Genomic DNA, 72,089 nt, shown 5'->3' with positions numbered 1-72,089 from the left:
TAAATAATAGTTTGGTAATTGAATAAATAATAGTTCGGCGGAAATGGTGATATCGAACGGCCAATAACATTTTAATCGTCTAACATGTCATCTGACGGTCGAAACGAGATCCACGAATCACCTGAGGAGAGTTAGTTTCAAAGGGGAACGCCTTACGGCGTAATAATAGGGAAAAGGGGAACATAGGGAGTTAAGTAATGATAGAGTTAGTAGCTAGTATTGGATGGGAGATATGGAAGAGAGGAAGCAAACACTAAGTTTTTGGGGAACAAACTTAGTTATGAGAGTAGATCAAAATGAAAAGATTTTTACACAAGAAATGTGGCTCTTCTATATAACAAGAATCAACAAATGAGTTTGATTTCTGTCATGAACCAAGGTGATAATGGGATGTTAGAAAGAAGTTTGATAGGGAATGATTGGGAAATTAGACATGCTTCACTTTGTTGCTACAAAATTGCTGCATAGGAAGATCTGCACTGGCTACCATGTGTTTCCTTTGCTTAGGCCAGTGATATGAAAGAAATCATGCTTCTGCAACCCCCTCTACCTACCCATTCTATTGCCTAGCATTTTTTATTACTTCAGGGAGGGTGCACTTATACTGGCAAACCCTCAATTGCTCTCTTTCTTTTCTTTTTGCATTTTCTTTTGATTTTCTATCTAAGGCTAGCCTTATTACTTCCAAGGCCCCAGATTAAGCAGTTGGGAACCTTCATTCTCTACCTAACTACTAATCTGCCAAGATTGAACAGTTTGGACAGATTTCTTTCTCTAATCTACAACAGAAATTGAAATATGGCATGGCCCAGTTTAGACTGTTGGATCACCCATTTAGAAGTAGGACAGTATCAATCAACTGTAGATAGGTGTTTTCCACAAAAATATGAGATCTTTGCATCACCAAAGTAGAGCATATTTGGCACTCCCCCTGCCAATCATGAAAAATGAAACCTATTAGTATAGGTAGCTAACACTACCCACCCCCCTCAAACCCCCCGGACAAGGGGCGGTGCCGCCCCCCCTCTAACCCCCCAGTTAACTACGTAGGCTAGTCGTGGAAAGAATATAACACAACCCAATAATCTCAGTAATTGACACATACTCAAATAGTCCCTTTCTTTTTATTAACGGGTACAATATTTGATACCCAATTGGTTAAAGGAACAGGGTTAAATAAAACCTGCATTCAAAAATTTTTCAACTTCAGTTTAGATGGTGGCAGCCTTTCGCGGATGTATAGGATGTAGTCATTTTCTAATTGGATTAACATCCAGATAAGTTTTTATTTGATGTACAACAATGCTAGGGTCAATTCCTAGCATTTCCTCATAGGACCAGGAAAAAGTGTCATGGAATTTTTGTTGGGAGCGAGATCCCCCCAGGGTAGTTTAGGGGCTAAAAGACCATATTTAAGTCAATTTTTGTAATCTTATTGTAAATACTCCACAATTTTTGGTCGCGGAGAGCGAAGGTGTTATGTATCATAAAGGGTAGTCCGCCCTTAGTTTTGTAAAGTAAAGTCAGCTGTAAGAGATCTACCCATGGTCCGCGGACCATGGGATTGTATAAAAAGAGCTAAGCTCTAAGTAGTTGGAGAGACAACATGTAAGAGAGTCATAGCTTTAGAGCAAGAAGTCTAAGTCTTGGGTTGTAGTGTAGGTAGAGGCTCTGCAGCTGAGTGCGCAGAGGCCTAGGGTAGAAGTCTGCAACTGAGTGCGTGGACCCCTGCAGTTGTGTGTGCAAGGTGGACAGAGTTTGTAACCACTTGGGAGATATTAATAAAGAGAAATATTCTGAAATTTCTGTGTCTTTGTTCTGTTGATGCATCTTGATATGTTATGTATAAATTTTCTTTATTATGCTTATATGGTGCGCGAATGAATGCAATTACATTGAATAACTGAACACATACATGAATATCTGTTTACACGGGTATAACTATAATCATTTGATAAGATAAGAAAGGCACTTAGATTAATTGGGCAATTTGTATGGAACGCTGCCATATCAGTGCGAAAGTACCTGAGCAGCAAGCTCGGGCTACATGAAGGACGATCCTATCCTTTCGCGGAGGTATTGAAGAATGGAATAGATGGTTTTTCTTACAAGCCCCAGAATGGGATCACCTAAACGAAGGCAGGGATAGAAGAAATCAAACGACATCACAACCATCTCAGGGTGCAGAAACTTGGTTCCAGCATCCCCCCATATTGCTTCAGGTGAGACTTCAGTTCGCACTCCACGGGTTGATGCCGAAAGGGCCAGTAGTGTAGGGATTTGTTTGGCTAATTAACGTTGAACCTGGGTCAGGCCCCCTCAAGCCAACAAATGGTTCCGTTGCCGAGACCAGTATCTGCATAAGAGATGTGTGATGTCGTATCACTGGAATCCAACTAAGAAGGATATTGGAGATTGGTTGGATAGAAAAATCCATGAATTTGCGGCACAAGAGAACAGAAACCCGCGACTGACAAAAGAATAGTGGTTGGACAGATACCTATATACAAAGATCCACGAGATATTTTTCTGCTCCTTCCCTATCGAGCTATATGAGTGGATCAGGAAGCTAGCAGGTAGCCAAGGAAGGTGGAAACTTAACAGTCCTATTATATGGACCTCGGAGCTACTAGAAAGGTTGGAAGCATCGAAGGATAAGATCGCCAGTGCTGTTGATCATTGGATTGATCACATCATAGGAGGATTTGTGACTGAATTCACGCTCGACACCTCAATTTTCTATAGCGAGGCAAAGCAACGCTTTTTCAAAGGGTCGCGGGGTAAGTACATAAAATCTTTGAATACTTGGATTAAAATGTTGTTGTGTGAAAAACGGGTTATGTAGCTACCTTGATGTTTGGAACTACGCAAAGCAGAAAATCTTACAGGAACGAAGGACAAAAGGGTCTGGAGTATATTCCATTGATTTCACCTCTATGAGGTGACAAGGAAGGGATAGCGAAGGTTTCTCCGTGAAGTGCTATTCAATTAATAAGACAAGGATTCCCGCAAATACCACCTTTGCCCACACGACCTCCAACTTCACCACCATCATCTCCAATTCCACCCATACCACCTTCACCTCCATCGCAGTTCAGTATGGAAAACGCAGTAAAGCTGCCTTTGTTCAAAGGCTTGGGAAATGAGGATCCGGACCAATTTTGGTTCGTTGTGAAAGTTGTATGGGAATCACAAGGTGTTACAGATGATCATATAAATAAGGTGGCATTGGTTAGTGCCCTGCAAGATCACGCGCTAACTTGGTATATCAAGTACGCGAATGATAACCTGAATGCTAGAGTGGCAGACATCTAGATAGTACTAAATAGGAAATTTAGTAGGCCTAAATCAGAGGTGCAGTCGATTGTGGGATTCAAAGAGATCGCGATGCAACCAGATGAGACGCCTTGGGAAATATATCAAAGGCTGAAATCCATGATCCGCGAAGCCAACATGAATTTGACTAATGCACAACATCGCGAGTGGTTTGTGGCTTTGTTACTACCACACTTAAGGAGTGCGTTGTCACAGCAAAATATAACAACTCAGGTAGAGGCCTTGGAGATTGCCATGAGACTACATGAGACTCCGATGCAAGATCATAATCTAGGATTTTAGCAGATCCATGCACAGCTGAAGAATCTGTGCCTTGAGATGAAAAGTTTGAAGCAGGACAGGACGATCCGACTAGAGGTACGCAAGGAGGTATGGTGCTTGAAATGCAAGAGTCAGGGTCATGACAAAGACCATTACCCAGTCTTTGAAAAGTACATTGCAGGAGGAGGACTGATGCCTTTAAGGCCAGAAGCTCAAGTAGGACCTAGCATGGGGCCTGTATTATGGTGTGTTATCTATAAGGTAGCCGGAAAACATGCCATGGATAACTTTCACTTGCTATAGAAGTATGTGCAAGCACTGCAATAATTGTTCTACAACTTTTGTAGGTCGGTAGGACATGACGAGCATACTTGCAGGAGCTATGAATTGATGATGGATAGAACTCCTGCCTATAGGGTTCAGGTCGAAACGCAGCCCCTTGACTAGAATGCAGGGATGGCACAGACGAGGCCGAGACGGAGGAGGACCTCGAAGAGGTCAAGGATAGTTGATTTGCTAATATTGCGGAGGACCAGGACACTATGCCCACAATTGCACTAATCCAGTGCGTCCGTCGTGCAAGTATTTCACGTTGTTTGATCACGAAACAGAAGACTGTCCTACGCTGATAGCTAGGATACGTGACAAAGGGGCACTACCACCTCTGCCGACTCAAAACTTGTAGATGATGAGGTCTAAGCCACGCGAGGAAGATCCAAACGTAAATATAGTGCTCATAAGTGGAATCGTGACAGGAGATGACAAGGGGAAACAGCTAGAATATAATACATGGGTTCACAAAGCCCCGACAAAAGAGGTTGAGTTCGATTTGGAGCACGCTCGTGAAGCCTTAATGGAAGCTAAGAAGAGCTTTGCTGAGGCCTCCACCTCAGAAAGCAAGGATAAGCCTGAGTTGGAGATAGACCCCTTTATGCTCATAACTTTCCTAGAAACCTGTATGAAGTTACTACGTGATAGTAAGGTTATGAAAGGGTTATAAGAACTCATCAATAGATGTGTTAGAACTGTGCTAGGTGAGCCGCGCGTAGTACAAAAGGTTGGCAAGGATAAAACAAGGACAAGCCAGGAGATGATACTGATCGCGCAGATAGGAGAGTATGAAAAGGATCAGGTCATTTTGGAGCTAGGGTTAGATGCGAATGTCCTACCAAAATAGACTTGGGAGTGAATGGGGAGACCTGCACTGGAATGGTCTCTGATTCAGCTAAGGATGGCGAATCAGCAGAAAATCATCCCCATCGGGTGACTGCACGGGGTGGCCGTGGATATTGAGGGATTGAGCGCACTGGCTGACTTTGAAGTAATAGAGATATTAGATGACAACAATCCCTATCCTGTGCTCCTGGGAATTGACTGGGCTACCAATATGAACAGGGTAAACAATCTGAAGAAGCGAAAGATGATCTTTGAGAATAAATCGTTGCACGTAATAGTACCCCTCAATCCTGCTGAAGGATCGCGCTATACTGAACCTGTCCATGATTATGAGAGTGATGACAACCTGGACCGTATCTATAAGATAACAATGCAAGACCAAGATTGGGTGAATCCCACTATAGATGGACGGATTACATTCCAGAAACAAAAGGCCACCGTGAGGTTCACGGACCGTAGATTGAGAACCCTGATATAACCACGTCATTGAGAACAAAACAAGTGAACATTGGTACAGAGGTAGGACCCAAATTCGCGAAGATTGGAGACTACTGGGATGACATGACAGTGGATAAGGTCACTGAATTGCTCTACGAATACCAGGACTTATTCCCTACCAAGTTTACGGATCTAAAAGGAATAATCGAGGACCTAGGAATGATGAAGATCGCGTTAAAGTGCGACGCGAAGCCAGTTAAGAAAAGGCCTTACCGTCTCAATCCGAAATATAAGGAGAATGTCCACTTAGAGCTAGACAAGATGCTAGCGACAAGCATCATTGAGCCTATGGAAGAATTTGATTGGGTAAGCCTAATGGTGGTGCAAGAGAAGAAGCAGAAGGATGAGATAAGGATATACATGGATCTCAGAAAACTGAATGACGCTTGCGTGCATGATCCTTTCCCGACTCCGTTCACGGATGAAGTGTTGGACAATGTAGGCAGCCAAGAAGCATATTCCTTCACTGATGGGTTCTCTAGGTACCACCAAATCAAAATCGTGCCGGAGGATAGGAGCAAAGCCACCTTTGTGACTGAGTGGGGTTGTTTTCAATACACTGTAATGCTATTTGGATTGAAGAATGCACCTGCAATTTTTTCGTGCATGGTGGTTGCGGCATTCAAGGTATTTATTCATAAGTCCCTGGAGGTATATTTTGATGACTCAACTGTATTTGGGTTGGTTAAGCGCCATGTAGCAAGCTTGCGCCTGATGCTAGATACCTATTGAAGATACCAAATCGCGCTCAATCTCAAGAAGTGTCTATTTTGTGTTCCTTCTAGGAACCTATTGGGGCATGTGGTTTTCAGACAAGGATTGATGGTAGACCCCACAAAGATCATGGTGATAATGAACTTGGAAGCGCTGAGGAGTGTGAAACAGTTGCGCGCTACTCTGGGACATACGGGATATTACAGAAAGTTTATCAAAAGCTATGCCCAGATCACCGTGCCTATGGAGAAATTGTTAAAGAAGGATGTCACATTCTACTGGAACGATGACTGTAAGAAGAGCTTGGATATATTTAAAGAAAAGATGGTTACCGCGCCGATTCTAATCTTCCCGGACTAGGATAAAGAGTTTCATGTACATGTCGACACATCATGTATATCACTGGGGGAAGTACTAACACAGGCTGGCGGAGAAGGCTTGGACCATCCTATTATGTTCGCAAGCCGCAGATTATCCAAAGTAGAGAAGAACTATTCTACCATTGAGCGCGAGGGGCTAGCTATGGTGCATACGCTCCAAAAGTATAGGCACTACTTGCTAAGAGGCCATTTTAAGATGTATATGGATCACTTTGCGCTAAAGCACCTAGTCAATAAGACTATGTTGGGGGGGTGAATCTGTAGATGGCTCTTATTATTCTAGGAGTACGATTTTGAAGTTGTTGTGAAGCCTAGACAATTGAACGCAGGACCAAACCATCTATCACACATCGAAACAGGGGAGGAACCTACTAACTTGGAAGAAGGATTTCCTGACGCACAGCTATTTGCAGTACATGTCATGGATGGTCATTTTTGAGGATATAATACACTTCCTAACAACAGGAACTACACCAGAAGGATACTCTGTCCAACAAAAGAAGGAATTAGTAGTCGCGTGGAAGATTTTTTTGTCATTGTTGGGCATCTCTACAAAATGGGTACCGATGAGATATTGCGACGATATGTACCTAAGTTCGAGACAAGCAGAATCCTTGCGGAAGCTCATGGGGGTGCTGCAGGAGGACATTATGCAGGGAGAGCAACTGTGCAAAAGATTCTATGCACAGGGTTGTGGTGGCCAACCCTTCATCAGGATTCAAAAGCATATTGCAAGGCGTGTGATGTATGTCAAAGAACGGGCAAGCCATCGCGGAGGGATGAAATGCCTTTGAATCCACAAATGACGTTGCAACCCTTCGAGAAGTGGGCGATAGATTTTGTAGGACCCATTCAGCCATAAGGGAAGACTAGAGCAAGGTAAATTATCATTGCGACGGGGTATTTGACTCGTTGGGCAGAAGCGCAGCCGTTGAAGGATTGCATGGGCATGATGGCTGTGAAGTTCCTATTTGAGCATGTATTGACGCGATTTGGATGTCCAAGGATCTTGATGAGTGATCATGGTACGCACTTCCTGAATGAGACGATCAGCGCACTAACAGAGGAATTTCAGGTATATCACCTGAAGAGCACACCTTCTCACCCACAGGCTAATGGGACAGTGGAGACGTTCAACAAAGTGCTTGAAAACATGTTGACCAAGGTTTGCAATGCTTAGCGAAGTGATTGGGACCTCACATACCTATAGTATTGTGGGCTTATCGAACAACATGCAAGAAATTGATGGGACAAAACCGTTTTAGGCTTGTCTATGGTGTGGAAGCCGTAATGCCTATGGAATGCATCATGCCTAGTCTACGCATAGCAGTGCTTACAGGTATGATGGATCACAGAGCCTTGGAAGAGAGGCTCACGCAACTGGATGAGCTTGAAGAAGAAATATTTTTGGCTGGATTTCACCAGCAGGTCCAAAAGCAACGCGAAAAGGCATGGCATGATAGACACATCAAGCTACACACATTTAAGGTAAATGACCAAGTTTTTTTATATGATAGTAAGTTTGATCAATTTCTAGGGAAATTCAGGATGCACTGGTTAGGGCCTTATGTTATTAAGGAGATTACTGATAGAGGAGCGGTACAGCTGGTCAAGTTAAATGGAGAACCCTTCCCAGGGAAGGTGAATGGCAGTTGCTTCAAGCCATACATCGGTGGTCCATCTATGTGACTAAATGAAAGTAGCATAGTCTTAGCACTCTAGGTAGCTGAGAGGAGGCGCAAGACTATAGAATACACTACCCGGGTTGGACAGCTGCGCAATTGGAAGATGGTGCAGAGTGAGGATGTGTCTCTGGGTCTGCGGCAGCGCAAAGGGAGTTGCGCTATCCAGGGAGAAATCACACAGGTCGGCTGGAAATTGACCGTTAAAGTCACTTTTCATGAAAATACGATAGAAGTGAGGCAAAATGGAGTAGGTGGTCGGCATTTAAGATGAAATTTATGGCTTAGATCCTTGAAAATTTGCCACCAATCCGGCATTAATGAACTAATTTCGGGGGGAACGGTCAGATTTGAATTCAAATTGCCCTATAAATTACAAGTGGTTTCCCAATGAAAAACACTTGGCATTTTGAGTATTCAACGGTTGAGCTCTCAAGTGCCTATGAATCGTGAACAATATGAGCTTCTGATAGTTTCTAGGGTATTTGTGACTTTGCTGCAGACACATAGGAATTCTTGTGGAATATCATGGCCATGCCCCCAGAAGTTATCAATACACAATAAGTAGTCGAGGAGCCAGCACAGGGAACGAAGAGGCTAAATTAGCTGCCTCGGAAGTGGCCGAAGTACTGGCGGAGGTCCCTAAATCTCCGAGAATGCCAAGACCGAAGCCAACCCCAACCAGGGAGACTATAAAAGACAATAAGGGCAAGTAGCCAGCCATACCGGTGCGCGCGTCGCCAAGACGAAACCCACCAAAGCCCACTTCCCACGAGAAAGGCAAGGTTATAAACCTATAAGTAGGGAAGGAGGATATCGAAGACATCCCCATGGAAGATGAGGATGTGGGAGTGGAAATAGAGGAGGTTGAAGCGTGCGGACCCTATTACATGGTTGTCAGAGTATGTCCCTCCGCACAAGCCTAAGTCCAAGGTCCCAAAGGACATTGATGAAAGTAAGACTCCCCTATAAACCCCTTTGCTACCAGATGAAATCACTTTTGACGGTCTGCGTTTGGCATGGGTGCTGATTTTGAAGCTCGAAGACTGGGACTTGGCAGACCATGAGAAGTTCCCGCACCTAGCGACCAAAGAGTTGATGTGTCACATCATAGACACAAGTACGGGGATGACTGCATTGGAGACGCGGAAGTGGCTCAGAGGAGTAGCGAAGGCAGGATTACTCAACCTGCTCTCGGTGCCACACTGTAACTGCACCCCCATGATAGTTTTAGTCATCAAGCAGCTACTGTGCTTGGTGCACGATGGGTGTCTGTGGCTGCAGGAGCTGATACCCATCAACGATATGTTGATTCATCACATAACACGCTTTCCGTATACAGGCGAAAATCTAGCTATGATATTTGGCGGCAAGGGTGGTGAGCTGGCGCTTGCAGAATCAATGAAAGAAAAGTTCAAGTTGATGAAGAAGTCACGCAGGTACGCTATCTCCAGCATTTGCGACCCCGCTGTGAAGCTGGCAACATAGATCCTTGTAGGGAAGGTGATGCAGAAGTGTTGCGTTGATGAGGTACTGGCGCTTGTCGTCGCACTCGCACAGTAGTGCGCAGGAGGAGTCCAGTTTAACTGGTCAAACTACCTTCGCGGAGAGTTCCTAGCGAACTGCGGCGAAGCACAAGAGTAGAGAAAGATCTTCCACTAAGCATGGCTCTTGCTATCAATCGTGCTCATAGCATGGGAGTTACTAGAAGCAGCAAAGTAGGCTTCGTTGTGGGTGACCAAGGACGCGAAGTGCGTTCAGGACAGAAAGATCTTCTGGATCTTGATGGACATGAATATCAGGATGGCTATCAATCTCAAGCCCCGATTTTTGCCCACAGTAATGCTAACCTGCAGAGCTATGTTGAGTCTAAGGTTGATTTCCATCAGATTTCGATCAGGGGGCAGAAGGACCCTGCACAAAAGTGGTACGATTTGTTGTACCTAGCCATAGATGATGCCATTGATGCAGTATTAGATAAATTTCCAGCGAAGTGGCACACCTCGACAGACTTGGTGGTGGGTGGAAGCAAGTCCGCCGCACAAAATAAGAAGGAAGAGGCCAAGATGAAGATGGCACAGCTGGTCGAAAAGAGGAAAAAGGAGACCGCTGAGAAGGCCCAGGTGGAACATGCAGGAAATGAGGCAGCAAAACAGAAAGGTGGCACAAAGCGGGGCTCTGACAAAGGCGCACGGTCACCTTCACCTGAAACTAAAGAGGAGGACATAGAGCAGCATGGCGCAGACCCTCAAGAGACGTCCAGCTGCATTAAGCGCTTGAGAGAGCTGGAGAAGGGAGGGTCCAGAAAGAAATCCAAGGAAACCAAGACCTCACTGGACCCTATCACACTAACGGAGGGTGACTTATATGACATCGGTGACATAGTCCGAGATGTCACCACGGAGGCCCTGCAACAATTTGAAAAGCAACAGCAGATCATCCTAGGGGCCATCCAGACAAGACTGCAAGAGTTGCAGACCCGCGTGTCGCAAGTTGGTACGGTGTCTACCAACTTGGCTATTGGCACATTGGAGGCTGTCGATATGCTACACTCGAAGGCTTCCAGTGCATTAGTGTGGCTGGATGGAGCACCAACAACAGAAAATGAGGCTGAAAAGCCCACTGTCAGCGCCTTGAAGGGAGTGGGATTAAACCTAGAAGCACTCCCGCATGAAGCACTCCACCTCTTACAGGATGGAGTCATTGCAGAGTTGAGGGCCCGTGAGCACCATGCACTACAAGTGAACAGTGAACATAAAATAAATAATGAGAAGATGGCCTTACAGAGGAATGCTACCATCGTCGCTGAGGCCAAGGCGACCATCCATAGCAAAAAGATCATACAGGTCGTGGAAGAGGCCTGTAGAATGGTCCCGAAATTGGACATTCAAGAAGAGGAGCTAGTTGAGATCCGCATCTGTAAATTGGCCATAGGGGTGCGCGACACTCAGACAGAGATGGCGCGGGTTTAGCTGGAGTTGAACCTGCAGATTATAGAGCTGCAGTTGAGGGCTCAGCCCTTAACACCACCAGAGGTAAAGGAACAATGAGCGACCGTTGTCACAAAAGCAGTTGCGGTAGTGGAGAGTGCAGTAGTAGACTACACACAGTTGTTCGAATAATCATTTGAGGTCCTGATTGGCTTGCTGGAGGACCCAAACATCTAGAGGCCAGAGACGGAAGCACGCGAACTCCAACAATGCTATGATGAAGTTAAGGGTACAGCGTGAACTGTCGCACTGACACAGAGGTTAGCCAAGTTGCAGGAAGCCAAGCAGTTGAAGGAACAAGTGGACGCAGCACTGCACGCGGAAGCAATGTTGAAGGCGCGATTATAGCCCTGGTTGGAGGAAGCTTATGCAGTCATAGGAAACATTGAAGGAAAGCTTGTGACTCTGCAAGTGACACAACAACAGCTTCAGGCTGACAGTGCAGGGGCAGTAACCGAGAAGACAGTCGAAGATGTGAAGCAGGAAGCAGCTCAGTGCACAGACGAAGTTGCGGTCATTAGGGTCGAGCTGGATGGGCTTCGTGCAAAGATCTCCGCACCTACTGAGTGACTCGAGGGCAAGTCACGATGTTTGTGTTGGGGGCTATTGGGAGTGGGATCCCCCAAGGGCAGTTTTGGGGCTAAAAGCCCATGTTTAAGTCAATTTTTGTAATATTATTGTAAAGACTCCACAATTTGTGGTCGCGGAGCACGAAGGTGTTATGTGTCATAAAGGGTAGTCCGCCCTTAGTTTTTTAAAGTAAAGTCGGTTGTAAGAGATCTACCCATGGTCCACGGACCATGGGATTGTATAAAAAGAGCTAAGCTTTAAGTAATTGGAGAGAAAACATGTAAGAGAGTCATAACTTTAGAGTAAGAAGTCTAAGTCTTGGGTTGTAGTGTAGATAGAGGCTCTGCAGCTGAGTGCGCAGGGCCTAGGGTAGAAGTCTGCAGCTGAGTGCGTGAACCCCTGCAGCTGTGTGCACAGGGTGAACAAAGTTTGTAACCACTTGGGAGATATTAATAAAGAGAGATATTTTTCAATTTCTGTGTCTTTGTTTTGTTGATGCATATTGATATGTTCTGTATGAATTTTCTTTATCATGCTTACATGGTGCATGAATGAATGCAATTACATTGAATAACTAAACACATACACGAATATTTTTTTACACAGGGATAACTATAATCGTTTGATAATATAAGAAAGGCACTTAGATTAATTGGGGAATTTGTACGGCATGCTGCCATAGCAGCACGAAAGTACCTGAGCAACAGGCTCAAGCTGTGTGAAGGACGATCATATCCTTTCATGGAGGTATTGAAGAATGGAATAGAGGGTTTGTCTTACAAGCCCTAGAACGGGATCACCTACACGATTGCAGGGATAGAAGAAATCAAACGACATCACAACCATCTCAGGGTGCGGAAACTTGGTTCCAACATCCCCCCATACTGCTTCAGGTGAGACTTCAGTGCGCGCTCCATGGCCTGATGCCGAAAGGGCCAGTAGTGTAGGGATTTGTTTGGATAATTAACGCTAAACCTGGTTCAAGCCCCCTCAAGCCAACAATTCCTAAAATAGGGCTTTGTAAGTTGAAATCTCTTCTAGTGAACAAGAAGCCCCTATATGAATATTTTCAGTTATTCTGGGTTTCTCTAAGATATCTATAGGTATCGTTGCCAATATGTTCCCTAAATTCTGTTCAGAACTGGAAGAAAGGGTAGATATTAGACATTGAGGATCACTAAGGGTCTCAGATGAAAACATAGATGAGAAATTATTCTCAATTTTGTTAAAGGATGGCAAGAAAGTTGAACGATGATGAGTATCATCCCATGGCATTTCTTCCAAGGTCATAACTTCCATAATCCCTTCATCAGTTAAAAATCTGTGTTAAAAGGTTTAGGCATCGAGATTGGTTCCAAGCGTGACAAATGAGAATATTCGTCAATAATCGTATTCATTCGATCATTATCAGATGTTGATGAGTTGGAAAAAGACTCAATTTCCTCATAGGCTAACTCAAAAAAGCTACGAGGCATTTCATCGTCGTATAAGATCATTTCCGATTCTAATATACTTTCCACGGATCTCCTGATTCGAAAGTACTTGATGTAATCATGTTAATCTGTGCTTCATTCTGAAGAAAAATGGGTGGAGGGAACACGAAGGTTCCCATCAAAGATGAGTCTTTGAGCTAGCCAACCCCAACTTCCTCATATGGAGTGGTTGATTTTCCAAAAAATGGGATACTACCGGTCGAATTAGGATCTAAGGTATAGCAAGATAATTAATCTACTTTCACAATTCTTCATTTTTCAAGAAACATAATCATCCTAAAATATGACGAGACTATTGTCACCATGGCATAAGTCCATCTCCGACCAAGAAAAATGTTATATTCAAGTTGAGCATCAACAACCTCAACATCTATTTCAATTATTTTTGCCTCTAATGTGATTGGTAAATCATTTAAAAGTCCATATGGACAGAAACCTCTTATATCGAAGGCCTTCAAAGTCATGGGAGATTGATTGATTGTTGGAGAACCCAAGGCTTTCCAACAGGAAATGGAAATAATGCATGTTGACACTCCTTTTTCAATCACTGTTTGAAAAAATCGTCGAGTTTTGACGTGGACTGGTATTTGAAAATCCAGTTGGTGCAGGAGACATGAGACGTGAGTTTCAAGATCGAAAACAATCAAATGGGAGTCTTGAGGATCTACCGCTCCTATAGCTGATAATAATAATTTCCTTTGTGTTGGACAAGTTTGCATCACTTCAAGGGTAGACATGGCCGAAGGTGACATAGCTAGATCTTCGATGATGTTATAATTTTGGGCAGCCCTCGCATGAGGATTAAAAGCTAACTTACGAAGCATACCCTTAGGAGGCAGCCGAATTATCATATCAAGGTTTGGTTTTTCAATATGTAACGGTTCAAAAGAAGGAGGATTTGATGTGGAAGTTTGACCAAGTGAACTGGATTCATCTCCATCTTAAACAGGACTCTTTGATGTGTAATATTTAGATCTCATTGCTACCATAACCCTGGAAAACATCATCATGATATCTGTCGATGCAAATGATGAGGATTGGTCATGAGAAACCATTTTGATTTCTTGTGGAGGAAAAGGATCCTTCAAAACAGTGGGTGTGGGTGAACTTTTGACGAATTTGGAAACTTTGGCCCAATGAGGGCACTCCTTAGTGTAATGATCTTCCTCACAAATTAAGCAAGGATATCGAGGTTTCCTCTTTTCATTAGACGGTTCGTTCTTGTTTGATTTCTCCTTAGAACGGTTGTCTTGTTTAGTTTTTCCTTTTCCCTTTTTCTTATTTTCTGATTGCTTAACCTTGCTAGTAGATGAATCTATGACATAAATTTCTGAAGTAATTTCAGGAGAAGGATCTTAGTCAAGTGAATCAGATAGAGTCAAAACCTAAACTTTCTTAGAATTTTTCTCTTTGTTCTTATATTTCTGGCTCACATAAGCAATCATGCCATCAGCGGAATGTGATATTGGAAGAGGTGGATTATTTGGGGTAGATCGGGGTAAATCTAGGATCTTTTCATACAAAGTACCAGACTAAGTATAAACAAGATCAAGGTATTGAGCACGAGAAATTACCTGCTCTTCAGCTACAACACTCCCTTTGGCCACATCTTCAGTTATTAATGGTAAAAGATATTTTATGAACCATTCGGCCAAAATCTAGTCTAGAATGTAAACTTTAACTAAGCAACATCTTCGTCTCCATTCGTGAATGTGATCTGAGATATGGGTTGATGTTGACTGCTTTAAATAAGTTAAAAGTTCAGTTCCATTATCATACCAAATGGGCAACTGAAAATGGGTCAAAAAGGATGTAGCAAGAGCATTAAATGTGTTGAAGGAAGCGCGTGGAAATTCTACATACCATTTGGCTGCCAAGCTAGTTAAGGTTCGTTGAAAAAGTTGTAATCTAATAGAATCATCATTTAATGAGTTGGACGTGCACCAAAGATGATAGGTCATAACATGGTTGGATGGATCTTCACCCGACTTACCTTTGAACTTAGGAATATCACTGGGAAACTTAGTAGGAATAGCCAGCCAAAATGGTAAATAAAGAAGTGGATCATTAGTTAACTGAGAAAGGTGAGGAAAATCCAAAGTTGCAATGAAGGGCAACTATCGATTAGGGTCCTGCAATGGATATTGATAACCCTGAGGGACAAGTCCCATACCGGGAGGAGGATATATAGGATATCTTGGGATAGCCTGCAGTTGGAATCTGGATACCTCTTGGGTATCCAAGATAAGCCATACCTTATTGTGGTTTAATAGGTTGTTGAAACGTATGACCTGGGTATGGTTGATTTTGAAAGGGGAGACTCTGACCCATTTGACTATGAACAAACTGTCCTTGAAATGGTTGGTTTTGCAACGGTTGATCTTCGAGAAATTAAGTTTGAAAAGGTGGACACTGAAGAAACTGATTCTAGGGTAAACCTTGGAAAGGTAGTCCTTGAAATGGTACTTGCATATATGGGATGCTAGGATGTACAACAGGTATTTGAGGTGTTGATGGAATCATAGGAATAGATTGAACACCAAATGCCTAAGGTAAATACTGAACAAGGGGTTGCATGGTATGATCCAGGTGGATGTTGGTGGCCACACACCTATCCCATTTGGACCCCCACAACTGTCTCTTTCAGTTTTTCAGTTTCCTTAATTATAGCACAGTTCACTATTTTTAGCAGTTTTTCGGGTCCTAAACTTCCGGAGCCGTTTTGAGGCCCTAAACGACGTTTTTTGGGAAATCCACTGCTAGCGATTTTTTTGATAAAAATCATCTTTTCCGTCATAGTCCTCGGAGAGATCTTTCCAACGGGCTATCATGCGCGTCAAACAGAGATAATACGACCAATTCACGACCCCGAGAAGTTGGCTGTCCAACTCACCCAAAACGGGGCCCACAATTTGGCGTTTCATCTTCTAGGGTTAGGTTTTGGAATGTGAAGGGTTTTCCATTGTTTCTCAATAATAAATAGGCCTTCGAGCCTCATTGTAAAGAGGGTTCGAAACAGTTCAGAGGCATGTAGCCGACACATCTCTTCTCAGAGATAAGCTACCATCGCCCTAGCTGGGTTATTTCTATTTGTAAGCATATTTCAGTATTCTCCATTAATGAAATGAAGTATTATTTCCGCTGCATCTCTGTTTTTATGGTTATCGCATCTATGTATTTATGGTTATCTCTGTAATCTATTGCGTTCCTGCTTAAATCTGGATCATGGTAACATGTGACATAAGCGGGACAATTAGTTGCGATACTCCTCGAATGGGAGTTTTAGGTGAAACCAAACCTGGGTTTTGAACAGTCGTTGGCATGGCAGACTGCACCAAGGTTTGATGAGTACTCAGAATAGGCCGCTAAAGCGGTTGCTGGGCAAGTGTTGATGGGTTAGCCTGGATGATTGATTGGACTTGAAAAGGCATACCTTGAAAAGGCATTTTCTCTGTTGGTTGTCCAAGAGGTTGGCTAGGTTGATACAAAGGAACTTGAGAAGCAACAAGAATTGACTGTTAAGAAGGGTTCCAGATTGTATTCAATCCAGGGTAATGCATTCCAATAGCGGGTTGAGGCATAACAGGCTAACCAAAACGAGTTTGTGGCATTTGATCATAATTAAAGTAACTTCTAACAAGGGGTTTCCCTCCAGCTGCAGGGTAAGGCCCACCAAAATTTTGTCCTCCCAACGGAGGATATGGCGATTGCCCCCCAGACGGATAATAACCACCTGTTGGGTTAGTTTGTTGGTTGCCAGTGTTATCAAAAATCATATCAATATATTGTTTAGATGTCAAACCTTCATTGGTAGGGTTAATTACACCACTTGACATCTTTGAAGATGAGTTCGAGGAAGAAGCTCCTATGAGAGAGTGATATTTAGGTGGTAAAAAACCACCATACAATGTTGACTCCGAAGAAGTAGAAAACATGGATGTATTAGATGTGGTACTTCTAGCAGCAATTGTAGACCAATCAAAACTTGGTACAGTAGAATAAGGAGTTGTGTATCACAGAATCCCTTGTCCTAAAAAGTTCAAGGGTGTGAAATACCAAGGGTCAGGGTGAAGAGATCAAAACAAAAGTTCTAAGATATCTACAGGTTCACTAGTAAAAACTATAGGTTCTTCCTCTTCGTCTGAAACAATTTCTTCAATGGAAATGAGACCAGGAGGGAGACTATCAGTAATAATGAGTTTCACACGTGGTGAAAGTGGAGGATCCAGAATATGTGTTATAGCAGATGTATGAATTTCAAGCTCGGAAATATCAAACTCAGGTTCGTCAATATCTGGTTTAGAAATGGGGTTTCTATCCGAAAGTTCTCCAGTATCTGATTCAATTTGAACGAGTTCAATAATTTGTAAATCAGTTGTTGCTAAGTGTGATGTTGAATTCTGAGTCTAATCAAATTCAGTTTCTGTTACTTCAAGGCCTAAAATAGTAGATGTTATCGGTTACTTAACTTCAGTTCCTCTTACATCAGAATCCATAATAGTTTCTAACTAACTCGGTGTATACTCAAGGGGATCCCCAAGTATCCTGTGTGATTGTCTCGGTAGTTCCGCCACAATGAAAAATTTTCAATTGATCAATTACGCAATATCTAAATTACACCTAAAGTCTCTAAAAAGTAAAAACAACACAGAAAGTAACACATGCTAAAAATCTTGGAGTTCAAACCATACAAACTTATTCTTCATAGAGATTAATAATTACTAGTTGGTGATGAAATCCAACATTGCAGAGATCAAGGTGAAAAGTTTTATAGAAATGAGTATTTGGAACCAGTTACCCTAACAACTTGCTTAATGAAACAGTTTGGTGCAAGTAACTCTGCTATAAACCATCTTGAGAAAAGATTACCCTCCAAAAAGTCCAAGTGAGTCTAGCCAACGTCTGTTCCAGGTACAACAGGACCTTCCCTTTGTCGTCACCTTAGGTAGAGCCCTAGGATTATAGTCATTAAGTTTACCAAATACAACAATTTTACCTAGGGGGATAGTCGTAGATCGGGCGTACACGCAAGGGCAGAGTAACAAGCTCAATCCCGTTGAAGTTTCCTCCACATGATCAATTGGAGGTTTACTTTCAAGTGACCCTCAGTACCTTTCGGCACCGTTGTAATACGTTAAAATCATTTTAGCTAGGACAATGAATTGGGTACAATCACTTCACCAGATTCAACACAACCTCTTGCTTAACTCATGTATAAGAAGAGCTTCCTAGAGAAAAATGGATATAATTGGATTTTCTCTCCCTAACTCAAGATTCTATTGTTCGTTTGTAGCTTTGGAAAGTTTACTTCCTTCCCTATTCGAAAGCCCTACACTTAAGCTACTGTAGGTGACAAGAGCCCTAAAAAATATAAATTTTAAGTGAATTTTAATTAATGTTGTATTATTAAATTGTTCCTTACTTAATGGGTGATGAAAATGAAACTTATGATGTTATGAAACGAGTCGAAATCTTAATGCACTCTAAAATGCAATAACAACTTTCAAATTCGATGAAATTCTATGTAGGGAAAAGAAAGAGTTTCTTTGATTTTTTGAGAAATGAAATGCAAGAACTCACAACTTTTCCAGTTTCTTAAAGAAACCAATTTCACTATTATGTAATGAAAATGCAGTCAACAAACTAATTTATGGATTTCCCTAATCATCAAATAAGCTAAAATACTCTTTGTCTCTAATCACTCAAAACTTTCAAGCACACAGAAATCAATTAAGAGAGTTGGAGAAAATACATATTCTCCTATGAATGCTTTGATCTAATGATAATAATAGTGCAATCAGGAAAAAATTTCCAAGATGAAAGCAACAATTCCCTTTATTAAGCAAAAATAATCACAATTCTTTCACAAACGCACAAGGTATTACGAAACCCTAATTTTCAATTCAAATCGATTTTGACCACAAATGAGCAATAATTTAAGGCTTAACAAGTGTATTTAATAGAACACCATAAGAATATCATAATCAGAAGGACATTCTATCTTGTCTTGATCAATGAACAAATCAACTGGGAAAAACCCTAAGGAATTTTTTCAAAAATACCTAATTCTCAAAAATCATCAACAAAACAATCAACTGAGTTCAAAAGAGGCACAACAAAGTCCAAGAAAACATAATTACACTTTCAGAGAAACAAATTTAGGTTTGGGTTGAAGCAAAAACATTTTTTTTCACAAATTTCCAAGGCCTGCACGGGTATTCAGTAGAGAACAGAGCGCATGCACTCCGTTGCTAAGGCAAAAAGGGCACAGAACTGTGCTCTGCTAACAAACATAAACAACGTAGGGAGAAAAACCTAAGGAAAAAAAAAATCAAAGAATCAACCACTCAGATCTAAAAGGCCATAAATTTATGAAGACTCAGGTCTGGATAAATCAGAGAAATCAGAAAGCCAAGCTAAGAAAAAGATGAGAACAAAGACATTCCCCGGTATGGTCGCCAATTTGTTACACTGGACAATCCCTCTTGCGAACAAGAGCAATCTCCTTAGATCCTAAATGGAAACTAGAAACAATCATGATAATTGAACTTGTTCGAATTATAAGCAGTATAGCTAATGGATGAGCCTCTTACCTATTTCATGAAATGCCTAATGAGTATCCTTTATTATGACCTGATGTAGTTCTTCAATGCTTGATAACACCTGCAAACATAGACCATAAAAGGATCAAAAGAACATGTGATATAGTAATCCAAACAACTTAGCCTAATGATCAAGGAAATTAGGGATTGAATTTGCCTTAATAAACGTTATAAACCATTGTAAACCATTCATCATTCACGTAAGACAAAATCAATGGGAGAAAGTGTTCATTTGTATTAATCAGAAAATAAGAGGAGTCTTACAACCTTCATCTTGATGATGTGAGGTCCCTCCCAAAAGCCTTCAATCTCCTCCCTAGATGACAAGCTTTCCAATCTCAAACCAACAACGTAAGTTTCTATTCTCTCTATTTTGACCTTCCCAATCCCTCTAGCCTCTAGTAATTTTATACGCTAAGAGGAGGAAGCTTCAAATCCATGAGAGGAGGATGAGACTCCTTTATTGAGGGATTAGGTTACCATGACAAAAGGGATGGAGATGCATCTTCTGAGGGTTATAGTTCGAATAGTCATCACCTGGAAGCTTTCAGTTGGGAAATATTCGACCAACTATGTTTCTAGAATGTACTTTTTATTTTTACTTTTTAGAATTCACCTACGCGGGTTTATAGTGGTAGACAGAGCGCAACTCTGCGCTATTCCCAAAGTCAACTTCAGCTCATGCGCAGGAAACTCTAGAGAAAACGGAACAAGTGGAACTTAACAAGGTCTGACAACTATTTGACTCAAATTTCTCATGTAATTCAACATATTTTGGGTTGTTTGGCTTCTGAGGGAGTTGGTTCAAACATGTTCACGGATGGTAAAAATATCCATAAACTGATCAAGTGTCATGGTGACAAATTGAAATGTAACAGGAAGCAGTGCAACAACTGGTTTGGGATGATGACATGGTGGAGGAGTATGACTCCATAGTTCGTAAGAGTGTTTGTGATGTGGTCCCGAGACCGGAGGACAAGTCAGACTAGTGGTGAGCTCCCGTTGGCTTTACAAGGTAAAGCAAGATGCAGATGGTAGTGTGGAGAAGCATAAGGCTAGATTTGTGGCCTGTGGCTTTTCATAGATAGAGGGGATTAACTATGATGAGACCTTTACTCATGTTGCAAGGTACTCATCAATCAAATCTATATTGGCACTATCAACACAGATGGGTTGGAATATACATTAGATGGATGTGAGGACAACCTTCCTTAATGGCATGATTGGGAAAGAAATGTACATAGAGAAACCTGAAGGTTTTGAGACATTTGATAGTGATTCGCATGTGTGTCGACTCAAGAGAGCATTGTATGGGCTAAAGCAAGCACCCCGTGCTTGGTACACCAGGATAGATAACTACTTCACCGAGTTGGGCTTCACGAAGAGTGAAGAAGATGCGAACTTGTACCACATAGTGGTGGAAGGTAAATTCTTGATCATTGTACTTTATATTGATGATCTCATACTGACAGGTGATGATCAACAGATCAATTCTTGCAAGGAGGACCTTGCAAGAGAGTTTGAGATGAAGGACATGGGGATCATGCATTAATTTCTTGGCATGGAGGTATGGCAGGGAGATGGGGAGTTGTTTGTGTCTCAGAGCAAGTATGCAACGAGATACTCTGGAGATTCTGCATGGAGAGCAACAAACCCATGGAGACTTCTCTACCCAGTAACTGGAGGAAGGAGGATGTTACTTCAGGGGAAGTAGTGGAAGCCATTGTTTATAGGAAGCTTGTGGGTTCACTCATGTACTTGGTGAACACACAGCTGGATATGTGCTATGCAGTTAACCAACTTAGTCAAGTGACGGTTAGGCCTACCAAGCTGTATTGGAAGGCGGCAAAGCATGTGTTGAGATACCTCGGGGGTACTTCTCATTATGGATTATGGTACGGACAAACAGAGGGAGTGAAGCTTCAATGCTTCACTAATGCAGATTGGGCAGGGAGTCCATCAAACCGAAAGAGCACATCAAGAAGGATCTTTAGTATTGGGTCAATGACAGTTTCTTGGTATAGCAGGAAACAAAGATCGATTGCACTTAGTTCGATAGAGGCAGAATACATGGCTACAAGTCAGGCAGCATGTGAGGCCATCTAGATGAGGAAGATCTTGGTTAGTTATTTTGTTCAGTAGATGGATCCAACTGTGATTTACTGCGATAATCAGATTTGTATCAAATTTAATGAAAATCTAGTCTTTCATGATCGATCCAAGCATATTGATATTCGATATCATCATATCAGAGATTGTGTATTGAGGCAGATTATGTTGTTAGAGTACATTCCCATGGAGGAGAAAGATGTTGACATTTTGACAAAGGCATTGTCAAGATGTAAATTCAAGTTTCACAGAGAGAGGATTGGGGTAGATGATAAGCCCTTTCTTATTGAGAGGGAGTGTTGAGAAATGGCAACAAGAAATTCCAATTTAATTTGTCCTTGAATTAAACTGAGAATTAAAATCGAATTCTATTCTCATAGGAACTTGTAAATAGTTAATTAAGTTTAATTAACTTAACTATCTTACGAATTTCGAGTTGGAAGTCTTTCTGAAGTCATGTATATGTTCTACCTATGTTTTAGGGGTCCAATATGAATTTAATTTGAGTTAGAAATTAGATTTCTCAGTTTACTGAGTTAAGTTTAGTTAAATTAGTTCCAAAATATTTGAGGAACTAATAGAGATTTAACAGTCAATTTTCACACTAGTGAATCCACAAGTGTCAGTCTAGTTAACTGAAGATTCCCTCATCAGAAACTCATGCATGTTGATTCTGAGAAAGACGCAGTTGAGACTAGAGTGCAGGGACATTGTACAATACGTTGTATTATTTACTGGAGTGTAAAGATCATGCATGCATCAGAGATTGATCATATGTTTGGATTGCGCAGTTTTGGAAGCATGAGTTCCCTTTAAATACAGGCTATTCATCCTAGGAATTATGCAAGAGATTAGGGGCTTGGAGAGCTGCAGAATTGGCTAAGTGTTGACCAAGAGCTAGCTTGTGAGCTGAGAGAGTTGAGCATACTTGTGCGGAATTGTTATAGTGAGAACAATATTTGTATCTTCACTCATATTTCTGATATATGCAATACAGATAGTGGGGTTTTGAGAAGTGGTTTTTCCTAGATACATCTTGTGTTATGTGCCATTGATTTATCTTCTTCCTGTTCATATTGCTTTCAATCGATCTATTGGATTTTGTTGGTTGAAAGTAGAAGTAGATTCTTATCCTATGCTTTAGTACATTGCATGAGCTTGTGAATCTACATGATTTTCTACAGAAATTTGGATTCTCTTCTTTGTAAAATACTAATTCATTTTTGTCATTTATATCATAGGAAATGTAAATAAGATTGCAACAACAATTCTTGAGGCTCAACCTTTCCTCTAATGCATTATCTCTTCATGTTGCTCAACATTTTGTTGGATAGTGCCAAGATCACTAAATATGGTAATCTTAAAACTATCCAACAAAATGTTGAGCAACATGAAGAGATAGTGCATTTGAAGAAAGGTTAAGCACCTCAAGGGTTGTTGTTGCAATCTTATTTACATTGGTTGTGATATAAATGAAAAAAATGAATCAGTGTTCTACAGCAAAGAGAATCCAAATTTCTGAACACTTGTTTTACTCATTTTAGAGTCAAATAACCATGGAAAGATTAACATAATAAATGGAGTAACTTGATGCAAACAAAATTGTCCTCAAATATTAGATTTTTGCAAAAAAACTAATGTTAAGGACAAAAATAATAATGAGAAAGAGACGCAATCCAATGGAAAAATGCATCAAGAAAAAATCCAATTGTACAGTACCATGAGAAAGAAGCCCTGAGCTGAGTATAGCTCGTTGGTGGAAAATTTAGAAAAAACACAAATTAACAAAGTAATTATCATACCCTCCATGAAAGCTTTAGATTCAAAATAACTTACACTATGAGCATTTCAACTGACCTGATCAATATTGAATTGGAAACATACCTAACCATTATTAAACTATTTACATCAATAAATCTAATCAGTGAGAGTACGGCTTTTATGCCTCATTTCAGTGATTGCCTTGAAGGATGAAACCCCTCCCTAAGAACATCAGAAAACCATACATTACTATGATTAGCAAACTAATTTTTGTTCATTAAACACTACAAATAGAAGCAACTTCAACTTCTCGTGTCCTTGAATATTAAACTTAGTTAATATTGAATTTCTGAGGCAATAAAAGCTATGGCTTGTTATGAAACCAGCTCAAGAAAAGATAGAAAAGATAGATCAACGCCTTAGAATTCAGCCTCTTCGAGGGGGCAACCTCCTTTACATTACATAAATGAACAATTCTTGGATGATTCAAATGACAAAACCTCCTTTCTATATATAGGAGTCTAAGGAGTCACAATATAATCCAGCCGACCTAACAATAATAATATAAAGCCACAAAAATAACAATAGAGGGATTCTATGGGGCACAGTAATAACAATATGGGGGCAATAGGGGCACAACAATATTAATAAGGGGTATAACTACAATAGTAATGGGGTAATCACTAGTATTATAGGGACCCAACATGCCCCTTGCCTTCAAAAAAGTGTTGTCCTCAAGCTTGAGTAGTTCTGGATACTTCTGCATAAAATTCTCATCCTCCCATGTGGAATCTTCAGCGGATAAGTTCTTCCACTTGATAAGATACTCTGAAATTGATCGATTTCGTAGCTGTCGAATTCTTGTTTCTATGACTGCTTCCGGTTCCAATATAATTTTTCCTTCCTCATCAAGTTCTGGCAATATTTTTTTGAACTGGGAGCTTGTCACCTATAACCTTCTTTAAACATGAAACATGGAAAACTGGGTGCAATCGAGAAGCTGCAGGAAGCTCCAATTTGTATGCCATAGTACCAATCTTTTGCAACACCTTGTACGGACCATAATACTTTGGTGATAATTTATTATCCTTCTTAGCTTGCTTGAGGGACATTTGCTTATATGGTTGTAGCCGTAGGAATACCCAATCACCTACATCAAAACTTCTTTCACTGCGATGTTGATCTGCCTGTTGTTTCATTCTATTATGTGCCAACACGAGGTTATCCTTTAAGAGTTGGAGGACTTGTTGTTGATGTTCGATGTGATGTTCCACTGCCTGAACCTTAGAATTTTCTCTTAAATATGATGTGATGGATGGTGGTTGATACCCATAAAGTGCCATAAATGGGGTCATTTTTGTTGCTGTATGGAAGGAAGTGTTATACCACCATTCAGCCAGAGGCAACCATTTGACCCATTGTGTTTGTTTATCAGATACAAAGCAACGAAGATATCCTTCCAAACATTTGTTTACTATCTCAGTTTGCCCATCAGATTGAGGATGATAAGATGAGCTATGAGCTAACTGAGTACCAAGACAAGAAAATAATTCTGTCCAAAAATTTCCAGTGAAAATGGGATCTCTGTCACTTACAATAATCTTTGGGTTTCCATGTAGCTTTTGAATTGTTTCCATAAATGCAGTAGAAACTGTACTGGCTTTAAATGGATGTGATAATGCACAAAAGTGTGCATACTTGGTAAGTCTGTCAACTACCACCATGATGACACTCTTTCCCTCAGACTTGGGTAAACCTGTGATAAAATCCATTGAAACCTCCTCCCAACGTTGGCTTGGAATGGATAAAGGTTGTAATAGACCCGGTGTCTTAATTGTTTCAACTTTATTTTGTTGGCAAACCAAACATTCCGCCACAAACTTTTGAATATCTGATTTAAGGCCATCCCAAAAAAATTCCTTCTTAACCCTGTGGTAAGTTTTTAAAAATCCTGAGTGCCCTCCTAAGGGAGAAGTGTGCAATTCCATAAGAATCTTTTTTTTTAGCTGGGAATTCTTACAGAGGTATAAGCGATCTTTGTACCATAACGAATCATTTTTCCAGCTAAATGTATCAGACGTACTGGAATCTTGTTGTAGCTTTCGAATAAGTGCCCACACTTCTTCATCATTCTTCCATTCCTCCCTTGCTTCGTTTATCCAATCTGGTTGGATAATAGAAATGGCGCACAACAATGCTTCCACATCCTCATCCTTTCTTGAGAGTGCATCTGCCACCACATTTTGCTTCCCTTTTTTGTAGATGATTTCAAAGTCATAACCCAACATCTTTGTGACCCACTTTTGTTGCTCTTCAGAGGATAATCTTTGTTCTAAAAAGTATTTAAGGCTATCATGATCCGTTTTTACCTTGAAGTGTCTTCCCATTAGGTAGGGTCGCCATTTCTTAAGTGCATGGAGTATTGCCAACATTTCCTTCTCATAAATAGCTTTGCTTAAAAACTTTCCCTTGATTGGACGACTTTCAAAAGCAATGGGTCTTTCATCTTGCATTAGAACAGCACCAATTCCATTTCCTGAAGCATCACATTCCACAATAAAGGTTTTTGTGAAGTCCGGTGTAGCTAAGACCGGTGCTTGGCACATTGCCTCTTTAAGATGTTCAAAGGCCTTTGTTGCTTCCGGAGTCCATGAAAATGCATCTTTCTTCAATAATGTTGTTAGAGGTGCTGCTATTCTCCCATAATTCTTAACAAACTTGCGATAATACCCTGTCAACCCAAGAAATCCTCGCAGATGCTTTATGGATGTGGGGATTTTCCATTCCTTAATGGCTTTAATTTTGCTAGGGTCTACCTTAACTCCTTCATGAGATACAATATGACCCAAATATTCCACCTCCTGGACTCCAAAGAAACATTTGGATCTTTTTGCATATAATTGTTTCTCCTCCAATAGTTGTAGCACCCTGTCAACATGTTCAACATGATCCTTCCAAGACTTGTTGTAGATTAGTATATCATCAAAAAATACTAACACAAATTTTCTAAGGAATGGTTTGAAAATTGAATTCATCAAACCTTGAAATGTTGAAGGTGCATTGGTAAGGCCAAAAGGCATCATGAGTTCTAAATGTTGTTTTCGGAATGTCTTCAATCTTCATTCTGATTTGATGATATCCTGAACGAAGATCCAACTTGGTGAAGTAAATTGATCCATGCAATTCATCCAGTAATTCATCAATGACAGGAATGGGGAACTTATCTTTAATAGTGAGCTTGTTGAGCTCCCTATAATCCGGACACATGCGCCATGATCCATCCTTCTTGTGCACCAATACTACTGGAGCAGAGAAAGAACTTTGACTCGGTTGAATTATACCAGCCTCTAGCATTTCTGCAACCATACGTTCAATTTCACTCTTTTGGACATAGGGATATCTGTACGGCCTGATGTTTGGAGGAACACTTCCTGGAATCAGATGAATAGCATGATCATGATCACGCATAGGTGGGAGACCTTTGGGAGTCTCAAATACCTTGGAATGATTGTCCAGGACTTTTTGGAGATCTGGAGAAATAGATGATTCCAATGTGGAAACATCTAGCGAACATAATTGTGCAATTACACCTCTTTGCTCCTTTTTTAGAAGCTTTGTCATACCATTAGAGCTGATTATCTTTCCTGGTTTCCCTGCAATACCCCTTAATTCAACTTCCTTTCCTTCCATAGAAAATTTGATGAAAAGTTCTTGAAAATTAAAAGCTATTGTACCCAAGGATTGTAGCCATTGGACTCCTAGTACAACATCAGCACCTCCCATTGGAATGGAAAGCATTGGGCTAGTCAATACATATTCTCCCATGGATAGCTTGATATTATGGCACTTTCCAGAGAAATTTATTGTTCCTCCATTTGCAATCATCACTTGACACTCTGGTGCTGGATATAGGAAGCAATTCAATTCTTTTGCTACCCTACAATGAATAAAATTGTGGGTGCTTCCTGAATCAATCAACACTATTACCTTTTTCTTCTTGATTTGTCCTTCTATCTTGATGGTTTGAGGAGTGGTAATTCCCGCCAATGCATTACAAGATATGGTCGGATTTATTTGTTCTTCATCTAGGCTTTGTTCCTGGAGTATATCCTCTTCTTTTGACCTTTCTTGCTCCTTTTCTTCTTCCTCTTCACAATCTATGTAGAATAATTTCTTCTCAGCACACTTATGACCTTTAGTGTATTTGCTATCACAATTGTAACAAAGCCCTTTTGCTCTTTTTTCTTCCAATTGTTGTGGTGTCAACCTTATAGGTTGTGGAAGACTAGGGCAACAACACTTCCGTCTTTATAGTTGTGAGTGGTATGCTTCCTGGTTGCCATAATTTTGCTTTCCATTTTTCTTGCTAACCTGAATGCCTTCTCTAATGAATCAGGTTCCCAAAGGCGAACATCATGTTGGATATTATCCTTTAAAGACCCTATGAACACATCAATCCTATGCTCCTCTGGAATATCTTTTACCCTTATGTTCAATTTTTGGAACTCCTCAATGTGCTCCATTATTGAACCCTTTTGTTTGAGACTTATCAATTGGCTAAAAAAAGTGTTGCTTTTTGTATCCTCATAATGTGCTATCAATTCTTCCGTAAAAATTGCCCAAGTGATAAATTGTTTACGAGAGCAAAGCCATTGATACCATACAAACTGATTTGGTTCCAAATATAAAGTTGCCATACGTACCTTTTGTGTGTTTTGCACATTATTGAGATCGAAGAATTGCTCCATCTGTAATATCCATGTGGCGGGATCCTTGCCATCAAACTTCCTCATATCGATTTTTGGAATATGGTGAGTCTTTGATCCAACATTAGAGTCTATGGAATCATGATTAACATTTCTTTTGTTCTCATCATGAGTTTCCTTTACTACCTTTTCACCATTAGTAAGTATTTCTTGTAGAAAATTTGTCAAATCTGTCTTCATATCTGTCATGCCTGTCTTCAAGTTTGTGTTCAAATCTATCTTTAATTCTTCCATGTCTGTCTCAAATCTGTCTTCCAATCATCCATCTTAGCTTCTACGCCCTTTATCTTAGATTCCATGCCATTTATCTTAGCTTTTGTTAGCTTTTGTGAGCGTGACATTTGTTGCACTTGTTCTTGTAATTTTGATATATCATGTAGCATTTCTTCCTCTTCTTCATGAGTCATGCTAGAGCTTTCAGGTTCCTTACTAGGTGTTTGCATTTTCTTTCCTTGGGGCATCAGTTACCAATAATAATTCCTTCAAAAAAAATTTCAAACCAATCTTAAGCAAAAATTTAAGAAAATCTACACACCTTTTTTCACTTTGTAGGAGCTCGATATTGCCTCTGATGTATCTCTGTACTTTTCGATCATCTAGTTCTGAATTTGTGACCTGCAGTAGCCCTCTGTGTCCTCTTTCCAATGCCACAAGTCTGACCCAAATTGGATTCTCCAAGGAAGAGTTATGTGAAATCTCCCACAGTGACTTGATTATAGACTAGTTCAGTAGAGTGAACTTGTACGACGTGGCACAAGTCACTGTTTCGACCTTTGGATCTGAAAAATGTATACAAGAAACTAGAGTCCATCCTCTTTCTGTACCTTCTTACGAAATTTCAATCCAATCCCCAGAGAGAAAGTTATGACGATTTTCCCCAGGTCACCTGTTTGGAATGTAATTCAGGAGTCTGCAAAAAGACCAACTTCCTCAGATCATATCTCCGCAAATATAGCGCAAAAAGATCTAAAATTTGGACCCAAGGTTCAACACAATTTCGTCTCAAATGGGTTTTTTTTGCAACTTCTGAAACGTCACAGAAAAAAGTTATAGCGAAAATTCCACGATGACCTGTTTGGAGCAGCGAAACCCTAGAATCCAAAGCTCTGATACCAAATGTTATGAAACCAGCTCAAGAAAAGATAGAAAAGATAGATCAACGCCTTAGAATTCAGCCTCTTCGAGGGGGCAACCTCCTTTACATTACATAAATGAACAATTCTTGGATGATTCAAATGACAAAACCTCCTTTCTATATATAGGAGTCTAAGGAGTCACAATATAATCCAGCCGACCTAACAATAATAATATAAAGCCACAAAAATAACAATAGAGGGATTCTATGGGGCACAGTAATAACAATATGGGGGCAATAGGGGCACAACAATATTATTAAGGGGTATAACTACAATAGTAATGGGGTAATCACTAGTATTATAGGGACCCAACATGGCTAGTGTAAGGATTCTCAAAGTTCGACTTGTTTCCTTGCAAAATTTTCATGTTTCATCTCTGCATAACTTCCCAAAATTTGACTTAATAGAAAAGATAAAACTAGATAAGGTCCCTACCTATATTAACAAAACAATAACTTCATTCCTAATCTTTTCATGTGACATGCCCATGAAAATATGTTCATAGTTTAGAACATGCCACTGTTCAAGAAGCTACGTTTGTAAAAAAATTGTTCCTCCTTTACCATTTTCAATAAATGAAGAAATCACATCAATTTTTAGATATAAGGGATAATTTTTCAAATCTTTCCACCTAACAATAATATTTTTACAACTAAAAATAATTCAAAGCATACCTTTCCTTATTTCAAACTTTCCTATCTACCTAGTTCCATGCTTTATTGCAAACTTAAATTTCATATGGAGATTTTATGTAATTGATGAGAACTGGCCACCAATTTTCTTTAAATTAAATCTTAAAAAATAGTTGAAGGTTAAGCTTAAAAGAAAGAAACACAGGAAACCATGTACAATAGAAACCATATAGAGTTTATCTGGAAACACGTATTTTTTACATAAGTACATATAATGACACTTCATAATAGAACTCTTGGCTATTGTCCCAATGTCTTGTTCATGGAAGTCCACATGCAATCACTATTCATAATACAATTATTGACACGTCTAAACTCATGAGTTGTGCAAGAGGAAACTCATCTTTCAGTTTCATATCAATTAAAGGACATCTAAAAAACAAAACTCTCTTTGCTAAAAGAGTTGAACAATGAGGATATTTACTTTATAGCTATATGATACATTATTCGCTTGTTGGACATTTTAGGCATAAATAAAATGAGTATCAAATGTATTGGGATCAATTTGCCACACATTCAATGTTGCATACTCTTCCCATCACTCCTTTAGTTGAGCTTCAGTGTAAGTCTGCATGCAAGAGACCTAATTAGATGCATTTAAACAAACCTTGATTAGGAAATTTGAACTAATGATATTTGTCATGCTCTATACAGTCTATGGAGAGTACCTTTCGAGAAATCTAGTTTAGGGAATCAGCATAATAAACATCCATAGTACTCATTCTTGAAGCTTCATCCCTTATGATTGAATAGATGTTAGATATGGTATCCAGACAAATATTCTTTATTTTGTTAGCATATAAGGAGAAATTTGACATTTGCATAAGCCTAAGGGCTTCATCTACATCACTTTGAGCCACTGTTTCTAAGAATCTAAGTCAACTTAGGGCCTATGAACAATAAATCTAGACAAAATAAACAAACATAAGCTTTTGACAATAAACAGGTTTCTGGGATTAAAAGGCCAAATTTAGATTAACGTTGTTTCTTAGTCACAAATCTACTCTAGTGTTGAAAAGATGAGAACTTGAAAAGTCACTTCTCCTATAATTCACACATAAGACTAGGTAATTGCAAAAAGGAATAGACAAATTACCATTGAGATGCAAAAAATGCTTAGAAGTGTTCTAGCAGTGGTGTAAGAATGTGGTGCATCACTTTGTGCTTTTTCTTATCTCATGGAAGAATAAGCACTGGAAATATATTTGGTAAGGTCTTTAAGCATAGAAGGTGATACCCTTCTTGTCTCTGCTATATGAGCCCTAGAAAATATTAACCATCACAAGATTAAAAATTACTCAGCATTAGAGTACGATAGTTCGAGCATCAATATCTAAAGAAGAGGTGACAACAACTCACCTGAGGATGGAAGACTCGAGAGGAGTAAAGCCTAAAGCTGGTGGCTCACACTTTTGATGCATGTATAACATGTGTCTTTCCATTTCTAGATCACTATCCATATTGACTTTATCAAGTATCATCCACAACAAGTCAAAATGAGAAAGAAATGCTGAAGGAAGTTTGATATTCTCTATAGGTGTTCTTCGTAGATCATATCGACCCCTATGATAATGAACAAAATAGTATAAAACAAAACTCAAAATTAAAGTTCCATCACAAAAGTAGGATACAATGTACACTAAAATACAAGAAAGAAAACATGAGCCATACTCTCCTTTAAAGTGAAGAGTATATAAGGAACTATTAATTAGCTATGGAAATAAAAGCGAGAAAAGAAAGTTGAGAACACTATATATAGTTAAAGCTTAAATAAAACTACTACTTGAAAACAAGTAATGTAAAAAAAAAATTTATCTAAGAGTAAGGAAACAAAATCATGGTAAAAATAGATCATTAGGGGATTTTGAGGTCTAAAATGGACCTCCTAAGGAAATTATAAAATAATAGTGGAAATAATAAAAAAAGATTAGATTACATTATCAAATTTTAGAGGGAAAAAATAAACGTGTTTTTTAACTCGTATTTTCAACTTATATCCCTATGGGTTTACTCAAATTTCGAGTGGAAACACTCGTTGAATGCAAATTTTGATTACTCATCTAAGGAGTACCCATGTTGCATACTTGCGATAGACCCTACTACACAAAACATGAAAAATACATGAAAAATGTGATTGTAATCACGTTTTTTCATGTATTTCTCATTTTTCGTGTAGTGGGGTCCATCAAAAGTATGCAACATGGGTACTCCTTAGATGAGGAATTAAATTTTGCATCCAATGAGTAATCCCACTCGAAATTTGAGTAAAACCTTAGGAAGATAAATTGAAAATATGAGTTGAAAAAGTAGTTTTATTATTTTATTATTTTTTAATCTTTTTATTTTTTTACCCTAAAAATGGTGAATCATCCCCCATGGTTGACATCATCATCTTGAATCCTATTGGTTCTTATAAAGTTTATTTTTGTTGTACACTTTTCTTAGGAGTCCCATTTTAGACCTCAAATTTCCCCTAATGTTAATCATTTTTTACCAATTCGAGTTCCTGAATGGAGAAAAATTAAGGGCACTAGGATATTTGTACAAGTCAATATATGAGTTTAAAGAGGTTTCAAATTTCTCCATCCTTCAATGTATCCTAATGGTTTACAACTCCAAAAATGAAAATGTACCTCATACTTTCGATCCAAGATCCAGAACTAAAGAGCACATAACAACTTTAACAAGGCAAAGTCGAAAGAAAGGACACAAAAAAGCTTTAGTTTAAGAAAGAAGAAGTAATGAATGAATCCCCCAATAAGCACAACATTCCAATTACATATCTCTTCTATAAAAAACATTGATAAAATAAAATCATTTTCTTCTATACATGACACCTTCCGTGCGTCCCACTAGATTGATGCAATTCCATGAGATCTATCTCTAGAATTCATGACATTCACAAACTAATATTCATGGTAGGACCTGATATGAATCTACCTTCAAATTGAATGATAATAGTTGTAGCAACAGCTAGAACAATCGTCTATGCATTTAGAGATGTTGTTATGCCCTCCTTTGCAATGTTGACAGTCTGCTGCTCCATCACTTCATGAATAACAATATGGTCTGTCTCATCCATAGCACATGATTCATCACATACAAGATCCATTATTTTTTGTCACTACTCCGAAGGGTGCCGAAAAATATATGTTGGTGAAACCTCTAATGCATTGAGTCTAAAATAAAACAATTTCCAACTCCAAAGAAACCAACAAATTAAACATTGGAAAGAATAAATCTCATAAACATACCACGACCTCACCTTCAAGGACCATTTCATTGGGTGACTGGATCCCTTTGAAAAATAGTTGTCAGATCAACACCACTACTTCCTCGACCTATTGTGTAAAATCCTCGAGGTTCCACACTAATCATGCATTTCAACAACTAACTCTTTACAACTCCAGGATCTCCCATCAAACACACATGCAAAACACCTCTTATTTGCAAGTAAAATAGAAATGTGAGAAATACATATAGATTTTCCTTTGTACACAAACTCCAAAGACCAAATAAGAAAGAATAGCAAGGCATTTTTCTGAGATAGTCACCAATGGGGTAATCAAGTTTCTCTGTAAGAACTCTTTAGTAATATACCTTCATTCCATCCTTGCATTTTCTAGTTGGGGCACCAATAAGAAGCAAAAGAAGGTATTTGTTTACATCCTCGTGTCCAAATATTTCTGGAACCAAAGAACACACAAGCTTGTTGTAGATGTCCCCATCCTTAGCAAGCAATTTTATTTGTTCTTGTTCATCACCTTGTAAAACATACCTACAGTTGTTTGAAATTAATGAATAAAATAAGAAATATAGAGAAAACATGGATCAAATAAAAAATTCACTAAATGGCACATTTCAAAAAACTGCATATGCAAGACATGCACAACCAAAGAAAAATTTCTAATCTACCTACATCAGATGTGGAACTTTACATATTGAACCTTACATATCTATATAACACATACCTAATGGTATATTAACTTTGAAGACTGAATTTTGATGGAAGTATCCATCATATTGGTAAACCCACTTATTAAATAGCTACATGCATGATGTGTCCTGAATGTATTGATGACTAATTCCCTATAGAAGGAATTGCCAAACTTGTCTGTGAAGTCACATTGGAGAGGCAGTGATGAGGACTTCTCTCATTGGTTGGGAGGAGCATTGTCTTCCCGGTGGAATTTTTGGTTCACATGGATCATTAAAAGAAAAGAAATAAGTATTATAGTGGTTTATCTGTGTCGAATTTAAAAAAAGAATTACTTGTTAAGTTAGGCTCTAGATTGTGTAGAGTAATTATGTGTTCCTGAATATGAAGTTCCTTATAGGTTGAGTAGTTTGGTGGTACATGATAATCTATTGTTTGTGTCAGTGTTTGAATATATGATTATACATTTTTTGGGTGACAGGAAAAATGGAATTAGGGTTAGTACTTCGGTCAAATTGATAGCATTCAATAACCGAGTTACAATCCCTAATGATACAATAATCCGAAACATATGTAAACAAAGTTAAATTAAAGACAACCTAGTTAAAAGTTAGTATCGAGAAAAAATTATTCAGAAATTGATGTTTTGTTTTGTATCTGGCCAAACTGGAGCAGAGGGTTAGATTGTGAGGCTGACCCGAATACTAGTAGTCAGGGAATCAGTCCCTCAGACCTAGGGTTGTTCTCAATATTGATTAAAAAACTTAATAACATAGTGCAAGAGAAGTGAAAGAAAGGTGCTGCAAGAAAAACAACGAACGAATAGCTAGGGTTCCAGGTTTCTGAGCTCCATGGAGGCGCGCAAAGGGGGAGCTCCACTCCCTCCTACAAGTAAGATGTAGCCAGTCGCGGCAAGAAACCTTTGGAGCCTGTCAGAGGGACTGCTGAAGAAAGGAAAAAGAATCTGGAAGAGGATCAGGAGTTTACGAAACCAAGAGAGGTCAATAGCATGAAAGACAATGAGGAAGAAGACAAAAGACAGGGAGTAGAAAACAAGGCACAGAAGAGGCCATGCAAGCCTAAGACTGTCGTCACTCCTAGAGTAGTTCTAAATGATCCTACGCTACAGGCACATAGGGACCACATGAGGACCTATGCTATCATTTGTAAATTCATGGGATTATGGCCCACTGAGAAGGCATTACAAACGTGGATCAAATACCATTGGAAACTGAAAGGAAGCATAGACCTACACCTTGGGTCAAAGGGATTCTTCACGGTGGTCTTCACCAATATTGAAGACAAAGACAGAGTGTTTGAAGGAGGACCCTATTTCTATGCGACAGCAGGCCTCTACATGCGGCCATGGATGATGAACTTTGTCCTGGAGCAAGAAACTTTTACTTCAGTCCCAGTCTCGGTAAGACTCTACTCCTTACCTCTTGATTACTGGCAAACAGAATCATTAGCAGCCATAGGCAATAAACTAGGGCATTTTGTTAAAGCCTCTAAGGCCACCAGAAGAGGAAAATACACCTCCTTTGCAAGAATATGTGTAGAGATGGACTTATCGAGAGCCCTACCAGATGAGGTTATCTTGGTAGTTTTGATGAAGAATGGGTGCAAACAGTAGATTATGAACATATACCTTTCAAATGTCGCAGATGCCAAGAGCATGGACACCTATTTAGAGACTGCCCCCTCAGCAAGACAGAGAACAGAGGAAAAACAACAACAATGAAAGACACTGAGATCTTTCACAAAGTGGGTCATAGAGGAAAAGGGGGCAAAAGGGGGCCAAAGCAACAGCAAATAGAAGGGCAACAGGCCAATCTGAACAGGTTTCAAGTTCTTGAAGAAGAGGAAGAAATAACAAAAGAAGATCAGGTAATGGACGGAAGCACAGAGGAGAAGGAGAAAGAAGAAGACAGGGAAATGGCACAAGGTGTTTCTAAACAGAAGGAAACAATGATAAGCGATGGGGAACTTGAGATGGATCAAGAAATGACTCGGAGTGAGATGGAAACGGAGGATAATGAACTGCAAGAGATTCTTGAAAGAGAAAACATAGATCTTGAAGGATTCTTGAAACAGGGCACTGTTAGCGCTTGAAATTTCACCTCAGGCTGAAAAAGGTAAACTCCAAGGAAACATCAAACCACTTCGCCTCGTAGCTAGCCCTACGGGGCAAGAGAGGGCTCTCTCCGGTCTATCTCGGCAAAGATCTTCAACGGGCAGAGATAACCAATAAAGAACACTGATTTTAGGCTAGTAAACTGATAAAAAGGTTTGATTTGGGATTTTTAGGGTTTTGGTGGAAAATTGGAGAAAGGCAATTTTGGGTGCGGGGATTGGACACAGTTTTCGCAGGGGGTTCTTTGGGGCAAGGTAGGAGACTGTATTAATGCCTTTGAAAGATTTGGATGGATGAGAATGACTGGTGAGGAGCTAAGGAGAGCAAGCAATCACCTTGAATTCTCCTTAAACAGCTGAAAACATTGATATTAAGCAAACTTAAAGGCATAGCATAGCAACCATGAATTCTACCTTAACACTTCATTTGCCTAATTTGCAGAAGAAAAAGTAAGAAGATGATTCACATAAAAAACTTACAAGTACAAAGAGAAACACACCATCAATACATGTAACCACAGGAATCCCAAAAAGGACTGCAAAACCCTGGTCTTCCTTTGCCAAAAATTGCAGAGATACAATGAGTAATACAATAGAAGCTTTCTCCCTCAAGAGTCCAACCATGAAAATGACCAAGAAAGTACATAATATAGGCAATATAACATCTTTCCTTGCCTCTAGGGGTCGAGCTCACTATCCTAGGAGCTGTTTCAACCAATTCTAAACTGAGCACTGAAAACTAGGCAGTCAAAACAACTTGCCTCTATAAGCTAGGCAACCAATTCATTCATTAAATTTTTGCCTATCTCATGAATGAATCTTCTGGAAGAGATAAATGAGTGTCAAAATATCATAAAATTACATCATTTACAACAAGGAGGATCAAAATCCACTCCAAAAAGTCAAATCCAGTCAAAACTGCGTTTTGCTGAGCTGTAGGTGCATTTCTGTGAAAATTGCCCAACGCGTAGCGCCCTGATTCTGAACGCGTAGCGCGCCTTTGGAGCAAATTTTGAGGCATTTCCAGGTGTCCAAATGAGGCAAAAGTGGGCTTTTTGGAAAGGTCTGGATGTCTAATTTCCAGCCCAAGTGGAATTTCTGAATTTGGTGTCCATTTGCCCCTCCAAAATTGCAATCTCCCAAGACTACTTCCTGTGTGTCAAAAAAGTGGCAGAAAGTCATTTTTTGCTTGTTTTTTGACCTTCTGGAGGCTCAAAACTTGATGAAATCTCTTGGTAATTGCTGAGCAGGTGTATTTTTGCATGAAAAATCCAAAAATGTTGAGTTTTCCTGAAATGGAGTTGCCCATCTAAAGGGTCGCGCGCGGCGCGCTACGCATTGGTGAAGAAAACCTGTTTTTAGCCCAAAAATTCACAAGTGACCAAAAATGCTCAAGATTTTTTGAAATTTGTGCTGGAGTTGAGTCATTTAGCACCATGCTCCTTCAAGGAAGCCTCAGCCAAGATGTGGAGGGGATCGGGCCCTTTTCTTCGTTTTAGTGCCTTGGCCAACCGTCTTTTGAGCACCTTCATTCTCGCCTTGCATACGTGCATACGGGCCCAATAGTGGTTCTTCATGTTCCGTAGCAGGTCCTTATCTTTGTTGGCCTTGGCCAATAGCCTCTCCAAATGAGCATTGACCTGGAGGAGCATAGCCTCTCGCTCAACGGGTACCAAATCACCGGGTCTCTTGCGCGCCAAGTTGAGGTCTTCATGGATCCTCCGCAACTCATCAAGAGTGTGCTCATCTTCCAATTGCTTGTTGCGCTGCTCTAAGCAGGTGATTGTCCAATTTTCCATTTCCAACCTTTGTTGCAACGAGTCATTTTCAGCCCTCAGTTGCTGGATGATCTCCTTTGGCTCTAAGCTAGGAGAACTGATATCGAGGTCAACAACATCTATGCCTGGATCACCTGATGGCCCCTCATCAATTTTGGGTTGCTTGCCTCTCTCTTGTACCTATGCTGCTGTCGAAAACGAGGCCCCTTCCACCTGGTGTGGAGATAACACTCGCGGTGCTAATGAAGAAGGCGAGACCCCTTCCACCTGATGTGGAGAAAATACTCGCCGAGCTGATGCAAATAAGGCCTTGTGGCCTTTCTAATATGTGACCAATGGAGGGGAGCTGACATGTCTGGCCTCGGGGATATCATGCTGTCGTGAAGGTCCTCCCTCCTCATGCACAAACTCAGGAGGTGGTGGTGCTGTGAAAAAATCTCGAGAGATAAAATCCTCCCATGGGATACCCTGCTGAGCCAACTGATGCATGACCACAAGCTTGATCAAACCATAATGAAAGATGCTCCGGTGTTGTTGTGTTGGGCTCTTTCTCTGCACCAAGGGCACCATCCTCTCAATATTCCGGCACATGAAAAATGATATGTTCATCATCCATACCCATGTGAAATGCATCAACAAGCGGATATGGTACGAATACAAACGTGAAAATCTGCCCTCACAGGTGAAATAGTGAATGATGAGCCTCATCAAGGGAGCATACTCATCCCTCAAAAATCTGAAAGGAAATACACCAGTCATGTACCTCATGTACACAGGTTTAATGTAGGGCTCATATTGAAATCTGTCCAATAGTTTGTGCTTGTTCCACTCTTCTCCAACATTGGGTATCCCTGTTGCTTGAGCAACAATCTCAGGTGACAATATAAAATCCACCCCTGCAAGACTTACATGCCCGTCATGCAAATGCGAAACAAACAAGCGGACCAATTCCCTATGGTGCTGGATTTGAGAAATCCTCTCGCAAAATTCATAACATGACTGATGGCGGAAACATGTGACTGCAAGTGGACAAGCCTGCAAATAGGTCAAAGAGGTGGGCTCCTCTCTCACATGGTGACCACCCTTACCACCCCTGTGAGGCCTCCTTTGTACCTCAACCTCTGGTGTTGACTCACGGTCATCACTTTGCTCATAGTCGGTTTCGGTTTCTGACATGGTTTCAAGAGAAAAGTGGCTGAAATGTACTGCTGCTTCTGCTCAAATGACCTGCTATTTTTACTGTTGAAATGCTGCTTCAAGGGGACAAATAACACAACGGAGATGTTAGGGAAGGGAGACTTTTAAGGGGAATTAGGGAAAATATATGAAAAAGGGAATTAAGGGAAGGAATCATGACATATACAACATGATACAATTATAATTTGCCAGGGTTTTATGGGAAGTAGGGTTTAGGGTTATGTTATTGAATTTTAGGGATAGGGGTAGGGTTTTGGGCCTTTGATATTTTTGGTAGGGAGATTAGGTAAAAATGATAAGGGAGGTGGCTGGGATGTGGGGAAAAAATGGGAGTGAAAGAGATGACCTTGAGAGCAGCAAAACAAAACCCTAGCTTTACTTGCACTTTGACATTTTTAAGCAAATACACATGAACTTCTCATTTCAAATTGATGGCATTAAAACACATTTCCCATGCTCATTTTTCTTTATCAAGCAAAATACTTTGATGATCAGAGGCCTACCTGCAACCTTGAAGAAATTTGGGGTCGTTTGAAGCTTGTAGGCAAATTTTTTGTGTGTTATACCCCAACGCGTAGCGCGCGGGTCCTGACGCGTAGCGCGTGCCCAATGCGTAGCGCCCGTGTTTTTTTCCCATTGTGCTGACCGCCCCGACGCGTAGCGCCTGCCCAACGCGTAGCGCGCAGGTCTTGATGCGTAGCGCGCGGGCTCTGTCCACCAACTTGCACATTTTTCACACTAAATCGCCTTTTGCTCTTACTTTTGGAGTCTTGGAAGCAAATAATGATCAAATGAAGGGAGGGGAGCTTTTATAAACTTGATTTGAATTAATTTCCCCTCAAACCCACTTTCTAATGTTTATAAAATGACACTTTTCAAAATTTAAATGCTGCTGACTTATGGTTTCCTTTTTGTCCTGAAATTGGTTGAAATGATGCTTTTTCTTGAAAATTTTTGCAGAGGTAGCTTCTGAAGAGTCTTGGCAAAGGAGACCAGGGCTGCATGCCAACTTCTGGAGAGTTTGAATTTTTACAAATTTTTACAAAACATGAGAAAATGACCTTGCCTTCAAAAACAGGGTTTTTGAACTCAAGGTAGAAAAAATAGTTGTACAATATGAAATCCTTTGAAGTGATGCTTAGATAGACATCCCTCTGGCCTGCTAGGCATTTATTGACCTTTAAAGACATGACCTCAAAGACAAATTGGACCTAGGACCTTGACTTAAAAACAAGACCAATGACCCTATAAAGAATTTTATTGACTGAAACATCTTGAACCAGCAGTGCCAAGAGGGGAACATAAAGACACTTCTCCTCCATCAGGGTTATGGCATGCCTAATGGAATGCAATAAGATGACACTGATGAGACACCTACTAATGAAATGCAAAGAGCTTTGATCGCTGATGGAGGGCTACTAGACCGACTCTAACATGCACCATTGGAGGGGTAGAATCAGTACCTCAAGAAGATTCAATCGAGTACAGTAGCTGTATCTATGGAAAACTCAGGAAAGATAACAAGCAAGGAAAAACAACAATGAAATGCAGGGCAGCGAAGGAGTGAAAACTATGAAAACCACACCAGGATTAGCTCCCAGAAACCCAGGAAAGAAATGAGGCAAGAAAAATCAGAATGAGCTACTAATGGAATGTGGAAAGCTAATGATAGATTCAGGTAAGATGAAAGATCTATCCAGTTACTCTTTCACAAATCTTTAATAATGAATTTCACAACTTGGAATATTAGAGGCTTAGGAAGCAGGAGAAAATAGAGAATACTTAGCAATAGAATGAAACAAGAAGCTCCAGATATGATCTTTATCCAGGAAACTAAATGTTCCATTCAAAAAATCAAAGAAATTCATAGTAAATGGCTCAATAGATTTGAGTTTCTAGAAGTTAAAGCAGATAACACAACAGGTGGCATTCTCACTCTTTGGAATCCCCAAAAGATTGGTATAATAGATGCTGAGGCAACTAGGAATTACTTATCAGTGATTATTCAACCTGTAGGAGATAGCGAGACTTATCTGGTCACGAATGTTTATGGCCCACAAAGAATGGATGACAAACTCGGTTTTCTAGATTCTCTTGTAGATTTAAGAGACAGGCATGTAGGAGTTCCATGGATCATGGGTGGGGACTTCAACATGATCAAATCACTGACAGAAAGAAAAGGGGGAACAAGAACTTTAAGTAAAGATTCTACAGCTTTCCAAACTTTCATAGATAATATGGAGCTAGTTGACACAGAAATGAATAATGGCCTTTTACTTGGAACAACAAAAGAGGAGGGGAGTCTCAGGTAGCTTCTAAGTTAGACAGATTCATTATTTCAAAGGACCTTATGCTCATAGACAAGGAAATGATAGTGAGAATTCTCCCCTTTAGAGGCTCGGACCATTGGCCTGTACCAATGGAAGTACAGGGTATTGGAACCCCCAAGAATAGACCTTTTAGATTTGAGAATATATGGCTTACACACCCGGATTTTATCAGCAATATCGCAAGATGGTGGAAAGAAGATCTCAATGTTCAGGGAACAGGAATGTTTCTGCTCCACAAAAGACTAAAATACATCAAGCTCAAACCCAAAGTCTGGAACAAGAATGAATTTGGTAACATTTTTGCAGCGAAAAAAGAGGTTGAAGGTAAAATGCAGAACCTTAATCAAACTCTTATCACAGAAGGTTTTGATAGAGGCAGAAATGAACAAGTCACCAAAGTACATCAAGACTGAGAGAACTTATGTAAACAAGAGGAAATATATTGGAGACAAAAATCTAGAGTGCAATGGCTAAAAGAAGGGGAACGAAACACCAGTTTTTTCCACAGATCCACCATGGCAAACAGATCCCACAATAGGATCTCTTCAATCAAGGACGAGGAAGGTCATTTTCGTAATTCCCATGAAGAGATTGAAACTGTGTTAGTACAACACTTTCAAGGCATAGCGAAGGAAACCAATGCAGATAGAGATCATTTTATCCAAGACTTAACTAGGCATATACCTAGATTAGTTTCCAGAGAGGACAATTTCAATCTTAATAAGCCAGTGACTGAAGAGGAGGTAAGTGGGGTTGTTAAGGAGATGCAGAATGGCAAAGCACTAGGCCCGGATGGTTTTAATGTGGATTTCTTTAAAGCCTTTTGGAGCATTGTTAAACAAGATATTGTGCAAGTAGTTGAGGATTCTAGATTGGATAAAATAATTTTGAAGGCACTCAATACTTCTTTCATTTCCTTGATCCCCAAACAGGATAACGCTCTGACTCTAGACAGATTCAGACCTATAGCTTTGTGCAATGTGGTGTATAAAATAATATCCAAAGTGGTTGCCAATAGACTAAAACCCCTTCTTCCTACTCTCGTTTCTGTGGAGCAGTCAGGATATGTGGAGGGTAGACAAATTCTCAACAACATCATTCAAGCGCATGAAGTGGTTCATTCATTGTTAAGCCATAGGAAGGCGGGAATGATCATGCAATTGGACCTAGCCAAAGCGTATGATAAACTGAATTTGACCTATATTAGGAAGGCCCTTCTAGCCTTTGGTTTCGATCATAATTGGGTGAGGTGGGTCATGGCTTTGGTCACTTCCTCTAGCTCTTCAATTTTGGTCAATGGCTCTCCTTCCAAGACCTTTACTCCTTCAAGAGGTCTTAGACAGGGAGATCCACTCTCTCCCTTTCTCTTTATCCTCATGATGGAAGGACTTGGGCGATCCATTAAGCATGCTAAAGAAATGGGTAATATCAAGGGTATCCAGCTTTCTGAAACTGGTAAAGCTTTGACCCATCAACAATTTGTTGATGACACTATGCTGCAGGGTATCCCCACGGTAAAAGAAGCTCTTGCTTATAAACAAATCCTGTGAGACTTTGCCCTGGCCACAGGTATGGAGGTTAATCTTTCCAAATCTAAGATTTTTTTCTTTAATACTAATATTGCTATTCAGAGAAATATCTCTAGAATTTTAGGTTTTCAAAGGGAGGTCCTTCCATCCAAGTACCTGGGAGTCCCTCTAACTGATAAACCCCTGCACAAAAGCATCTGGGAGCCGCTCATTAATAAGATGCATGACAAAATCAAAAAATGGACTATCAGGTCTTTAAATTTGGCGGGTCGGTTGGTGCTTACAAAAGCAGTTTTGCAATCAATCCCCATCTTTATGCTTTCAGCTCTTCCAGCTCCAAAGGGGGTGTTACTTCAATTCAGAACCATTCAAAGAGACTTTCTTTGGGGGAAGGGGGAGGAGAGAAAGAAATGGGCCTTAGTAGCATGGGAGAAGATATGCAAACATAAAACCCATGGAGGTCTTGGACTAGATGATCCAGATGTTCTCAGCAAAGCTCTAGGAGCAAAATTATGGTGGCATTGGGTGAACGAACCAAAGGCTCATTGGGCTAGTGTTTGGAAGGAAAAATATGCCAGGTCTTGGCAAGAAAATGGTCACATAAGGATGTCGGGTAACATAAAAGGATCCCACATCTAGAATAAAGCATGGGAGAACAGAGACCTAGTGCATAAAAACAGTTTCTCGGAGATCAGAGAAGGAGACCTGGCTTTGTTTTGGGAAGATAAATGGAAACAAGAACCTACACTGTTAAGAGAGGACTTTCTAGCCCTTAAGAGAGAAACAGACAACAAAGGGCTTTTAAGGGTTAGAGATTTTTGGGAACAAACCAGTACAGAAGTCAAATGGAGAACCTGGAAGACTTTAGAATTAGGGAATAATAACCCCCTGAAAGCAAAAGCAGAAGCACTACTAATTATCTTGGAACAAAGGAAGATTTTGGTATCAGAAGGGCATGACCAACTTAGATGGGGCCACAACAAAGCAGGCACCTTCAATATTAAGGAGGCCAAAAGTCTAATGCTAGAGCATGACTCCAATAGACCGGACAAAGTGTGGTAGAACCTGTGGAGGCAGCAAGGTTGGATGAAAATCAAACTTTTCATGTGGTTGGTGCATCATAAAAAATTCTGACTTGGGACAATATTAGAAAGAGAGGGGTGCTAGGACCTTCTAGATGCCAGCTCTGTGAAGCTCAAGAGGAGACGAAGGAGCACCTTCTTAATGATTGCACCTTTACCTCTAGCTTGTGGGACGCCTTTGCCACAATTTTTCAAAAGACGGATAGGGACAGAGTAAGCATCAGAAATACCCTAAATAACTAGAGACGAAACTTCTCTGAGCATGAGTTTCTTAGCCTAGCTTGGGTTCTCACACCAGGCTTCATAATTTGGAATGTGTGGAAAGAAATGAACAATAGAATTTTCAAAAATGTTCGCAGCACCACCCAACTCATTCTTGAGAGGATCTTAAGACAACTCAAAGAGACGGTGGGCTCTTTTGTGAAAAACTCCCCAAAAAACCCTCCTTCTATAACAGAGATTCAGATTCTGGGTCGACTGGGGATGTAGGGCTTATTCCGCAGGGGATGGTCAAGAAGGCAATGAATCCTACTAACAAGCCAGATTTTTGGCATCCTCCCCCTCAAGGTTTTCTGAAATTCAACATTGACGGGGCCTCAAAGGGCAACCCAGGTCTTGCTGGTTGTGGAGGGGTGCTACGAGATGAGAATGGATGTATTCTTTTCATCTTCCATTGCCATCTGGGAAAAGCTACAAATAACATGGCTGAATTAATGGCTCTTGAACAGAGTTTAGATTTCCTGAAGCAGGACAATCTCCAGAACACTATTATTGAAGCCGATTCTGAGTTGATCATCAACTCGGTTAAAAGAATTTGTTGTGGATCAGAGCCGAAAAAAGTTTCAAGTCATTGGAGGCTAATACAAGTCTTTCAAAGGATACAAATTAACCTCCAAGATCTTCGCACAGTGAGTTTCACCCATGTTCGAAGGACGGCTAATAAACTGGCAGACATCATGGCCAATCAAGGAGTAGTATGTACTAAAAACAGGGTCAAGTTGACAATGCGAGAGATGTCTCAGAACATATGAAAGGAGCAGTGTTGTGGTTGTTATCACTCAGGTTTTTCCCCAGGAAAGCTCTAATTTTGTAAGGTTTTGTTGAAGTATATCAAGGTCTAAATCAGCAGAATTTTCTATATTTTCTTGTCTTCTAAGGCTCTTAGAGATCAAGTTAGGATTTTCAAAAATAGTCGGAGGATTTGGATCAGGATTTGACCTAGTGTAATGAGTTTTCTTCTTTGGAGCCAGCTTCTAAATGTGTTTTTGGTATTTTCTGGAAATGTTTAAAGATCACAGTTTTTGACAATATTCTGAAGGAAGCTCTTTTGAAATATAGGAGGCTTTGGGCTTTCCTTTGAATATGCTAAAACAGGGAAACTGATCAAATCTTTGAGGCAGCTGTTTAAAGCCTAAAACTAGACTGGAGATTGACTGAAGCAGCGTTTATTTACTCCTGTAAATGCACAGCAAAAACAGTTTCAAAGGCTACCTGGCTAACTTCAGACTCCATCTGTAGCTTTAGAAAATAGACAGCAGTAACAAACAGTCATTCTGGTCCCCAGTGGAGTCGCCAATGATGTTATCACTCAGGTTGTTCCCCAGGAAAGCTCTAAGGGGGGAATACGGCCAAGGTAACCACTAACCAGTCTTTTAGCTACAGATTCTAGCCAATCTGCAACCAAAGAGGGTTCTCTCTTTGTAATTTAGCTTTGTTTTGAAGTATTTTAGGCTAGTTATGATGCACAGGGTTTGGTTTTAAGTTTGTTGGATGGTGATCTTAAACAGAGCTGGGATGCAAGTCTAAAACAGTTTATACCATTGGGCAAATGGGGTCAATGAGGACGAACTACTGAGAGTGTTTTCTTTGATAAAGGGCAATACTACAGAGCAAGATAATCGATCTTGGAACAATTTTAAAATCTGGAAATTGGTGGAATGTAAGCCAGTGGATGAAGGGCAGTTAAGAATCCTTCATCATGTTGGCAGAGGGAAAGTGCATGAATATTATCAAGGAGCAGTAAAGAATTCCTAGGCAATATTCAAAGTGAAAGAATCAGTGGAAACAAGAGCAGCTAAGAATTCCTGTTTATGCTAACTCTGAAGAAAACATAATTAACAACAGAGATTGAACACAGAGTGTATTTAAACAAATTCTGGGCTATTCTTTTTCTCTATTACTAAGATTATGAAACATATATGAATTTTGCAAACACAGAAGACACAAAACGTAGTTTAGAACAACTTATTGATCCATAGAAAGACACAGGAATTCTGTAGTAGGTCCCAGAACATCAAATCCACATTCAGACGGTCCAGCAGCAGTGAACTTCAACAGCCTTTGTATTAAAAAGTCTCAGAGTTACAGCGCAGTCCAGAGAGAAAATCACCAACCCCGAATACATCTCATGGGGAGGTATTTATACAAAAAGGAGATACAAAATATCGTGTAGATAAGCTATCAAGCAATAACTTCCTTCACCTACTCTACAGAAGAAGTAAATGAGAGAAATGAATGCAGCAGTAAATGTTGGTGTGCTGGCTGTTTAGTTTGTCAGATATATTTGACTTTTTGGACTGAGTGAGTCGGCTGGTAGCTGTGTCTTTGTTCTGCGTTCCTGTGTTGCTGTCTTGGCCTTTTATCTGTGTGTGGTCTTGCATTAATGAGCTATAGTCCCAACCTGATTTCCTCTTTCTGTTGTTTTCATTCTTTGACAGGTGGCCCGTGCATTTGAATTTGCTGATATGTAGCTGATCAAAAAGAAAAAGAACCAAAATTACCTTGGTAAAACCTCCAGCATCCCCTGCCACCATTGGTCTGTTGGCAACTGATGTCTTTGTATTTTTATTAGTGTTTCATCAGCTTCAGTATACCTGTAGAAGTTGGGCTGGACTTCAAAAAGATGATTTATCTCATGTTCAATGTAGAACAAATTTTCTAATTTGTCATATAGACTCTGTCCAGAGGGAGGCACTGTGTCTTCTGAAATGCTTGATGATGTTGTAATTTGATTGGAAACATAGGTATTTACCCTGTTAGCATACTGTTCATGTGTTAACAGTCTCCCATTGCTGGTCAATAAGCTGGGTAACCCTTTGCTCTACAACATTGCAAACTTTTCTTTGAAGGCATTTATTTCTGTCTGCATTTCTTGGCATTTTCTTTCCATATTTTGAACAAAATTCCTCAGGGTCAGCACCTTTTTCACTATCAAAATGGTGTCTGTTCTGTTCCTGATATCTAGAGCTGCTAGTTGTTCTTTGGTATGAGTATTCAAAAATTGAATGAGTCTATTGGCCTGCTCAGGCATGTTTCCCAATGATGCCCTGGCCCTTTGAATCTCTACTCGGGCTATTTCTATCAATTGTATTTGCTCATGTATCATCTGAATTGATTTCCATTGGTCAGTGATAGACTGGCCAATTTTGGTCCACAAAATTGTTTTAATGTCTGCTAGAGGTTTATGAAGAGTGAGATCTTTTTCCAAGGATTTCACCTTATTCTCCAAGGCCTTTATCTCTCTGGTTTTCTCTGCCACTGTTATCTTGGATTTGTCATAGCTTACCTCTAGCTTGGCCAACTTTTCTTTGGCCTCTTTCAACTCTGACATTTGGATTTCTAGCTCTTTTACTGCTCTCATCATTTCTTCCATGCTCATGCTAGAGTCTGGTGCTGTTATTGCTGCTGCTACTGAAACATTTGTGGTTGATGTACCTGTTGTTGATGCTGGGATGATAGGAGGGATTGCTGCTGCAACTGTGGGAGGGGCAGCGGTGACTGTTGGAGCTGTTTCAGGTGGCTGGGAGGTCGACTCTCCCTGCTTGGCTTGCAATGCTTTCTCCAATTCTTGCTCCGTTGCAATTAGCCTTTGATTCATCCTCATCAGCAAATCCATCATATCTTCTTCTGCCTTTTCTTGTGCAAGTTCTGTAGTTTGTGGGTGCATGGTTGCAGGCAGTTTTAATTGCTTTCTAAGTGCAGCAATATCTTCTTCCTTTTTCTTTATAAGGGCTTTGATGCCCTTAGCATCCTTAGGATCATGCCCTAGCTCAATAATAATTTCCTCCAGGGTCTTTATTCTGTTGTCTTTAGCCAAGGAAGATATTTTTTCCAATTCCAATTGGGCAGATGTATTGCTTAATGACTCCTTCAATTGGTGGGCCAGCATTGCCTTGTCTGCCAATGTAGCATAGACCATTTTGCCTGTTTGCTTGTGCAGCTCAATTTGGTCCATTGGGTGTATGTCTTTGGTGAGGACTTCTAGATTTGTTTTTATGTAGTCCGCAACTGTCTGTGGTTGCTAAACTTTAGGCTTGAAATGACTTAAGATCATTTTTTCCTCCTTAATGTCATAAGCTGCCATCAGTCTTTGCTGTTTGGAGGGTGTTGTTTTGAGAAGTTGATCATAAAGCTGTATTCTCAATAATTCATTTTGGGCTTTAATTTCCATGAATGTTCCTTTAATACCAGATGGTTGCTTACTTTGCTGCTTTGAGGAGGACACCTCCATACCATGTTGCCTCTCCATTTCTTGCCTGTGAGAGCTGGTGGATGTTTGCTGGCTGGTTTCCCTCTCCTTCCTTGGACTCCCTGTGATTTCTTCACTAATTTCCTCTTCAGGTTGAGGATCTACTCTTTGCCTTTTGGCCTCTGGCTGCTCTGTTGACCCACTTGCAGGTGTGGTTTCTTCTCTGTCCCGTTTCTTGCTTCTTTCCTCATTGAGAGGAGTCTGTAATGCTGGTACCTGTGGTGCCTCTGTCTGTAGTGAAGGGGCTTGCCCTTGACCCTGTTCCTTTGAGGTAGTTGGCTGGTCTGTCATTGTTTCTTGCTCTGTATCTACTACCTCCTTGCCTTTTGTTGTCCCTGCTGCTGGTGTAGTCCTTTCTTGGGCAGCTTGTGAAGCTGCAGTAGTTGATGTGCCTTCTCCGACTTGCTGTGGCAGTTTGAATGACACCTACCCAAAAGAATCCAAGTCAAGAGTCTTTTCCATATTTTTCATAGTTTGCTCCATTTTCTCTTCCTCAGTGAACTGTTCAACTAGTGTGCCTTCTACCCACTCATCTTGGTTGGCAAATTGTTCTATTTCTAGGATTTTGCAATGTTCATAAGCTGACAGCCTATATTTTATTTTTCTTGCATTGATAAAGCCATTTGGGTCATAGGGTACCCACCAAAAGCTCCTTTTTAATCTGAGTTTTTCACCCAATATCTGATCGGCCTCTTGCCATCCTTCTTTTTTGTTCATGACATAGGGGCCTAGTTGGTCTCTGAATTTCAACTGAGCCTTTTTCTTGGTGCTATGGAAATGAGTCAAATCTGAATTGATAAATTGCTTGTAATATTCCAAGGCAAACAGTCTCATTGGCACATATCTTGGCAGCCTGTAGGGGCACAGCTCACAGCCATATATCCTGATGACAGTGTGATTCTGGTAGAAGTACCAGTCACCTATTTTGTAGCTTTTGGAGAGCTGCAATATTTTCTGCATATCATAAGACAGTCTAGGAGGAGGAGTTCTCTTTAGGAGAGAAGAGACTGGATAGACAAACATGTCAATGAACTCACAGTAGGAGTAGGGAGAGCTGTGGACTTCATGAAAGACTGAGGTCCAAAAAATCACAGACCTCTTTTCTCCTTTAGAGTCCAATCTTTTGATGGGGAATTGGAAATAGTCTGGCTGATAATACAGGAACAGATGATAGATGTAGGATGAATACTTGAAGACTCCCTCCCTATCTAGATTCAATAGTTGGTCATGTATCTTGCTGGCAATGAATTTGGCATAATTGTATTTGATAGCAGGGGGCTGCCCTGGGGTAAATGCGGACAGTAAGACCAATATAGTTTCATCAATATGTTCACTTGTCTTGAAACCCAGAACATAAGATATCATCTCAACCAGTAATTTACCCACTTCATTGAAACATGCATAGTGAAAAGGAGGTGGCTCTGTAGGCTGGCGATCTGCTCTCATAAATACTTGGGCAATTCGGGTTATTTCTGAGCTGGAGAGTTTGGGACCTTCATCAAGCAAAAACTTCATAGAAAGAGGGAACAGAAGCTAAGTTGGTTTGAAGTTTAGCATTTGATTGATGGAGTCAGGAGTTATATGAAAGAGGATGCTCCCAGATGGAGATTTGACTACCCTTTGAGTTGGTTCATAGTTTTCACAGCAGAGGTGAATTATCTCAGGGAAGATATTGACAGAGGGGAGGAAGTATATGGGTAGATTTGATTCCCATATCCCATTAAAATAATTGTTATTCAAATAACTGTTCCTCAGCTCACAGAATGTCTGCAGGTGGTTTCTATCACCAACCAACTCTTGGATTATATAATCCCTATCAGCCAAAGGTAGTGATTCCAATTCCTTGTGGGGTGCATTGAGAGGAGTGACATTCAAGGCTGTTGGAGTCTCCATCTTTAAATTCTCTGTGTTTTTTATTTGAATGTGGGTCTATGCAGCAACAGAACACTGAGTACTAGCTCTGAGGTTTTCCCAGGGAATTGCAGACTGAGCCTTATATAGAAATGGCCTCACTGTGTAAAATTTATAGAAAAGACAAAGTCTGCAGAGTTTAATTGGGAGGCTGGATAAAAACGGAGGAAATGGTGCTCTTTTGCAGGTGAGTTTGGCAAATTAACTCAATATTTGGGCAGTTTTGGAGATTTTGCCGGCGGAAATGGGCTTGAATTGCAGTTTAGTGGGCAATTTGCAGAGGAGAACAGAGTTTGCAGGTTTTCTTTGGAACAAAGGGTCACACAACGAATTAAAATGCAGAGATTTGTGGGTAGGAGCGCATTTTAATTCGAATTTTAGTTCTTCGGGTGATTTTAACAGAGAAATTTCGGAAAAACAGGGTTTACGGGTGAATAACGGGTAAATACCTGTTTTATAGGCGACTGGTACGAGCTGCGGGTACAATACTGAGCTGAGGGGGCCAAGTTTGCAGAGTGAATTCGCCTGGGTGGCGGACTGGAGTTTTGGTGGCGAATTGGTCGTAAGTTGCATGCACAGTCTCCGCAAACGAACAAATAGAAAATGAACAAAAACCATCACTTTCACGACTTTTAACACAATTTGGGCTTTTTCGGGCTTTTTGGCGCTTTTTTGTGATGATGTCATCATGACGTAATTTTGTCGTGTAGCGGGGTATGGAGGATGACATGTTGGATGACGTGGCGGGTGGCACGGAGGTGAGGTGGTGATGTCAGCAGGTGACATGGTGCTGATACAGAGTGGTGGTGGGTGACGTGGATGCGACGTCATCAGGTGACGTGGGTATGACGTCAGGGGGTAGGCAGCGGGGCGGTAAGCGGTATTCCCCGCACCGCCTTTGGGCCATGGTGGTTTCGGAGGGGAGGGCTCCGATCACGCTGGGAAGCCGACGCGTGGCAGGGGTACGGCAGAAATACCGCCAATCCCCCGGACGCTAACGTTCGGCGGATGGGAGCTTCCGATATCGCCGCCAGCCATTAGATCTATGGCGCTGGATCGGACGGTCGACGGGCGAGGTAAGTGGCGGAGGTTTATGATACGGGACCCGCGTTAATATTTCGGCATTAAATAATGTTTGTAGGGGTTTAAAACCTTTGATTATGGGTTTTATGTGGTTTATGCAGGCAGCTATGGTTATTTGTTTAACCAAATGTCAAACAAATCCCAATATATACATGCGCGCCAGGAGTTAATATATGGTTTATGTGGGGGGTTTCAGTGCGGTTGTTTATTTAACCGGATGTCAAATAAACCCCAATGTTTTTGAATGTGGAGGGGCTATTATTAAGGTCCCAAATGAACCAATAATTCCCCAAAACTTTGTTATAAGGCTATAGTTTCCAGGGGTAGGGATATTATGTATTTTTTGGGTTTTTTGTATAGTTTTTTATAGAATAGGGGTGGGAAAATGATAAAGGAGCTATACAATAGAGTCAATGTTAATATGATTTTATGGATAGATAACGCTAAGTTTATAAGGTAATAACTTAGGTTTTTTGGGAAATGAAGTAAAATGGTAAGATATTTTACACAAGAAATGTGGCTTGTTTTGACTAAGTAAACACAAAGTTCCACTTAGTATTTATCATAAAATGAAGTGAACTAGGACTACTGGGCAGATCCCAATGTCCTTGAGGGGATGTCAGTAAGGGTACTTGGGGGAATGAGAGGGGAAATTAGTCATGCTCCACTGTTTTACAACCAAACAACTGCCATGGTACTTGTGACATCCATGAGATATGTCTTTCTTGACACAACAAAAATGATCACAATCTTGCTTCTGCAACAGCAAACTGCCTACCCATCCTAATATACCTAGCATTTTTTCTTCCTTTTGATTGGGTGCATTTGGACTAGCAAACCCTGTCTCTATTTTTTTTCTTTTGACTGCCCTCCTATCTAAGTCTACCCTTATCTCTTCCAAGGGCCCAGATTAAGCAGTTGGGCTCCTTTGTTTCACTACCTATTTACTCATCTGCCAAGCTTAAACTGTTTGGACAGATCTTTATTCTCTATTCTAAAGACAAGTAAATCGAAACATGATCTAACTAGGATTGAACTGTCTGGCTATTCATCAACTGTGTCAAGAATCAACCACCTGTACACAATGAAGTTCTTCAAAAATGGAACAATAGTGGCATTTAAACTAGCACACTTTCCTGGTCTTTTTGGCTTGGGGTTCATTTCTATTATTTTTCTCTTGACCATTCCCTTCTTTTTGCCCTTTGATTTTTCTTTTAGGGCATACCCTCTTTTCATTTTTTAATTTTCTTCATTTTTTTACAAAATATGGAACCTTTGCAGCATGAAAGGATGAACATATTTGGCTCTTCTACAGTCAATCATGAAAAATGAAACCTATTGCTATAGGAACCTAACAGTGGTCAGGCAGAAGAGGACAATAAGATTTTCCATAACAGGACCATGGATATGGGACCTGATTGACTTTTTTGCACTTGTAAGAATGCTTTTGGCATGCAGGTTTCAGAATGGCAACAATGTACCAGAAGAGTCAAGGAGACAGCCGGAAATGGGAATTTTCATCTTCCTTTGGTCGGGCACCGGATTCCAGTCCTCCGTGGTAGATGCAAAACCATTTTTTATGTCGACGGTGCTTTTACCACCCTTGAGGCGGTTTTTTTTTTTTCGCACCACTTTCAGGATGGAAGTGGTATTTTTCATTTTGGTGCGATTCCACTCAACGCGCAACACGTGGCAGAGAGCGGGGAGGAAAAACCGCCACTCATCTCACAATAAACTTGGGGGGGTTAAGGGTGTGCGATATGATTTGCAACCGTTGGATCGTTAGCGATCAACCTATGGCCAGGATTGATCGTGCTAATTGTTGGGTCCGTTTTGGGGGTTATAGATTGAGCTGTTTGATCGCACCTTCTGGAATAGCAAGCACGCGGTGGATTTCGGGAGGAAAGATACACGAGGGTTAAGTGAAACTTGGACTTGATATTTTTATCAATTCAAATCTATAGTTTCCATCGGGTCCGTTCTTCCGGGTAATTGGTGTGCTCATTCGCCACCCAATTTGTTTCTCAGCCGCTGGATCTTTCGAACCAGATCTAACGACTTGATTTGGGCTTGTGCCTTTTGTATACTATCTCTTTTTATAATTTTGAATAGAAGGATTCGCCCTTGCCTCAGCCAAAAAAAGAAATAACCATGTTCACCAAAAATAGACGAATGCAAAGAAACTATAACAGTAGAATGAAAACTAGTATAATTTCACACCTCAAGTACTTAACCATGAATGGAAGAAAGAGGGTAAATATACATGTTATCAAATACAAGCACATTATGCTTGAGAATGAAAATAATTAATTCATAACACTGCATTAAAATTGTAATTAATATTATATGGAAAAAGGAAACAAAAGACTCGTCATCATGCTGCAAGGGTTAGAATACAAATTCCTATTTAACAAAAGGAGAGGGGTCATCGAACACTGCTCTGGTATATACATATGAAATTGTTCACCACAAAAATATGGGTAATTAAATGTACCCCAACTCCCTAAACCCCATGAACAATCAGTAAATATCCTAGCTCTTACAAGGCTACCTAATGGACCTAAGAACAAAGCCATGCATTTAAACAAGAAAATTTGACATTCAATAGAAGAGTCAAGCTCTGAAAACACCTGGAAGGGAGAAAATGGAAGTTAGTTTTCAGAGAGAGAACCTTTAAGACAAACATTGAACTCTTTGGTGACAAGTAACAACCCTTCCCAACAACATTACCTATGTGGAAGCAAGAAACCAGGTTAGCAGATTGGAAAACAAATAATGGAAAAAAGAACGAGAAGTGGAGATTAAGATAGGGCTTTCAATAAAATCTTTACTTGAAGAATGTACTACAACAACCTTTCATGGTGGACCTGCAACGAATAGGGAGATTCCACTAGTTAAAATATTATTTAACCCTAAACAAAGGAAGAAAGGTATCCATGATGTGGAGTCATACCTTCGAAACCTTTGACAAAAAAGGAACTAATAGAGACCTGGGAACCGAAGTATAGAACTTCAGTGTATCCTATTTGCACACTAAATAAATTAAAGAGTAAGCTCAACAAGAGGTGCACATATAAGTCTGAACAAGAGAAATTTCAACACAAAGAAAATGCTCCATACCCTTCAAACGAAACTAGAACAAGAGAAGAGCAGTTCTCTTGCAGGATTCTCTAGGTGGAAGAGTCAGGTGCAATGGAGAGGAGGGCGTGAATGACCAATTACAATGCTAGAGAGGGAGATTGCTTACCTTGTAACCAGCTCCTCCAATCTTGACCATCAGTGTAACCTTAAGTGTTCCAAGTTGTTGATCTTGCACTCATCCGAAAGCTATGAATGTGTTGCCATTTGGTGCACGTTGGCATACCTTCTCAAGGGTTCGGAAGGAGATGTGATTAATGACATAAAAAAATAATAACTAAGGTTTACTATGTGGCACATGGGAAATTGTTGAAATGTAAATGTTATCATATCATAACCTTCAATCAACAGGAAATGATTTGGTATGAGTCAATATAACAAAGTGATGACCAGATGTATAGTGTGATTTTTATTTTATGTTGAAAATATATATCGCTCTTATGTCATATGTAATATGTTCGATTTTGTGCAAGGTAATTTTATATGATTATTATTTTTTACTGTAAAACTTTGGTGTATGTTACATTGATTCTCCTTATTACAACAGGGACTCTCATAAAGAAACCCTGTTGGAGATGACAACCGACCTTTTGACCAGGAAGTGGTGGGCTCGGGCCAAAGAGTTGAAAGGTAAGTGCCATAAATTTTTCAATAACATTCTTGAAAGTTAAATCCAAATTTTATACAACAATGTGCTTTTTTGAAAAAAAATCCACAGCGAAATCAATCATATCAGTACAATGGGTACTCCTGTTGGAGATGAAAAGCGAGCTTTTGAGGAAGTTGTGGTGGGCTAGGCCAAGGGTTAAATTTGACAGGTCCCCCTACCCATCAAGGATTTATTTTTATGACGGTTTTGTTTTTAAACTGCCCTTCACATGAATTTTAATATTTACTTTTAGCTTGCGCAATATTTTTCATATAAAAACATAATCAATGAAATTTCATCATTTTTTATTCTAGAAATGCATTCATAAGGAATTGACTAACTATTATACTTTTTGGATTTTCTGGGCATTTTATTTGTATAATTCAATGAGTTATTTTCTTTCAATATCTTAATTATGTATTATTTGAAATGCATTTTTCAATACATTTATTTGAAACGCATTTTTCAATACGTAAATGGATTCAGCATCATCAAGAAATTCCAAGGGAAAAAAGTGAAGAGTGTCAATGTCAAAGTTGTGTGAAGAGTTCCAAATCTATCCATGAGTAAATTCAACCTTGTCAATTCCACGGGGGCTTCACTCAATGAATCTATGACATAACACGTGTTTTCGTGGCATACTAAATAATACCCTTAATTTGACTACATATTGGAAAATACCCCTAAAATTAACATTATCTAACCCCCTACCAATATGTACCCAATACATCTTCCCAATTTAAAAAACTCCTAGTTTCACTAGATATTGTAGGTATCCATTTTTTCATTAACATTTTTTATCCCCCTTTATATTTTTTCATTAACTTTGAGCTCTATTTTTTATACTTGCTAATATAAAAACCCTTTACCCCCTATTATATGCTCAATATATTATGTCAATTTTTATTGAATATATATCCTCCCATATGAACCCACGTAGTATGATATTGCTTCGCCAGCGAATCCCCTGTGGTTAATTCATAGCCTTAGCTCAGGGATAGCCTTTGTTGCAAAAATATGAAGTGCAACAAGAAGCTTATGGTTAAGTGTAGCATCCTTCTACAATGAGGTAGTGGTTATCACATGTACAAGGAATCAATACTTGCAAAAATTTAAGAGTACAAGAACAAAGTGTGTACTCCCAATGTACTAATCTCAATGCTTACATAAAACAACATAAAGAAAGAGAGCAAGAACAAAGACAAATAAAAAAACCTAACAAAGACGAATGATATTTTTGTACTAGATTATTCAAAATATCGATCACTACACTCCTTTTGTTCCTATGCAAAAGCATAAAGGTCAGTGGAGAAATTCGACACTAGCCCAAAAGACAAATGTATTTCAATAACAATTGTCAATTCTACATATGATTATTGCAATTCCAATTAGCCAAATAGAAGTAACACAATTGTCAACAATAGAACAATTCCAATTAGCCAAATAGAAGTAACACAATCGTCAACAATAGAAAAGAACCTGGTAAGGGTGCTCCTATCACAGGCAAAGACAAGGGAAGCTGGTAGTAGGAACCAACAATAACCATTAAAGCATATGACAAGGGCAATCCAAATAAAGGATAACCAAAGTAGTTGAACAACATGAAGCGAACATGCACCAAATTCATAAAAGAAAGACAACAGAAGCAAAGGGGTCCACTACCATCATAATTTCACAATAAGTAACAATCAATAGAAGTTGTTTAGATTGGTATGGATGAAGAATCTGTCAACCAAGGATATCATTGGAAGAAAGCCAAAAAACAATTTAAGATTACAGTGGAAGTTAAAGAAAGAGATGACAAGAAAAATAACACTACTAAGATAGTAAGGAAAAATAGTGATACTAAGAATGGAAGAGAAAGTGGGTAAAAATTACACTTTCCCAACAAAAGGCATCATGGAATAGGAAACCAAAGGCATTTCCAAGGAAAGCACAAGAAGGTACCAAAGAAAGTAGATTCTGATAAAGAACCATGAAAGTAACATCAAATACCTTGGAAAGGCAAGAGTAGAAAACCAATGTCCAAGGAATGAACTACATAAGACTAAGTAAATCCTAATAAAGAAGCAACAATAGAACAGAATAAAGAGAAGAAAAAGACATAAGATGAAGCAAATATGGCAAGAGGAGTTCCCACATAACAAGTTCCAACAAAAGAAGATCCAGAAACCAACATAGCGCTAACAGTAGAACCTAAGAAGGTAGCAACAAAGTTAGCAGTCACCTTAAAGTAATAAAAGTCCAAGGTAGAGGACTTCAATCTTGCAACAAAAAATTATCAACTAGCAAGGTCTAAGCATAAACCCTCCACCAGGGTTCCATTGTCATTGTGATCCACCCTAGCAGAATGACACAAATTTTAAAGGGATAAGGTCAAGTGAAGTCTGCAACAATTTTTCCAGATTCGCTACCCCTATACAAGCACTTACGCCAAAGAAACTCAAACATATGTAGTACATTCCCTTAGTGGATACTATATATACTAGCTGGATTATTTCTGGCTCAAGAAATTCGTTGGTGGAGGAAATTAACAAGAAATTGATTATAATTTTAAGTTATTAACTTACACAACATGCACCCTCGGGCCTCAATAAATGAGCCATGGAAGTTTCATGTATCTTTACCTCTTTCCAACATAGAAACAACTGAATGACAACCTAGAGCAATATACCACTAATCCCAATGGACAATGTGAGAACGTTGCATTTACCATTTTGAACAAAGAAAAAGGCATAATTAATTCTATTTCTAATTCTAATTGATCTTATCTTACATGCTTACAATTAAATTAAATTAAATTAATTCTAATTAATACTAAAATTATAACCCTTAATTTTAATTATAATTAATTTATATAATTTTATTTTAATGTTCTTTTGGTTGAGATTTTAAATGTCATTTAAGTTTTGAAGCCAATATAATCTATTTTTTTAAATGTGGCTTAATAAATGGATAAATTTAATTTGTTTGATTTTCTTTTACTTTTTAGTTAATAGATAAGATATTTTTGTTTAGATAAGATATACTTCTTTCAAATTCTAGAATGAAGTAAAAAATTAAAATAACGTAATTTTTTAAATATAATATTTTATAGTTAACAATTTTGTTAATTAAGTGAAATTATAATTTTTAATAAAATTTTAATTTAATTTAGAAAGAAATCATTTTAAAAGAAGTAAATTTATATTATTATTATTATTATCTAATTTGTACATATTAATCGGAACCATCATAAAACTATAAAATGCATGACTTGATGTGAAGAAAGATAATGAATAAGCATTTTGTACAACTTATTTTGATTTATATGAAATAGGCACAAGATGACAGGAGAACCTATAAAGGAAAGAGATGGTGAGGTAGTCTAATTATATAATATATATTTTTTTAAATTGTCAAATTTTAATGAAAAAAATTAAGTTTCTATTAATTTTAATAATGATTGGTTCTTTTACAAACTCCTAAACCATCATTCCATAATTTAAATTAATAATGATTGGTTCTTTTACAAACTCCTAAAACATCATTCCATAATTTAAAAAATATCATTTCATGATAAATATTATATATCCCTTAAAAATATCATAATGATGTTGAACAAATTATTCATAATCAGAATGAACAAGGATCACATTATAAAATATTTTGTATAAAATACTTACCCATAAAGATCTATGCATATTTATTCATGCTTGAAACCATAATGAGTAAGTACAAATATTACAAGTATATCTACAACCATGATGAAAACCATGTATAGTTTTTTCAAATGAATAGCCTATCAAATAATGTTTGGAATGGGCTCATAGTGGTTTAAAAAATTTAGATTTTTTTTTTTCTTTCCCATAATTTTTTATTTTTTTTTTCAAATACATTTTTAATAAATTTTGTTTAAAATTAAAATTAAAATTATTACAATAATATATTTAAATATATTTAGATTTTTTTTTCAAATATATGATGATGATGATGATGATGGTGGTGGTGGTGGTGGTGGTGGTGGTTAACGTATGCTCAGACCAAACTTTGGTCTATTGGACCTAGAGAAACAAATTATTTAGTTTGATTTAAGATTTTATTTTTATGATCAAAAAGCTTGGAGAGAAGCCTCTCGAGCTCACTATAATTTTGACATTGTAAAAGGCTAGGAAAGTCAATATTGCGATAGAGATTATGAAACTGAGATTTAATGTGGTTGTACGCGGAGCACTCTAAGAGGAAGTGGTTTTCATTCTCGATGTTCCTGTTCTCACATAGATGGCAGATCCTTTCCATCCATGGTGTTTTAGGAACTTCCCAATGACTTGTTTCACTATGGAGCTCATGAGAATTCGTTTTAATCTTTGCTATATTAATTTTATTCTTTGAGCTAGTTAAAATAGAGAGATACTTTTGATCTTCTAGGGTGGGGTTGATGACCTTCTTATAATAACTTAATTTTCTTTTAGTCGCTAAATCTTTCTCAGACCACATCTTTTCTTTGAACTTAAAAGTAACAATATCTTTAATGTTATTAATGTTTTGCAATGCATCATTTTTGTTGATCTCCCAATAGTTTAACCAGGCCCTCATGTCTTTATACCACCCCCATTTGAGCCTTAGGTGGTTTTGGCTGGAATTTAAAACTAGCTTAGGAAGTCTATGATCTCCTATGTTATTGAGTTTATACTTGTACAGCAGAAGCCTAATCATAGCTAGGCTCTCGATAGGGGAAAGACCTACTTCTATAAGGAGAATATGATAGGGTGTATTACTTTTAATTTTCAAGAAAATGCTTCTGAATTTGCTCAATCTTTCTCCAGGATTCTCTAAAAATGCTGCAACCCCAAACCTCACATCCATATATATATATTCACAATCATATCTAATTTATTTTTTAGATAGTGTGAATCTGTGAAAGATCTTTGTGTTCAAAAAATCTTTTATAAAATATATATTCACAATCATATCTAATTTATTTTTTAGATAGTGTGAATCTATGAGAGATCTTTGTGTTCAAAAAATCCTTTAATTTTTATACACGCTAAAGTAAATATATAATAATTTTAATATATTTATTGGAACTAAATATTTCGGATTTTAACTTAATATATACATTAAAACATATAATTTAAATAAAGTAAAAATAAAATATTATAACCAATTATAATTAAATCAAAATATTTAAAATAAATTATTATATCACTAACCCTTTCTATCATTAAATTCATTAAACTCCAAAACTCTAAATTATTATTACCACTAACCTTTTCTATCATTAAACTCCAAATAAAGGAAAAAATATATATACACGCTGAAACACCCCGCCACCACTTTCTCTGCTTCTGGTATCTATTTCATCAAGTGGCGGAAGCGAATCTGGCTGTCGCGTTCACATGGAGGGCAAAGAGAGAGCGCTCCAAGCCGCCCGTCCCCGAATCTGGCTGTCGAATAATATTTAAGAATATAATTTTTGTATTCACTTTAGAAATTAATATTTTTTTCTTTTATTTTCAAAAAAATGGAAAAGGAAATGCTTTCCATTTTTTAAGATAAGGTTTTTTAATTAGATAGTACAAATAGATATGGTTAATTTTCAATGAATAATTATAGGATAAAATAGAAGTAACTTTATTCAAATTACATAAGACTGTTTAAAATATTATTTTGGAAGTTTTTTTAGAAAAGATTTTTAAAGTAATATAAAGATTTTTTATAAAAAAAAAATTGGAATAAAATAATATAAATTATTATTATTATTAATGTTTTCTATATATATGCCTATGTGTGAATGATGGGGTATCTCTATTTGGAGGTTGGGTAGGGTTTAAACATTTATGTAGAAATTTTAAGATTTAAGATTTTTCTTTTATTTCATATTATCGGTGATTTCATGATCATTATTAACTGGTTTAATAATATTCGAAGATGTCACATGCACACTTATTTTAGAAGATGTTATGTTGGAATGACAATTGGAAAAATGAATTCAATTTTTATTAAGAATATTATACATATAAATACAATTTTGAAAAGGTTGGATTCACTTTCAAGGGTTTCTTGGACTTTAGTAATTAATTAAATAATGCACCATAACCCTAACAGCTTAGGTTTCCAACATTACACCCTTAATCTGAAGGGGAGTATATAAGAGTCTAAGAAGAGAGCTAAAATGGAAAAATGTATGACATCCAATGGCTGAATGTGCTATCTGAAATGGTAGTTTAAGAAAAAACCACAAACCAAAAGGTGGATGAACTCAAAGTCTCAACCATTGTTGGTTTAAGGCTAACCACCAACTCTTGAACTAAAGCACAAAGTAGTTCATGGAACAACTCCAAATTTGGCTAGAAGTCGAAGTCTTCCTCGAGAGGAAGTGTTCCTAAGGTCCTGAAAAGGGAGACCTACATCCTGGAAAATGGAGGTCTCAACCTGTAGAAAGAAAAGAAGAACCTCAACCTGAAAAGGAAGGTCTCAACTTGTGGTGGTTTAAGGAAGGCCACCAGCTAAAGGCATGCTCATGGGGAATTACTCTATCTCTAGTTACAACTATGAATCTGGTTATGGTTGTCTCTGGATGTATGCTCAGGTAGCAGGTTCAAGTTGTGGCTCGGACTCACTTTATAAATCTCTGAATGATGAATCCTCGAAGTTTCTATCTGGAAATCAAGCCCACCTCTATCAAATACAAGGTGAGAAGATGAAGAAATTTTCGCTCTAATACTAATCAATACTCGAGAACAAATTATGTGGTATGACTGGCATATCTTCTTAGTTGCTGAAGACCATTTCTAAGAAGTGATACGTCCAAGATGAATCTTCGTTCTTGCAGCAGTTTTGTTTCTGTAACATATGTTTGAATGATGAGTGTGCTTACCACAATACTCATAAGGATGAATATCAAAACATTGATCTTTCACATGGCCAACTCGATCGTGATGTTGGCATTTGAAAATATGTGGTTGTTATGCAACAACAGCAAGTGAAGATGGATCATCTTGAAGGAATCCAACGCTGTGAAACTAGATGGGCTTCAAATATTGTGGAATTTGAAATAATACAGACATGTCCAAGTCTATGAATCCTAAATAATATAGGCATGTCCAAGCCTGTGAATTCTAAATAATACAGACATGGATCCTAAATATAACAAACATGTCTAACTCTGTGAATTTTAAATAGTATAGACATGTCCAAGTCAATGAATCATAAATAATATACATGTCCAAGTCTGTGTTGGACATGTCTATTTTTTCTATTATTTAATATTATAGATATTATGTGATTTGTTGGGTTATTTGTTAGTGGGATGTTCTAGTTGACTCCAGTTCTAATTTATTGTTAAATATCATGCTCAATGGTGACATCTTGCTGAAAGCGCACTCTTGCCTCCATTGCATCTGGGTACACTGATTTGGCACCTCTTTACAACTTGTTTGATAACATGCATATCATAATCTTAAGTGCAGCCAGACCAACAACATATTGTTGCATAGTGTTTGTGTTGAGCTCCAAGTCTACGTCGGTAGCTACGCGCATCAGCTCATCAAAGTACATGTCCATATCTAGTCGGACTTGGTTCTTTGACTTTGCCTCGATGAGTGTGTCTATGGATGGGATCACATGCATGTGCACAATGACATCCATGCTTCTGAGCACACATGCATTTGAAGCCTACACACTAATGATGAGATGCAAGAGTTCCTCATAGTTCTGGATCTGACTGTGGATGTGTGCCTTCAATTCAACCACCTTTAGCTTCATCATCTTTGGAAAATGCAATGGGGCTCCTTTGTATCTCATTGTCCATGTTTGCATGCGATCGACAACAGTGTGCAAATTTGACAAGATGCGTGCTCTCCTAGCACAGCGTTGCTGCCAACCATTGAGATGGACAACTCACTTATGCATGGTGACGAATCTGGAATACAACATCTACATGACTACCTCGAGGGACGATACTTCATCCAGTATCACACTCTTCAACTTTTCTCTAAGGGATGATGTAACATGTTCTCCTCCGTGCTTGGTTGTTTGTAACTCCTTAGCCATGCAATCATTCTCAGCTATCAAGAATCGAACACTCAAGCTGGTGGCTTCGACATATACTCTGGTAGCATCGGCCAATGTTGTTGGATTCTTGCACACATTGGATATGATCACTCATTCTTCAAACTGCGCAGGAGATGTGTGAACATCCAGAGTGGGAAGTCTACATGACTGCACAACTCTGTGTTGTGACTCGTCGAAATATATGTTGTGCATCTCCGCCTCCGGATCGTCTCCAAGGATCTATGTGTCTCCTTGATTGCTTGGGACTTTCTCTGCTTCCAGATCTGGTGAAGTCGTTGGGGTGACCTCTTGGTTCTGAGGCATGAGGTCAATATCTTGATCTAACTCTCGTTGAACCATATTCGTGTCCATCTGCTCTATCATACGTTCAATCTCTTGAGCTAAGTCTGGCTCCTGAGACTGCTCACCCTGTCTGCTCTGTGCCAGCTCCTCGGATGAGTCTATAACCTGTATGGGCGCAGTTTCATCAATTTGTGCATGTTGCGCCTCCTGTTGTACATGTTTCTGTTGTGATTCCTTCTCTCTTCTGCGCAAATCTTGTTCTTCCCGGAGTTGTCGCTTCAACTCCTACAACTCCCTTTATGTTTCCTCCATCCTTTGTTTCTCTCTTAGCCTTTACGCGATCCTCTTGTCGCGTTGTCGCCTCTTAGCCTCAATCTCCAAAGTTGCTTTCAACACAAGTGGATCTGCTTTGAGCTTGTAACTTTGTTCTACCTCTGGACTGTCAACAACCTTTCTCTTTCCTTTGTCACGAGAAGTTCTGCTACCCTCTGCTACTGCTCATGATGTTGCTCTCCGAGATACTGCTTCCCTCTACTTTGCTAACCACTCTGTAGCTATGCCAACCGGTTCATTGAGCCTAGATAAGTGATAGTAGTATCTCCATGGATCTTCCTCAGGCCAATGACATGCCTCGTGGATCCAAGGAAATTTCACTCTTGCATAGTGCTCCTTCACCAAGCAATTCGAGTCATACGGATTGAAACTTCTAGTGTCGAAGGTGAATCTCTTGAACTCCTTCCTCTCGGCCTTAGCATGCTTGAGATTCTGTATCTCATACAACCCACTCTGCAAAGGATGAGTTGGCCAAGGTGCCTTCTTCTTCCTGTGCAGTCTCACTGAAAACCCTATCGAGATGTGATATAACACCCCTTGCATGACAAGATTTTCCATGGAAAACCTCGGTAAAACAGGCGAGGCCTTCTCCGTGATGTACATACGTATGAAGGTGCCAAGGGGTGAGGCATACCAATCTATTATGTCGATCAATGCCTCCATTGTCGCCTACGACATGTAAGGTGGATCCTTCTAAAATATCATTTCGTACACTGGGGTGACAAAGTGGTCTGAAAATTGTATGATAACTCCATAGAAGCTACATTCAGAGAACAATTTGTAATAAGTGTGCATAGTGGTTTCCGAAGGCGTCCATGCCCAACCCAAGCATGTGAATTGCTGACGGGCACAGATTGCAACTAGTATGTAAGCGGACATGTATATCTTTGCTTGTTGGCCCTTGGGTGGATGCCGGGCTTCTGTCACCTATTCCTTCAACCTGAGAGCCAACATGTCAGACTAGTTGAAATGTCTTCCTTTCCTAGCGAGTTGGTCCAACACAATCACCCAACTTTGCGGAAAGGTCTCTGTGCTCTCTTGGCCATATAAGCGGCATGCAAAGATGACCAAGTACTGATATGCCTTCTGTAGTATCTTCATCTTGTAAACCTAGTTGGGTGTTTTCCTAAACTTGGCTAGCTCTTTCGCCCAACTCTTCAAGATATCTCTTGATTTTGCACTGTTGATGGGTCTGCTGAAGGGTTTCTCCATTGTGATGACCGACTCTGGCAAGTGATACATCTCCTAAAAGTCCTTCACCCTGAAGGTAGCAAGTTGTGTTCCACTGGCACTGCTCAACGCCATTGTCTCGGGATTAGTATGTGAGACAATCCAGTGGATCATGTCCGCGCATGGAAATGCAGGATACCTACATGCAATCTGGTACAAACGAGTGTGAATGTTGACATAGACCCTACGGCCTTCCAGATTTTCCTCAAATGTACCTGAGAAGGTTTCATTGATGTCCTGCTATTTCATCTTGATATCCTTGTCTATGAACAGCTTAGTGTCTTCGTAGATAGGCAAGCTCATAGACACTTGCACAACAACATCTCCAGTTGCACTTTCGACGGTGTCCTTTGAACCTGCGCTCTTAGAGGCCATTGTACCTGTAGTGCTGAGAGACGAATGAACACTTGTGATACCTGGAGACATAACAACACTCATGGAAGGATATTTGTCAGTTGAAAACCAAAATAACTTTGAGGACTGACATGCAACATATTCGGGTGAATGACTCGGAAGATTGCACAATTTTCACTGGGAGGCTGGGAGACTGACTGCCAAAACTGCACAAGGCACAGTCCGGGTTGTCAGGAGGATGATTGACTGTTGGAACTGCACATTGCACTTTCCATCCTGCCCTGCTGAGGACTGAAACTGCGAAATCAATGACATGCAAACCCAACAAACACAATTGCGCAATTTCTGGGGCTAGCATGGCAATGTCTCCTAGAATTGCGCAAAGAAAGCCTAGAGGCCAGTACTGGGCCAGATTTGCACATTTTCTGGAGGGAAGGTAGAGCCTACACTCTCATAAATGTGCATTGCTAGCTGGGCAAGGAAAGGTCGGGGCCAAGGTAGCCAAGAACTATCGACGGGCGACTGAAAACGTGAAAAGTTCTGAATGCATGGTGAAGCTGAGTGTAAAAGAGAGTGAGTGATCATGCATGCAAACAGTGAGTGCAGGATTTAGAAAATGAGGAAACATGCATGTGTGTGAAGCAAGTCACTGCAACAATGACCGTAAGTGCAGAAACAATGTCATGCATGTGACAGTAGTGAGATGCAATGAAAAACTTGAAACATTTCTTGTACAAGCTAACATGCATTAAAACGACATTAGGCATTCAACAAAACCAAGAAAACGACATTCGTACAAAGAAAAATAGAAAAAGCAACAGAAAAGTAGCAAAACACATGAAAAACAGACTTACTGAGAAAAAGTAGAGTTAAATGTACCAAAGACTCCTAGATGCGATGTGGGATGTCATAGCTCCAACATCGATGTGAGCAATGAGCTCTGCAGTGTCGAATAAATAAGTTTGATAAGGATGAGGCTTATGACGCACATGCCACAAATATAGGAAAAACGACACTTGGTGAGAAGTTTCAAAAATGATCTTTGCATGTAACCTCCAGCTGCTAAAAATATATCCCTAAAATATAGGGATGCTTTTTTCTTTTTCCCTTTTCCTTTTTCAAGAAAAGCAGCCCATGCATGCAAATCAGGATTGCTTAGTCCTGGGGGGAACTGGTCAACCTAAAAAAAACATGCAACACCCTGCAAGCCTTGAAAAGACAATTGTACAAATTCTAGGTCGAGCAAGAATGGTTATCCCTCTTGCATTGCGCAATTCCTGGACTAAAGGCCTGGCTGTCAGTAAGAATTGCACAATTTTTGAGCTGAAGCCCAGTGCTGGGCTGAATTGTACATTTTTCAGAGGGAATGTTGCCTGGACGGATTGTGCATTTCTGGAGCCTAACAGGCAACCTAGTAGGATTTCACAATTTCTGGAGGGAAGGCTGGTTCCCTTCCTAAATTCTGTAATTTTCTAGGTGAGCACCTCAGCCAGAAAAATGACTAAGTTTGGAATGTCAGCCCGTAATTTGGAGGAAAACAAGTTGACATGCATAGGCTGGCAGGCCACTGAAACTTAGTTGAAGCCTATGTATTTGGACAGTGCAAGACATGCAGCTAAGGATGGTTGGTATGGAGGCTCCAAAATGAAATTAAGGCAAAATTTTGGAGGATGGTTGTATCTGCTACAACAACGTGCTCATTCTATTGAGAAATCGATCCCTCTTAGATGGATGTTTGTCTTAGATGGTAATGATATAAAAAGAGGAAAAAAATGAAAAATACAGATTCACAATTACATAATGCAAATTTTCATTTCCTCAGGTTTCCAGAATTCCACTACACTTCTTTCCATGCCTTTTTTTAAAAGGTTAAATGGTTAACGGGGAACTAGCAACCTCCCTAGATATATGTAACAACCTGCAAGCCACATATATCATAAATTCATAGTTCAACCTAGAACCGAGACATTCAGAGACCACTAGAAACTGGGCTTGGGATCCCAAACTCCAACAGGACGCCTATCCTTACTATGATGGTCCATGATTCCCCACATTGGATTTGAAACCGAGTGGAGGGGATAACATCTCGATGAGACAACCACCCCATCGTCCCAAAAAGAGACACATTTTCCCATGCATTTTTAATGATTAAAGTCTTTAGGTAGTGAAGGCATTACACCTAACCTGACACTACTCATTGGGACAATCTGCTACACACAGAGTGGGCATGTCACCAAACACTTAATCTAACATGAAGCAGGTAAGACTTATTTTCGGTATATATATATCTATATATATATATATATAAGGAGTGGGTAAGTTTATCCCTTGATTTATTTGCCTCAAAGAGCACACTTGGTGATTATGGCCCGTCATCCATTTCTGTAATTAATACAATTTCTTTTAACTGGTGATGTCATTTTAGCAAAAGTAAAATTTAATTATGAGATGTTTTTTTACTTTTTTAAAGAAAATTATTTGGTCAATTTGTTTTAATTTTACTTAGAATTCCTTGAAGTTGTAAAATTTAACTATATAATTTACAAAATTCTTATGTTAAATATTTTTTTAAAATATTAAATTCATTTCTAAATTCAAACAACATTTAAAAAAAAAAAAATTTCACAATATAAAAAATTGAAATAAAATAAAATAAAAGAAAGTATATTATCAAATCTAATAATAAAAAAACTAAATGTAATAAAAATAAGAAAAAAACTTTTTATAATTACATTGTTCCTTGTGACTCTCAAAAGTTAATCCAGTCGCAATTATTGTCCTTTTGGGAAATTATATATATATATATATATATATATATATATATATACATATAGAAGGTTTAAACATGTAAAATTTAATTGTAAAAATCACATTGTTTATAAATGGAAAGGAGTATGGGTGAAAGATAATTATGATAGTCTATCTCATACAATCTTACTCTCCACCAACTCCTTTTAACAACATTTTAGAATCTCTTTTGACCAATCTTTTTCGGCAACATTGGAGTCCTCTCCTCTAAGGACATTCAGGCTCCTCTTACAACTATTGGAAGTAATGCTTCCATGTTTTGTCATGAGTTGTCATTGCGAGTTCCCAAACATTTCTATTGGTTATAAAAAGGTTTGATGGTTCTTAAACTGGAAGCCCCGGTGTTTGCAACATCAATTATTGTGTGTTTTTATTGGTTATGAAAAGGGTTGGTGATTCTTAAACTGGAAGCCCCAGTGTGCGAAACATCAATTTTTGTGTGTTAGTGAGGTCAAGTTGTTATATCAACTTTTGAACACATTTAGTATCCATACCTCCATCCCAGCAACTAGCAGATAACCGAAAGTGAAATCTTTGACAGATGGTGGTTGGTCCATAGGATGGTTCATTACTTGACGACTCTTATCGTGGAAGACATAGATTATCCTTGTTGTTGTAATATGTGTTTTCAATGTTTTCATGTAAGTATTAAGGGAGGGTATTGGAAGTAATGATTCTATGTGTTATCATGAGTTGTCATTGTGGGTTCCCAAGCGCCAATCTAGATTTTGTTATTTCCTATGTATGAGTTGTAGGCATGATATAGATGTGTCAAAGTCAGCGATTAATGTCCTATATATTTGTAACTATTGTGATCAATAAATATATCACAGTGAGTGATTTGTATTGTGTATAATCTCTCTCTACTCTCTTTCATTTTTCTAACAACAACAGGGAGTGAAATTCAAGCTCCTCTTACATCATAGTTGGGAGTGGATTCATTTACTCACTTTTGATATCTGATGAAGAAACAAGCACAAAGAACAATCATTGGTTTTATATTTATTATGTAGCTTATTAGACGCCAAGTTGCTGAACCATCAACACATGGCCTTCCACCCATTCAAGAATACATTGAGTTTGTTCATAAAAGGAAACTGATTGTACTTAGATAATGTGGTGATGGTAAAAAAATCATGGGGGATTCTGAAAATATTTGTCTCCAAATGAAAAGAATGGCAATCTATGATGATTTATATAGTATAACAAGAGATATTTATAAATGGAATGGTGTCATGTAGATTAAGTGAAAAGAATTTTCCAGTGTAAGAGAATCCTAATATGAGATGTAAATTTTTGCGGTGGGTTTAGGATCCATATTTTTAATTTGGCTCTAATACCACGTGTAAGACCCATTAACATTTATTTGTCACGTAATTTCAAAGAAAAAATAAAAATAAAACATATTTGACAATTCTATATGTGTGTGTCTGTGCGCGCGCGCATGCATTCGTGTGTGTATGTCTTACAACATATCAAAAGCATTAAAAACCTGTAAAGAATTTGATTTATGGAAATTTACATAAATTACTCAATAACAATAAGAATACTTGGTTATTGTGGCTCGATTGTAGTGTTCATGTCGAGATTACCTGATTGAATATGCCACCTTGCCAACTAGGAAAGTTTATCCTACTTCTTACCCTAGGGAACGTCCACAAGTTCCCTAGCCTTTCGAGCATAAGTCCAACCACAGTTGTAGTGCGCTTGAGCTCTTAGTCCAACGTCGTTCCCACTACAGTTTCACTATCTAATTCCATATTTAACCTCTCCTGGTTTCTTCCCTCCTCTCGATTCTACTTCTCACCCTTTCCTCCACATGGCCCAAACCAATTAAAAAAACACCAAAGGCACTATCCCACTTGACCTCCCCACTCGTTGCACTTATGCCTCCCCTTGAAATGAATGTCAATCATCCATCATAATTGCCACCCACTTAATATATGCCATAACTCTCCCTCGCCCCCATCTTCAAATTAATTTGAGGAGGCAACTTGGCAATGAGCAATATAATATAAGAATAAAATATTAATATTTAATCATGCCAGTCAATGTTATGGAATCACAAGAATCCATTCAACTAAATATTAAATAATCAATGTTTAAATATAATGTAATAATTATAAATCATAATTTAATAATTATAAGTGGTGATTGAGAGTTAAGTAACCACTAATCAAACTTAACTATTAAGCAAGCTTAAAGTTAACCTAAGTTTTGATCATTAGTCGAGCTTAAAATTAATCTTAACTTATTCACTAATCAAGCCTAATTATTAATTAATTGTCAAGCATAATAAGCTAGAAGATACTATCACGTTCTTGCTAGCTTGGATATATAGCTAGCATAAGCATACCTCTTATGTATACTAATAATACATATCATTGGTTTGTTATTAACACAATGTAAGATAATAGGATTAAGTAGGGGCTTTACAATTTTGGTGTGCAACTCGAATTGGTTTATATTTTAGCAATGATTTTCTTCTACTTAAGACCAAAAAATACTTTTAATATTCTAAATTAGGGTTAACCACCTCTCTACAAATTGTTATCTTTCTATATTCCAATTGGTTTTGCAAAATAACATTAACATCTTTCTATATTCCTCAATGATTTACAAAGATTAAACATCTTTGTATCATCCTTACTTGCCTACTATTAATTTTATGTATCTTTAAAGTACTTTTAAAGAAAATTTATATTATTTTTAAAATATTAAATATATAAATAATTAATTCAAATAATTAATAGTAATAAATAATAAACAAAAATTTAAAAAGATATAATAAATAAGAGTTTTAACATTTATATATTTAATTTTTTACCTGAAATATTTTTATAACTCGGTGTTTAGAAATAAATATTAATTAACTCTTCAAAAAAATAAAACTAACGTGAAGAAATTGATATCACTAGTAAAGGTAAAACCGAGTTCCAATATGCAGTGAATCAAATCTCTAAAAAATTTAAAACCATTGATATAAAAATACTAAATTTTAGACATTGACATCACTAGTCAATGTAAACCAAATTCCAAACCCGCGGTGAACCAAATCAATTGGATAAGTTGACGCACTTTGGAGGCCGGTACAATCCACAGAAGTTAAGTCGATTCTCCTCCCATAAAGAACGTGGACTCCCATAATGAAACCCTGTTGAAGATGACAACCGACCTTTCGACGATGGAGTGGTGGGGCCGAGCCACACATTTGAAGGGGAGTCGTCTAATAAAGCGGAGTAAGGTCGAGGAATTGTTTGGACGGTTAAAAGTGGTTGGAATTTGGACAAAAAATTTTGTAGAGGCAATGTTTCAATCGTGTTTTTGATGGTGGAAATGAATTCAGCACCATCAAGAACGTGTAGAACACCTAAAATTTTGAAATTTAACAACTATAACTTGAATTTACAAAAATCTTTGCCAAATTTTCTCTAAATATAACCAGAATTTCCATAACTTTCCGGATAACTCTTCCGCCTCTAGACTACGTGCTTGGAAAGTAAGTGTACGATTTAGATAATATTTTTGAAAGGTAAAAATTTGCAGAAAGAAGGTTTAAGTCGAGT

At 39.0% G+C, this 72,089-nt stretch overlaps 2 pseudogenes; both read right to left on the bottom strand.

The window, feature by feature from the left end:
• The window catches only part of LOC149196705 (DEAD-box ATP-dependent RNA helicase 53, mitochondrial-like), a 16,466-nt pseudogene extending 7,695 nt beyond the window's left edge, over window positions 1-8,771 (bottom strand).
• Window positions 8,772-30,629: 21,858 nt separating this feature from the next.
• On the bottom strand, window positions 30,630-65,736 carry LOC149196704 (DNA replication licensing factor MCM7-like; annotated as a pseudogene).
• Window positions 65,737-72,089: the final 6,353 nt, after the last annotated feature.

This window comes from Pinus tabuliformis, chromosome 2_2 (assembly GCF_031772625.1).
Source record: "Pinus tabuliformis cultivar Carrire ecotype Pingquan chromosome 2_2, CPIR1, whole genome shotgun sequence".
Classification (NCBI taxonomy): Eukaryota; Viridiplantae; Streptophyta; class Pinopsida; order Pinales; family Pinaceae; genus Pinus; species Pinus tabuliformis.
This window is presented reverse-complemented; position numbering and strand designations above follow the sequence as displayed.